This window comes from Abramis brama (assembly GCF_963993115.1).
Source record: "Abramis brama genome assembly, chromosome: 2".
Lineage (NCBI taxonomy): Eukaryota > Metazoa > Chordata > Actinopteri > Cypriniformes > Leuciscidae > Abramis > Abramis brama.
Genome location: NC_139964.1, coordinates 22,850,006 through 22,922,094, shown reverse-complemented (window position 1 = coordinate 22,922,094; position 72,089 = coordinate 22,850,006). Strand labels below are relative to the sequence as shown.

The 72,089-nt window shown below is 41.0% G+C and overlaps 2 long non-coding RNA genes across 2 annotated transcripts in view; both read left to right on the top strand.

The window, feature by feature from the left end:
* Positions 1–571, top strand: part of LOC311078113 — a 1,324-nt gene extending 753 nt beyond the window's left edge. Inside the window, exon 3 of the long non-coding RNA XR_014605053.1 lies at positions 452–571. This is a non-coding gene — a long non-coding RNA (uncharacterized lncRNA). The remainder of the gene's footprint in view (positions 1–451) is intronic.
* Positions 572–29,444: 28,873 nt separating this feature from the next.
* Positions 29,445–30,448, top strand: LOC311077890. Its single transcript, XR_014605026.1, has 3 exons — positions 29,445–29,495; positions 29,629–29,667; positions 30,408–30,448. It is a non-coding gene; the product is annotated as an uncharacterized lncRNA (long non-coding RNA).
* The last annotated feature ends 41,641 nt before the right edge of the window (positions 30,449–72,089 follow it).

Sequence of the window (72,089 nt, the reverse complement as noted above, 5' to 3'; positions counted from 1 at the left end):
ATCCGAACAGCAGTTTTTGTTGTGTGCCGGTCTGTTCTATGTCGGGGAAAATGAGTAGTACAGAAGTACAAATAGGTTCTGTACTCATAAAGTGACGTCAACATCAGCAGTAGCATTCGCCGTCAGGCAAGTGTTATTTAAATAAACTCCTGATGTACTTACAAACTTTCCAATGCCTCGTTTTATGAGTACAGAACCTATTGGTACTACTGTAGAAGTTTGGTACCATTCTGGGCATTATTAGTGGGGTAATTTACCAGATACAAACCTGGAGCCGTTAGCGCATGCACTAAACCATACGGCTGAAATCTCTAAATAAACTCTAAATTTTTCAATATCGTGCAGCACTAATATTGAGCATATCTTAAAGTGAACCTGGAATGATAATTTGTGATACCAGATGAGATGTATGTATGATAGATTTTGAACTGTACTATTTTTTTTATTTCAGGTTTTCTGGGATCCCAGCGGAAGGCATCAGATGTTGGCCTGGACAGATGTACCTGTAAACTACACCGACCTTTGCTTTTGCATGGATGGCTGATTATTACCATGTTCTGTGAGGGTTTCATTATAGAAAAACTGAGCACCTGTGACAGTGGAATTTGTAGGTGTAAAATCACAGAGATAATTGTTTTGTTCCATTAACATATTTCATCACAAACCCTGTGTTACTGCAGCGTGAGATTCAGCAATATTATAACAATCAGTTAGAAGATTTTAACAAACATGAGCACGAAAAATGAAGCAATGGTGACACACAGAGATATGAGAAATCAGCACATGAATCTCAACAATGGTGACAATATTTTTTTTTTTAAATAAACAGAATAATTCAGAACATCACTGAAAAGCTACTAAATGTCACAACAAAAACAACAGCAAAAAAATAAAAGCAAATATTTAGAATCAAACAAAATTATAGGACAATTCAGCTGCATAATTTATTCATGTTGCAATGCATGCTGGGAGTTTTGTACTATGATGGTACCCAGCATGCATTGCAGCAAGGTACTTTTGATTGTCACCATTGTTGAGATTCATACGTTGATTATTGATGTCTGTGTTTGTCATCGAACAGTAAAGCTTCATGCTCATGTTTGTTAAAGTCTTCTAACTGATTGTAATAATATTGCTGGACCTCACGCTGCAGATGTTATGTATGTATGCAGATGTATGTAATGTGAATATATTAGCTGAACAACATAATTTTTAGATTTCAAAGACATCAGTGAAACAGGTTATATCATGATGATTATAAAACCATCAACAGGTAACCATCATCACCTGATCTCATTTCACTTTAGCTTTCTTTGCTGCTGCAAATGTGTTTGATAAACACACTGTCACAGCAGCCAAGGAAGACAAAAGATATAAGAAGAGTTAAGAGCCCAACTAATGGAAGCACTCATCACTGTTATGGTGACTTCAAATGAAACACAGAGTTAAACTCTGTTAATTCTCAATAAAAACTTCTGTAGACGTCTGACAGAAATAAAGTCAGTCTGGTTAGTAATAAGTGAAGCTGGTAATGCTGTTTGTGGAGTTGTTTAATCCTCCTCTGCTGAGATCTTCACAGATTTAATGTCTTCTTTTCTCTTCAGTTGATTTCATCTAAGGCTGTGTCTGAAGTCAGTTATAGATCTTGTGTTTCTGCTCGTCTCTTTTTCTGTTCTCTTCTTTCTTTCAGTGATTCTGCTTGTTAACAGGCTTATTAAGGCTGAGATGACTTCATATTTAATATACACAGACTTTGTGGCTCAGATAAGGTCCAGTTCTGGTTTATTTCTTTGCTCTTGGCTGACATGTGGCATTGCTATGGCCTGCTTGTGGCCCAGATCTGGCAAACAGGAGTGGGCCACTCAAGTGCCGTAGATCCATGCTGCATGTGGGCCAGATCATCTTTCCACGTGTGCCAGATGTGGGCCGGATCTGGGCCGACACAATGTTGCTATGTGGGTAGGGATGGGCAAACTCGGTCCTGAGGGCCACTGTCCTGCAGAGTTTAACAAGCATTTGTCAGTACCACATACTATTCCTATTTCACCTTGTTTTTTTTTTTTGTTTTTTTTTTGTTTTTTTTTAAGGCAATCAGTTTGCATGCTTTTTTAAATTATGTCTAACTAATTAGATTTTACAGTGTATGGAAAACTTTTTAATGCAGTTCAGGCGTTCTGCATCTTCCTCCTGCAGTCTTTCAGTGGCGTTTCAGGCCAGATCGGGTCTTTTTCTGCCACAGGGTTTTTTTTTAAACATTTTTTTTTAAAATACTGTCCTTTCACCTACTGAAAAACTACTGATCAATCAAAATACAAGTTTCTTTTTTCTCAAAATGTATGCTCTATATATAAAAAAAAAGTTTTCTGCCTTAAATTTTTAAGTACAATCAACTTGGATGCTTAAGTAATGTCATCTTAAATTACACTAAGATGACTGAGTTGAATCTTGTATAACCAATAAAAAAGTTGAAAATTGCTTAACTTATTTTAATGAATTAAAGCAATGTAAAAATGTATGTTGTCATAACTTATTGATCAATTCTCGTAAGCTACATCAGCAACAAATAAAATGAAGTTATTAAATATTAGCTCAAACGACGTCACACATTCCTCTAATCCTTGGTGGATTTGCATCTTTGATGCAAGATGTAAAGTAGTGGGCAGATCTGTGTTTATCTTGTCACAGAAGAATGGAAATAAAGAGATAAGGTGTTTCTCGGATCCAAGGTGAATATAAACTGGGTTCAAAGGTGTCATGCACCAAAATGGACATGAATGTAGTGTGAAAGTCATACATACAACATACAACTATTCACTTGGAATAAGTGAAATTCACACTCAAATCATAAACAGTTCAAATAATATCCCAACTAGGATCATAGGCGAAGAGTTAGACTCTGGGCCTTTACAAACCCCTCCTACACAGCAAAAACTCCAGTGTTAAATTAACACTCCTGGGAGTGTATATGAGCCCACACTCAAGAGTGTAAAGTGTTAAAATATGAGTGTTAAATTAACACTCAAGAGTGTTAAAGTTAATGAGATAATTAAGTGATTAATTTAGTGATGATTGAGCATTATTGAAGACACCTGATGTTAACAAGCAGAATCACTGAAGGAGAAAATCACAAATTGTAAGTTACCATTAAGAAAAAAAATGAAGTGCATGAAGCCCTAAAAAGTTTTATGCCAAAAAGTTTAGGCATAAGAGAACCATAAACTGACAGAACTTTTATCTGAACTAAATTGAATGCTGGCATTGTAATGGCTTTAACTGCTTCGGGCTGGGCTATATTATCGATGACATTGCTATGCGCATCTCGTCAGTAAAGCCGGTTCCTTGATTCGTAGCAAATCGCCATCACCTGCTTTCAGATGGATGAGCCATATCGCATTATTTTTATTGCACGCGATACACCTGCGATAATTAATGCGATATGGCTCAGCTTTTTAGTGAACTAGGGCTCGGTGTAGTAAATGCCGCTCCATCTGAAAGCAGGTGATGGCGATTTACTAAGGAACCGGCTTCACTGACGAGATGCGCATAGCAATGTCATCGATAATATAGCCCAGCCCTATGCATGGGATGATCTTCCATTTAGAAGATAATCATCTCAATTTTTCCAGCACCTCACTCAGACCCCTGAGAAACACAAGTCTGCTGGAGAACCCTGCAGTCTTGCAGAAAAGGCAGGCATCGTTGTCATTGAGATAGGTCTGCACACACTCCCCACACCCAGCCACTTGGCCACAGCATGCAGTAACTACAATGGTCGTATTAGGAATGCTGGTACACATTCGGCAGCTCAGAGCTTCTTTCAGAGAGGACATGATCTGAAATGTGTCAGATAAACCAGTGACTTTCTGACTCACTGAATCTAGAACATCAACCAGTTGTGCCACACTGCCCTTAACCTGAGTGCCAACAATGTTCAGTTCACTGCATTGTTCATCAACTTTCTCCATTATGCGTGCAGCAGCATTCTTGACCTCCAACTCAACTTCTTGAAGGCTTTCCAGCACTTCACTTTCCTCCGTTTCAACTCTAAACAAGTGAAAAAGCACCAATTAGCACACATGCAAATACAGTTACACCCATCTCACACATACTCCGTTTGCAGTGCGTGCTTTTTTCCGTACCCATGTTAACAGGTTAGAGCTTTCACACTGCACGCGGATGCAGTCTGTCGATCCGTTCCAGTTGCGGTCCATATACAGCAGTGCATGTATTGTTTCCGTACAGAGTCTATTTTTTCCTTTTTTAAATAAAAGTTTATTATCACTTCTGGATTTGAAATCAAAATGGTGAGTAGGCTATATGCGTTTGTGGTATAGCCGTGGATCAGTTACGCACTGCAAACGCAGCATATGTGAAAGCACTATAGGGCATGCTGCTCCTGCACCGCAACACGGACTGCACACGGAGTATGTGTGAAACGGGCGTAAGTTTTTCTATGACATTATATGCGACATATCTAACAATATGTAAAATATCTTTCAACAGTTAATGTAGGTCACAGTAAAATCTGCTTTGCTTACAATTTAAAACTTATAGGATTGCATAGTTATATTCTACAAAACAATATCTGAACATACACAAAATATCCTTTCCAAAAATATTCCTACCCTGGTTTTTACAGGGATAGCCCACCCAAAAAGGAAAATGATCTAGTCCTTTACTCACCCTCATCTCATGCCAGATTTGTAGGGAAATAGACCAACTCTGAGTCCATGTAATGCAAGTGAAAGGCAATTAGATAGTTTATGATTCAAGAACCACACACAGGAACTGTTACGTGCATCACGCTTCACAACATCTATCTCATGAGTGTGCAATATGACAGTTGGCAAGAAGTGATTATTTTTTTATATTTATATTAAAGTTAAAATTATTTGCATTTATTTTGACACACCTATTGTTCAGCCTCAGAAGACATTGATTCCTTCAGGTTTGCATAGATTACAGACATATTAACTGTCCGATGTTTTAATTGTCAACTTTAAATCCCCATAAGCTTGCATTATATGGACTCACAGAGATGGATTAGTTTCCAAAAAAATAAAATAAGTGTTTATCTGAAGAAATAAAAGCCATATACACCTGGGATAGCATGAGGGTGAGTAAATGAGTATTTTAATTTTGGGGAGGACTAATTTATATATATATATATATATATATATATATATATATATATATATATATATATATACCCACCTTTTCCTTTTAGACACGTTTTCCTGTCTTTTAAGTTTCACCAAGTCACTGCTTTTAATGGCGAAGATCTTGCGACTGGATGACTTCCAAAACTCCAAATCTAAAATAAAAAAATAAAAGGATCTTACTATCAAACTATCAAAAGTAGATGCAGTCACTAAACCTTATATCACACCAGGGGCTCAGTTATACCACAGGTATGTAGTTCTAACACCATTTTTTTTGCAAGCCATGTTACTATTTCAGCAATAACGATAATAATAATAATAATGTTGTATTACCTTTTGTCTCAGAGGTATCTGCTATTGCAAGACCCTTGACGTCACAGATGGTGTAACAGTCAGCAGAATTCAAGTACTCCTGTACAGTTTGCCCCACGAGTTGCACACCCTGACCCTCTGTAACATGCACGGTGGCTGTGAAACAACAACAACAACAACAACAACAACAACAACTATCAATCATTGCAACTGCTTAAAGGACATTGAAATTAAAACATTAAAAGGTTTATTTCCCAGAAAATAATACACTTACTGTATGGTGAAATCTTCCCACTGTCTTCAATGTCGGCAACATAAATCTGTTTCCTTGCTGATCTTGTACGCTTCAGCGGGTTCTGGAAAGTGTTACCTGGATTGCTAACGTTCCCTCTTGGCCTAAAAGGTGTACTGTGGCATTGAGGAGAAATCATAGGACTTGGGCCACATGAGGCAGCGCTTGGCGTCATGGCGGCCGCGGTGGTGTGCTCTTTAGTACTGCCACATACAGCAAATGATCCTCGGTGACGCATTATATCGGTCTGAAACACGCCGTTTGGGTTTGGGAAATAGGTTTCCCTTGTTATGTCATCCTCCAGATATATGCTCTCCGGCTCCATCTAAAAATAATGGTACAATCTTAGCGACTGATTGACTATTGGTCTGGTAACTTCGCTATTCTAGCTGACAGGGTTTACTAAAAGTGTGTATTAATAACGTTACCTTAAAAATAGATTCCAGCCGATCCCGAGAAATATCTCTGGCACTTATGGTCAGCCGTTTAGCACCGTGATGTAAACTGAACTGCAACAGGTCATCCATGTTTATCACTCGACTTGCTTAAGAAGCACACTAATGATCTCGCGCGCAATTACCACCATCCACTTCCGTTCTGCCCCGGTCTCCCCCTCAATGATAATAGACTCGCCCATGTTCCTTGCAAATTGAAAAATGCACCTTGACCAGAACGAAAATCAGTTTTTTATTTATTTTAAAAAAACGAATTTAAATTTACAATTTAGAAACTGTAAAAAAGAAATGAAAAGCGGTGAAAATGTAATTATCCATTGATAATATAACTGGAAAAAAGGGAAAAATTAACATCTGGTTTAATTTTTTAATTTTTGCATTTGCATTGTATGGTCTGAAAACTGAATTGTGAAGCGTTACACGGACCAGTTTAGTTAGTTTAATTAGTTTTTCAGATCACAACATGATTATGTCAAAACATAACCAACACCATCAGATCACGTTTTTTTTTGTTCATCTGACTGCTATAAACTAATAACAGCAGACAAGCAAAATATAAAGTAAACATAAAAGGTTCAAGAGCCCAACTAAAGCAAACACCCATCACCATAATGGTAACTTACAATTTGTGATTTTCTCCTTCAGTGATTCTGCTTGTTAACATCAGGTGTCTTCAATAATGCTCAATCATCACTAAATTAATCACTTAATTATCTCATTAACTTTAACACTCTTGAGTGTTAATTTAACACTCATATTTTAACACTTTACACTCTTGAGTGTGGGCTCATATACACTCCCAGGAGTGTTAATTTAACACTGGAGTTTTTGCTGTGTAGTATTTGCTGCAAATAATATTTTTACAATATAGAAACAATAGGTTCATATGAAGCTATTCACACTGGGCACAGATATTTGACATTTGACTTCTTTTTATGAAGAGCAGCTTTTGGAGAAATCTTTAAAACGTCTAGGTCAAAGTAAATGTCCCAAGTTGTTAGACGTGACCTTTGTATTGATGTTGGTTTAAGAAGTATAAAAGCATCTTGGCATGTGTTCTGTCTTTGTGTATGTATTTGAATATAAATTTGAATGTGAGCAGGAGGAGATAACAGAATGTGTTTCTCAGGAAGATTAGCAGATCATTGTCATTTACACTTCTGACTCACAAATATTCACGTGTCTTCACCCGAAGATCATTTAAAGATAAACTCATATCAGGTAAGACACTCTTGAAATAATGCATATATCGGATGAGGATAAAATGCTTAAGTGTTACTATCAATCTCACAGTTGTTGGGTCTTTATTAGTGGTTTGTGATGTGTCTTTCCAGCTATTTAGGCTACATGTTGTGCAGGGGAAATCCTCAGCTTAAGATCATAATCTCTGATATTCATGATGATGATGAACCATCAGCCTTTTCAAAACAACTATTCTGCATCATATACACTGAACTGTGATTTGTGTGTTATTTTGAGTAATTTGGTTAATATTCATAACTTCAAAGGACTGTTTAATGTTACAAGGGTTACAGAGAGACATGAAGTCAAAATCAAACTGATGGACAGTGGATATAACAGACATCAGTGTTCAAGTGAAAACTAAATCAGTTTTTAGCTCTTTAGCACAGTTTTCAGCCTGTGTTCAATATCTCTAACCGTAACACAGCTATCATGAACAGCTCTCACCATCACTGTCTTTAGTTTTGCTTAGGCTAGTCTCTAAATTTATTTATTAAAAAAAAACTGATGTGTACTTAATGTACATTTTAAACAGCTTGATCAATGCTCGATCAATTACAAAAACTGCACTGTACAACATCAGCTTGTGCTCAGCAAGCCAAATCTCTTTAAAAGTCTACATTTAGTTCATCGATTTTAATTTTTTACAGTTTTGAGCAAAGACACTAAAATATCTGAAGATATAAACCAGGAGCTTTTTTAGTGTTTCATATGTACTGAGGAACAACCCCCTATCAAAAAGTGTCTCCATATTTTGATCTTTTTTTGTCACTTTTTTTGGATATATAATTTACCGTTGCTTGGCGAATTTTCCCAGACGAAATTTCAGATTTCAATACAAACCCACTTTTAAAAAGTGCCATCTGTATGAGAATTTCATCACTACACCATTGACGAGACAATGGACATTTTTTTGCCCGTGAGATTTCGTTTAAATATGTCTGAAGTGATCATGACTTTTAGGGTGTTACACGTTAAGTACTCAAGAGAGTATTTCAGACGCAGTCTAAATGTCACTCTGCACACATATGCTTTATCTTACACTAAACACATAATACGCGTGTGCATGCTGTCAACGTTTTCACAGATTCGCATTTTTTACTTTACCGTCATGGAGATGATAAAGTTATCGTTTTCAAAAACTTGCTCTTTCTTCCTGTTTCAAAAGTTTGTTTTCAGTCCCCCAAAAGGCATACAATTTTTCAGTTTTTAGTTGAAAACAGTGTTGTGTAAACGGACCCATTAGATCAATAGTGATCGATTTGCATGCGAATGGCCAGTTCTGACAGAAAACACATATTACATGATAGTTGAAATATCAGTGAATGATGAGCAGGGCGGTATAATTTAATCTCCACCATCAACCAAGGATTTATATCAGTAATAATTTACTGTATTTCACTGGGACTCGTTCCCCGTAAAAAGAGTCTAGCGACGGCCCTGCAATAAAAACACACACAAACCTCTTCATTCTCTATTTCTTTTCACAAACTAAAGTAAGATAGAGTAGCGTAATGGCGCCATCATGTGTCTCTATATCATTACAGACTCTCCTCATTTATGACTGTTGCAACATGTACTGTAAACTCACAAATACAGTGGGATTTCCATGTGTGTTTGACTAAAGTCATGCAAAGTCATGCAACAAAGTCATGCATAAATATCTCGGGTAATTTGTTTGTTTTCTCTCTCTCTCTCTCTCTCTCTCTCTCTCTCTCTCTCTAAACTGTAAAGGAAACTCATCATCTGAACTGTTTTTATATAAAGAGAAACACCGGTGTGACCAAACTGAAAATGGCTTCCTCTCTTCATAAAGGTGAGTATATTATAAAAGTGCTTTTCACTGCTGCAAAAACATTTATGACAGATGATGAATGTACTTTTCTCAAACTCAAAATTGCAATTCAATAAAATACATTTTCATTAGTTTTTATTGATTTTTTCTTCATATTTCATGACAGGTTTTATAAGAGCACAGACTATCATCTCTGTTCTGCTGTGTAAGTCAATAAGCAGTGTTTTTTGCTCATTTATTTATTTTTATGATAATAACACATGTAGGTCCACGTGTTTGTTTAAGAAGTATTTGGGCTAATTTTATTATGCGTTTCCAATCTGATTAAAACATTTCATCATGTTTAAATCCTCCCCAAGCTCAACACAGAAGATGCTAAATAAGACTTTATAAGAGTGGGCCTTCATTGATCTAATGATGTGTGTTTGATGATCTAATGAATCCCTCTTATGTGACACACACTTCTTTCATTGAGATGACTGAGCTGTGACATTATTAATGTGCTGGACAGCCAAGAGTTTAATAGAGTTCACCTAGAATGTTCTGGTTAAAATATTGCATCTTTTGTAACTTGTTGATTAATTTGTATTCATTATCATTTTTATCTCAGATCTCTTGGCCTCTGTAACTGTCACACAAGAGACAACCGCCGTTGGTAATGTATTGTGCTGAAATGTCCAGTTTTTCTCAGCTCATGTCTGCAGACAATCTAGAAATTAATTTTGACCAGTATTGACATATAAATCTTGGGAAATTAATGTGTTTCTGGTGATTAGTCATTTTTTTATGCATTTTTGAAGGATATTGTATGTGAATGGCTGATTGGCAGTTCTGCTTCCCCTTTATGAAGTAATATTTTGTTAATTGGAAATTAAAATAGATAGAAATGACTAAAGCTGCACTTCTGAATAGATTTTATTGCAAGAACATTTTATTAACAATAACATGTCATGATTTCTAAATATATTTTCATTACAGCTAATCTCTCTGTTGACCCCTGCTACAACTACACTGTGCTGGACGAACCATGGAGATCCAACAGCAGTCAGACACCAAACTCCTACAAGTGTGACACGTCTGTCTCCTGGAGCGGCTGGTATCGTCTCTTCATTAACGGCATGAGCGCTCAGATCCCAGACACATGTGTTGCTCAGTCCAGATGTGGCACTCGAATCGCACTGTGGATACGTGGAGGACACCCAACAGTAACAGATGGAGTCGTCACTCGAGATGTCTGCGGTGACATTGGGAGTTACTGCTGCTATATCGGGTCTTTTCCCATTAAAGTCAAAGCCTGTCCAGACAATTATTATGTCTATGAGCTGGTTAGACCAACTACCTGTGATTCAGCATACTGTGCAGGTAATTATATTCACATGAGCTCTTTCTACACACTCATGATATTTGTGTCTCTGTTTATTAATCACTATTCATCCAAACTTTCAGACACTGGCAGCATTAACACCAGCCCTACAACTGTCACACCAGTGACCATCTCACCTGGTAATGTTACACACTGTCCCACATAGCAACATTGTGTCGGCCCAGATCTGGCTCACATCTGGCACACGTGGGCCGGATCTGGGTCGTCAAAATGTTGCTATGTGGGTTGGCTTTTTTTCTGGCCTGATGAATGTCGGCTCCAGGGGGATAAACGAAGGCCTTCTGAGGGTAATCCGTGCGGTTTTGTCGTAAAAATATACATATTTAAAACTTTATAAACGAAAATAACTGGCTTCCGGTAGCGGTCGATGTGCGTTCTACGTCACAACGCTTCCTACGCTACGTCCTATGTCATACACCAGCATCCATCTCCGTGAACGCGCGTCGACCGCTACCGGAATTACCGCACAGATTACCCTCAGAAGGCCTTCGTTTATCCCCCTGGAGCCGGATGGATTACTTTTGTGAAGGATGCATGCACATTTTGGGACTTGAAGGAGGTGGACCCCATTACTTCACATTATAACCACTGAAAGATCTAAGACATTTTCTAAAATAACTGAAAATGTGTTCGTCTGAAAAAAGATTGACATATACATCGCGAACGGCTTGAGGGTGAGTAAATCATGGGTTAAATATCATTTTTGGCCGAACTATCCCTTTAAAGTCAAAGCCTGTCCAGACAATTATTATGTCTATGAGCTGGTTAGTCCACCTGTGAGCGCTTCAGCATACTGTGCAGGTAATTATGTGTTCATGAGCTCTTTTTATTGTGAGTTTGTTGATTCATTGGTATTAATCATTAGGCATTATTTTTCAGCTGTTACTAACATCAGCAGCACCGATACAGCAGTCACACCACAGACGACCTCAGCTGGTAATGTACTCTGATGTTTCCTCTGTTGGATTGTGTTTTGTCTGAATGTTTGTGGATCTGTAGAATTGAACAGATGTGTGAGTGTATTTGTGTTTCAAGGTATAAACTAGGCGGAAAAGACTGTGAAATGTGCAGACATCATTACAGATATTTTCATTTTGTGCTCAAGCTGTTATTAATCATGTTTGACAGTTTCCACATGGCTTTAAAGGTTGTATCAGCGATTTCAGGCCCAAAAAAGGCCCAAACATAAATGATCACATTCATCTAATCTTTCCTAACAATCCGCTAGCTGCCCGCCCCATAAGCAGGCCGTCAAAAAAACGTGTCTCTGTAGGCAGCCTAGGCTCTGAGATCTGCACACAAAAACAATTGGTTCTCTTACGAGAGTTCTCTCGTACTGCGTCTTAGCTAAGACGCTGCGGGAAAAGTCTCTTTTCACGAAATACTGAAGCAAAAAATTATCCTTAATTTTGTAATATTGTAAAGCGCATTTGCAGCAGCATACAGCCATAGGCGAGACGGCTCACTCGCTCATTGGCTGCTCTGCGGCAACTGCATAAGCCTATCGAGCGAGGGCTGATGCAACATCAGACCAATGAGGGCGCTTCGCGCCCTCCTTGCCACTTCCCGCCGAAACGGGCGTGGCCTAGCCTTATAAAGGTAGCTCGAAAAGGCTGACTCACTTGATTTTTCATCTCTTCAGCGAAGCTCACGCATCGTTGGATCACGAGAGAAGCAACGCGTCGTCTGAGAAGCAATTCAGCGGGACGAGCCACTTGAAGCCGCTGGCCAGCGCCGCCTTCCACTGCCGTACCTGCTGCGCATTCCGGCGCCTATATCCTTCTATATATTTTCTGTGTATAATGTGTATTATGTAACTTATGTACATTTTACACTAAAAGAGCCGGGCGTCTTTTTCAAGACGCCCCCCTTTCCTAGAGGATCTCGCAGCTCTCGCGCTCGCTGACGGCGACCGCCCTCACTCCGAGCCGATTGCCTATGGTGACTCTGAGGACTCACCTGGCATCCTTCTCCGAGGCTGCTCCTCCTGGAAGCGGACGGTCGGGGTTAGTTTTTCTTTACGTTACAAGAAAAACTACCCTGCCTCTGCGCGTCATTCACCGGCGAAAGGAGAAAAGTGTGTTCGTAGTTACTGGCCCCTTTTCTCTTACATTTCCCAGTTCCCTGTCGGCGACTGGAAATGTCATTTGCAGCAAGCGCACGCCTGCCAGCAAACGCCGAAGAATACATGTTGACGCTCAACGCATACCAAAAGCCTGTATCCCCCTGTGGCTCAGTGGTGGAATGATAGGTTTTAACGCATGGGAGACCGGAGTTCGTTTCCCGGTCTTGCGGCATATATTTATGCCGCCAATGCTCCGCTCTGTCAGTATTGCATGTTGTACTACACACATGCCTGCAACAAACGCTAGTGTGGTTAATACTCGCGGTAACTAAAAGCCTATGTGTCTTCCTCTGTGGTCCAGTGGTAGATTCATAGCCTTTCGCGCAGTCGACCCGAGTTCGATTCCCAGGTCAGACGGCAGAAAAATTTATGCCGTCACATACAATTCGCTCTATCAGTCCCCTGAAAGGCGACTGCAGATGTGAATTTTTGCAGCCGACGAGCACGTGGTACAACCCGTGCCCGCTTGTCTGCACACGAAAGCCGTTCTACGGCTACCTAGAAAAATTCCATTGGGTGCCCACAAACACTATGTTTTTGCATGCCTCATGGTTTTTCTATAAAAGAAGCCTGTCCGCATTCGCTCTGCTCAGGCAGACAGTGCGCTCAATGCAGTAAATGTGTCCGCTCTTCCGAGCCCACATTCACTCACAGACATTACATGTCCTACGGGACTCGCCCAGCCCTCCCTCACTCGGTTAAACACCGTGGCGAAGTCGAGTGCGTCTGAAAATGTCGATATTGCATGTTATGCTACCCGCATGCTTGCAAACAAATACTCGCGTTTAACTGAAAGTCAATGTGTCTTCCACTGTGGTCCAGTGGTAGATTCTAAATCTTTCGCGCGGGCGACCCGGGTTCGATTCCCAGGTCTGACGGCAAAAAGTTTTTATGCCGCCAAATACAAATCGCTCTGCCAGTGCCCTGAGAGGCGACTGCAGATATGTATTTTGCAGCCGACGACCACGTGGTACAACCCGTGCCTGTTTGCCTGCACACAAAAGCCGTTTTACGGCTACCCAGAAATATCCCATATGGATGTATTTTCTGGTGTCCCGGCCACGGCCGATGGTGCTATAAATGTAGTGCTGATGCCCACTGCCCAGTGCCCATCGCTACACACAAGCACAGCCCCTCACACGGGGCTTGCGCCCATAAATTCGACTCAGGTCGATCGCGCACCCAACATAGTAAATGTGCACATTCCCCAGTGCCACAAACACTATGTCACACGTGTCACGTGGTTTCTGTAAAACAAAACCTGTGCACGCTCGCTCTGCTCAGGCAGACAGCGCGTCAAAAGCAGTAAATGTGCCCGCTTCCCGCCCACACTTACTCACAGACAACGAGTCCCACGAGACTCGCTCAGCCCTCCCTCTCTCGGTTAAGCACCGTAGTGGGGTCGAGGACGAGCGCTCTGCCCGCTGTGATCAGCGCGCTCCCCGCCTCGAATGTCACAGGCATAACGCCTACGTTACAGCACGCCCGAAGCACTTCTGTCGCCCAGAGGTTTCGGAATGGGTGCTAGACATTATAAGAGAGGCTACTCGCTACAGTTTTGTCGACGCCCTCCCCGCTTCACAGCGCGCGTCGAAACTACGGTGAATTCAGAAGTAGCACACCTACTTCGTGCCGAAATATCAAAACTGATGAGCAAAGGGGCTATAGAGCCTGTATCTCAAGCTCAAAGCGAAGGGGGGCTATACAGCAGATACTGTCTGGCAAGAAAGACGGGGGTTTCAGACCCATACTGGATCTAAGACAGCTGAACGAAGCATTAGCGAAACGCAGTTTCAGAATGCTTACAACCAGGAAAATCCTCGCGCATATTCGCAGAGGAGGCTGGTTCATGTCAATAGATCTGAAGGACGCGTATTTTCAAATACAGATAGCGTCATGTCACAGGCAATACTTGAGATTCGCCTTCGAGGGCCAGACATACCAGTATAACAGTCCTGCCGTTCGGCCTGTCCCTGGCGCCTCGTACATTTACGAGGTGCATGGACGCAGAACTATTTGGACGACTGGCTGATTCTGGCTCAATCACGATCAGAGCTCGTGGAGCACAGGGCCATTTTACTCGATCACCTCGAGAAACTTGGTCTCAGAGTCAACTGGACGAAGAGTTCACTGAACCCCAGTCAAACGATCCCGTTTTTGGGTATAGTTCTGGACTCACAGTCTATGATGGCGCGGCTGTTGCCACAGCGCGCGCTGGACATTCAGCGCGCAGCGAGCTCTCTCCGCTGCGGCGCGACCTTCCCGCTCAGGGAATTTCAGAAGATGCTAGGTCTCATGGCCTCAGCATCACCAGTTCTTCAGTTGGGCCTGCTCCGCATGCGCCCCTTGCAGTTCTGGCTGAAAGCGCGGGTACCGTGCAGAGCGTGGGTATCCGGTCGGCTGCGTCTCAAGGTCAATCAGAGCTGTGTTACAGCTCTAAAACCTTGGACAGCGAACGACTGGTACCAATCAGGTGTAAGCCTGGGGACTTCCTCGAGAGTGAAAGTGGTGTCGACGGACGCCTCCACCTCGGGATGGGGAGCGCTGCTCGAGGGCAGACCGTTCTTTGGCCTGTGGTCAGAACGAGAAAAGCTCCGACATATCAACTGTCTGGAAATGCTGGCAGTGGAAAACGCGCTGACGCGCTTTCGTCCCCGAATCAAGGACCATCACGTCTTAGTCCGTTCGGACAACATGTCTGTGGTGTCCTACATAAATCACCAGGGCGGTCTCAGATCCCGAGACCTGTACAGGTTGGCGGAACGCCTCCTGGTTTGGGCTCAGCACAACTTGCGCTCGCTGAGAGCAGTTCATGTGCCTGGGCTACAGAATCTGGGTCCAGACAGACTGTCCAGAAACAACATTCCCACGAGCGAATGGTCTTTACACCCACAAACAGTCCAGCTGCTGTGGGAGAGATTTGGCAGAGCGGAAGTGGACCTCTTCGCGTCCCACGAAAACGCTCACTGCCCCGTGTTCTTTTCCAAGAACGAAAGCGCGCTGTCCCAAAGGTGGCCTCGCTGTCCGCTCTATGCTTTTCCCCCCGTCTCCCTCCTTCCTCAGGTGATAGAACGGGTGAGGGAAATGAAATGCTCAGTGCTGCTTGTAGCACCACTTTGGAAGAACCAACCATGGTTTCCAGATTTGATGCAGTTAGCAGACACTGCCCCGTGGCCAGTGCCGTTGAGGAGGGACCCCCTCTCGCAGGCCAGGGGCTCGATTTGGCACCCTCGACCAGAGTTGTGGTCCCTCCACGTGTGGGCGCTCAACGGTTACCCGCTGATCTCTCAGTGGGAGTGCTAAATACTATCACTCAGGCTAGAGCTCCGTCGACTCGACGGCTCTATGCTTCAAAGTGGTCGGTATTCTCCAGCTGGTGCACAGCTCGGGGATGTTCACCCCTCGATTGTGAGGTGACGGAGGTTCTCTCCTTCCTACAGGAGCTGTTGGATAAGGGCAGAGCCCCCTCCACGCTCAAAGTTTATGTGGCGGCTATCGCAGCGTTCTCTGAAACAACGCATGGTCAGTCAATAGGAAGGAACGATTTGGTCATCCGCTTCTTCAGGGGAGCTAGGAGGCTGAATCCTCCCAGACCTCCCTCAGTCCCTGTATGGGACCTCTCTACGGTTTTGGAGGCCATGAAAGGTTCCCCTTTCGAGCCCATCCAGACGATTAGCCTCAAACATCTGTCATTTAAGACAGTGTTCTTGCTGGCTCTCGCTTCAGTGAAGCGCATAGGTGACCTGCACGCGCTCTCGGTGAGCCCGACGTGCTTGGAGTTTGGGCCTAATGACTCAGGAGTCATACTCAAACCTCAACACACCGTTTCGGGCTCAGGTTATTTCCCTGTCTGCCCTGCCGGTGTCGGAAGAGGAAGGAGACTTAAGTTCTCTTTGCCCTGTTAGGGCTTTAAGAGCTTATGTGTCTCGCTCTGCTGTCTTCAGACAGACTGAGCAGCTGTTTGTCTCGTTCAGTGGACGTTCCAAGGGAATGGCTGTTTCGAAACAAAGCCTATCCAGATGGATAGTTGACGCCATAGCGTTAGCTTACACTTCCAGGGGTCTTCAGTGCCCACTGGGTGTCAGAGCGCACTCCACGAGAGGCGTTGCCTCGTCGTGGGCCTGGTCTAGTGGGATATCCTTACAGGATATATGTATGGCGGCAGGTTGGGCCTCGCCGTCTACATTTATCAGGTTTTATAACCTAGAGGTTCCCGCCTTACAGGCTAAGCTGTTGTCGGTGTAGCTGAATCAGTAGTCTGATTGGAACACTGAGATCGCAAGCGCAGCGCGCTGCCGACTGTCATATGGGCAGTATTGCGTAAGACCCACATTCCCACATTAGTCAGGCTCTTGCCTTGACTATGTGATGTCATATTATCGCGTCTGCGGACGCTGCTATATATGGGGACGGAGGGTTCCCCCTCCTGTTCTAGGACTCTCTGTGAGTCCCTCTAGTGATTGTGCACTGTAAATCCTGGGCTTCGCTTCCAGGTTTATTGGTGTTTCATCCCTGCACGCACAGCGTTTTACATTGGGTTCCCGCAGCGTCTTAGCTAAGACGCAGTACGAGAGAACTCTCGTAAGAGAACGTACTCGGTTACTAACGTAACCTCGGTTCTCTCTAGAAGAGGGAACGAGTACTGCGTTCCCCGCCGTGCGTACGATTCACTCTGGTTCGCTTCGGCGATGAAATAAATCAAGTGAGTCAGCCTTTTCGAGCTACCTTTATAAGGCTAGGCCACGCCCGTTTCGGCGGGAAGTGGCAAGGAGGGCGCGAATCGCCCTCATTGGTCTGATGTTGCATCAGCCCTCGCTCGATAGGCTTATGCAGTTGCCGCAGAGCAGCCAATGAGCGAGTGAGCCGTCTCGCCTATGGCTGTATGCTGCTGCAAATGCGCTTTACAATATTACAAAATTAAGGATAATTTTTTGCTTCAGTATTTCGTGAAAAGAGACTTTTCCCGCAGCGTCTTAGCTAAGACGCAGTACTCGTTCCCTCTTCTAGAGAGAACCGAGGTTACGTTAGTAACCGAGTACGTTTCACCAGCCACTCAAAACCAAAATAAATAGTGTTCCAACCAATCACCGACAGGGGGAGGGTGTCGTGAGGTTTTGTGCTTGTGCACGGCTGCACGCGAAGTCGGAGCTGAAGAAGAAGCCAGCGTCTATCCAATCTATTCTGGTTGTCATACTCTCATTAAGTTACAATTAAAGTTAGTGAGTCCATGCTAACGAACCTAAATAGCTAACTGTTCTCACGTCATGTTCAGTGTAGGTCAGAAACACATAAATGAAGGTCTACATTTCAGCCCAGTCAACCCATGAGATCATGTGATGATCACAGTGACAACACACCATTCTCATACGGTGATGCTCACAGTGTCAGTAATATATGAGCTCACTGTGAATTCAAAATGTTGGGCAGGTTGAGAGGAGGCGGTTCTAATATCACTCACTGGGGGGAGATTCTACTTCCTGTTTCTCAAACACTATCACAGTGACATCACAGTAGGATCACATGGTGAGCTCACAGTATGAGTGCACACCCAGACAGAGGTGGAAAGTCCAGGGGTCAGAAAGTAAAAGTCCTGCCATATGTTTATTCCACCCATGAACTCACACAGCAAAAACTCCAGTATTAAATGAACTCTCCTGAGAGTTTATTTGGCTCCAGACTCAAGAGTGTTAAAGTTAATGAGATAATTTAGTAATTGATTGAGTGAGCATTATTGAAAACCCCTGATGTTAACAAGCAGAATCACTGAAGGAGAAACTCTCATTTTTTTTAAGTTGCCATTATGGTGATCAGTGTTGGCTTTAGTTGGGCTCTTGACCCTTAATATATTAACGTTCGATTTAGTTTGGCTGCTGTAACTGAGTTATACCAGCCAGATGAACAACAAGAAAAGCTGATCAGGTGGTGTTTGATTATGTTTTGACATAATCATCATTTGACCTGAATCACAAAACTCATTTAGATTTTCAATATAATCAATAAGGTTTCTTAAAAGTTGGTCTGATCAAAAGTCTTTGAAAAAGTGTTTTATTTGGACACACATACATCAAGAATCAGCCTGTGATTCTCAACAATGGTGACAATAATAAAGCATGTTGCAGTGCATTCTGGGTGCCACCAATCAATACTCATCCATGGCTCCCATCATGCATTGCGGTATGAATAAATTATGATCTGAATTGTCTTAGTAATTTTCTTTTCCTAATTGAATATTCTTTTTGTCACCATTGTTGAGATTCATACACTGAATCTTGATGTCTGTGTGTACTTGAAAGAAAGAGTTTTTATTTTATATCAGAACAACTTTTAAGAAATCATTTGGATTATATTCATCTGGATCTTATTCTGTAGAATCACTGTGATGCTGTAATGACCAATATATATTTAAGTCAGAGATTAGGCTCTAAATGAGTTCAGTGATTCAGGTCAAATGATGATTGTTAAAATATAACCAACACCTGTTCACCTTTTCTCTTTGTTCATCTGGCTGTTATAACTCAGATACAACAGCCAATCAAAATCTAAAGTTTAATATTTAAAGGTCAACTGCCCAACTAAATCAAACACTGATCTCCATAATGGTGATTCAAATTGTGATTTTTTTCTCCTTCAGTGATTCTGCTTGTTAACATCAGGTGTCTTCAATAATGGTCAATCATCACTCAATCAATCACTTAATTATCTCATTAACTTTAACACTCTTGAGTCTGGAGCCAAATAAACTCCCAGGAGAGTTCATTTAACACTGGAGTTTTTGCTGTGCAGCGGATTTCACTAATTAGTTCTCTCTCCTGCTGAATTAACAATTCCAGGTGATTGGAACAAGTTATTGAGAAGGACTTTTACTTTCTGAACCTGGACTTTCCACCTCTGCAGTTAGCTCATTGTAAGACAGTTAGCAACTCTGTTTGTTTGTCCAAGTTAGCAACAGTAACTAAGGGGGGCGGATCTTACCGATAGGTCAATTTCTGGTAATCTCCTCACATGGTCACATGGTTGATTTTCCAATATTGTACTTTTTTTGTGTGTTGGATCAATATTTCAAAAATGTAATTTTCTTTCATTTTGACTCCTACTTATCTGTTAATAAGTGATAAGTGACGTGACGTGTAGCCAAGTATGGTGTACTTGAAATTTGTGCTTTGCATTTCACCCATCCAAGTGCACACACACAGCAGTGAATATAGAAAAAACACACACACATTGTGAACACACACCCAGAGCAGTGGGATGCCATTTTTGTTGCGGCGCCCGGGGAGCGATTGGGGGTTCGATGTCTTGCTCAAGGGCAACTCAGTCTGACACTCTAACCCAGTGGTTCCCAAACTGGGGTATGCGTACCCCTGGGGGTACGTGAGGTGACAGAAGGGGGTACACGTACAAAATGCTGAGTCTTGGCATTTATTTAATTCTACCCTACCTTAAAATAATATCAAAACCGAGCATGTATTTCTAATTGGCAAAATTCAGTAAATGCATAACATCCCATTAAATTACCTCATATTTGCAGTGAAAACTGACTGCATCCACACAGCAGCGAGCATATGACAGAGTATTGCTGCGCTACATTACTGCCATTCTCGACAACGCACCAAAAGTGAGGATTTAGTACTCACATGAAGAACAAATATAGACACAGAATGAAAGATTTAAAGGGGGGGTGAAACACTCATTTTCAGTCAATCTCATGTTAATCTTGAGTACCTATAGAGTAGTACTGCATACTTCAAATCTCCAAAAAGTCTTTAGATTTATTATATTTATAAAAGAAAGATAGGCTGTACCGAGTCTTTCCGGAAAAAAACGAGCGGCTGGAGGCGTGCCGTGTGAGCGGAGCTAAAGCTGTGCTTACGCGCCGATAGCTAACAACACTCAGACATTTGAAGCAGAAAAGCAGTTTTACTCACCGCCTGCGGTTCCAACGCACGACCGTGAACCTTTATCGTTGGGATAATCCTTAAGCATTAGACGATCGTCGCGAATCCAGCGTCGAACTGGGCTTTGTTTATAAAACAATCATCGTCGAAATGCAGGGAACAAACACAACTCCGTTGATGCTCTGGAAAAACAAACTCCATCCACTGGTCCCTTAACGCTGGGTTCTTTGGGAATCTGTGCAGGGTTGTCTTGCCCTGGCAACCAAAAACCCACTTCTTTGGTGACATTGACTTCCATAAAGCCGAGCATAGCGCTTTGATGGGCGTACTGCTTTCGCTCTCTTGCTCTGGTCTACGGTTGCGCGCGCGCCCGCGTCCTTCCGGAGAAGTGCCCTTAGGACCCGTATAAGGAAATTCCGCCCCATCTGATGTCACACATGCCCATACTCGAAAAAAACTTTCCGAAACTTGTGACAAACCGGAAGGAGCATTTTTGGAACAGAAATACTCCTTCAAACGTACAATTTAATTTTTTAAACTTTGTCCATGTTTAGCATGGGAATCCAACAGGTCAACAAACAAAACGTGTATTTTACTGTCAGTACTTACTCTATTTTGCAACAAAATAATAGTTCCAACGAAGGACACAGCAGAACTACAGCACACACCGGTGTTTCGTAAACAATTCTGCAGCTTTAAAAAGAATTCTGAGTCAATCATTCAATGATTCATGTATAAATACAGCTATTTGCTTTGTTACTGAATGTAAGAATGACTCAATGACTCGCTCATTGAGAAGACAGTGACTAACCGGTTTTAGTTTAATATTTCAAAGTATCACTTCGTTTTTACCATCATTGCATATTGTTCTATTGAACATTTTTCATTTAAAACATTTTTTATTTCATAAAGTTATTCATAAAGGTAAATAAAACACTGGGAAATAAATTTAGGGGGCAAATATTGTCCCTTAATGGAAAAGGTAATACTGAAGTCAGTGGAAGAGAGGGGGTACGCAGAAGGAGGTACACCACTCGAAAAAGCTGGAACCACTGCTCTAATCATTAGTCCTCAACTGCTGAAATCTTGATGAATCCACAATCTTGCTGAAATTGCTGCTTAATAAAATAGCTATTTTTCAAAGTTTTGCAGTTTATTATATTATTGTCTTCATGCTGATTTCTGTCATTGCAGGTATAAATATAACGCTGCCGGAAGGATGCAACGTAAGTTGAGTTTCTGAAATTGAAGTTGTAGAGACTCACAGCTCCTATCAATAATAGTCCAAACTGAAGCAGTGCAATAACATGTGCATTTTAGATATGTGTGTAATCTGAAATATGAATGTGCTTTTCTAATAATTGCTGATGGTTTATGGGGGCATTCAGTCCATATAAGCTGTGAATACTCTGCTTACAAAATCCAATTGAAAGAATGAGTTTGTGGAATCGCTAATTAATTAACACTATAAATGACTACAAATTCCCTTGTTATTTGAGGTGTAACATAAAGCTTACATAATAAAATGTTGGAATACGTAACTGTCCGTCATTCATTTATTTGCCAAACCACTGTAATTTACGGAGAGTTTTGGGTAAGTGGGTCCACAATAGCTTTGAAGCCTATTCTCTCTGTCGTCATCATTGTTCTGCATTCTCATTGGTTTGCTTGGCAATATGGGGAGAATATTTAATGCTCCCAGAGTGTTAAAAGTGTTAAAGTTAATGAGATAATTAAGTGATTAATTAAGAAATGATTGAGCATTAGTGATGAACACCTGCTTCAGCCACAGCCTTAGGGTCTGTTTACACAACACCGTTTTCAACTAAAAACTCTTGAAACTTGAAAAGTTTTGGCCGTTCGTTTCCACAACAACAAAGAGTCAGTTTGGGTGCCTGAAAATGCAAAGTTTTGAAAACTCAAAGGAAACACTTCTGAGTTTTAAGCATATCGTTGTTGTGTAAACGTCCGTAAGATGAATCAACTGAAGATAAAAGAAGACATTACATCTCTCAAGATCTCAGCAGAGGAGGATTAAACAACTCAAACAGCATTACCAGATTGACTTAATTTAACTCTGGGGATTTTGCTGTGTACACTGTAAAAAAGAATACATTGATTTTATTAGTATCTAATTAATAAAAATGAGGCAACAGATTACAAGCAATATTATTAATTAAATTTAACAAATTAGAATTGAGTAATAATTAATCAAATGAATTCCTTAAAAGTTAACCATTTAAAATGAGTAAAATTTACAAAATATCTTTTATTGCCAACATTGAAGACACCTGGTGTTAACAAGCAGAATCACTGAAGGAGAAAACCATAATTAAAGTCACCATTGTGGAGATCAGTGTGTGTTTTAGTTGGGCTCTTGACCCTTAAATTATTAACTTTAAGTTTCGTTTGGCTGCTGTACCTGAGTTATAACAGCCAGATGAACAAATAGAAAAGGTGATCTGATGGTGTTGGTTGTGTTTTAACATAATCATTATTTCACAATCATTAGACCTGAATCACTGAACCTCATATTATGAGTTAAGTTAACTTTATTAATTACAGCAGTATAATATTTTTAGCCTTTTCAATGAAATCCAAATGATCAAATCAATAATAAAAAATAAATAAATATATATGTTGTTTTTTTTAGGTTTTTTTTAGGCACAAACACACATCAAGATTTTGCGTATGAATCTCAGCAATGGTGACGAACAGATCACCTCTGAACATAAGCTCATTATTTATTCATGCAGCAATGCATGATGGGAGCCATGAATGAGTTTTGATTGGTGGAACCCAGAATGCACTGCAACATGCTTTATAAATGTCACCATTGTTGAGATTCACAGGCTGATTATTGATGTCTGTGTGTCTCCTTTTTATGTAAGAGAAACTTTTTAGAAATTATTTGCCTTACATTGTAAAAGTTAAAAAATATTATGCCGTACAAAGCCAGTGCTGCTATAATTAATAAAGTAAACCTAACTCATAAATTGGACTCTATATGAGTTCAGTGATTCAGGTCAAATGATTGTGAATTAATGATTATGTTAAAACACAACCAACACCATCAGATCACCTTTTCTATTTGTTCATCTGGCTGTTATAACTCATGTACAGCAGCCAAATTAAACTTAAAGTTAATAATTTAAGGTCAAGAGCCCAAGTAAAACACACACTGATCTCCACAATGGTGACTTTAATTATGGTTTTCTCCTTCAGTGATTCTGCTTGTTAACACCAGGTGTCTTCAATGTTGGCAATAAAAGATATTTTGTAAATTTTACTCATTTTAAATGGTTAACTTTTAAGGAATTCATTTGATTAATTATTACTCAATTCTAATTTGTTAAATTTAATTAATAATATTGCTTGTAATCTGTTGCCTCATTTTTATTAATTAGATACTAATAAAATCAATGTATTCTTTTTTACAGTGTACTCTTCCCAAAACCACCAACACTTAACTCACCAAACCAGTCAACTTCACCCTCAAACACATCAGAGTGAGAGACTGAAATGTGTTTTTGTCCAACCTGAGAACTGATGAACATCTGAAAACATCTAATATTCAGTGTTGTTATATTTTCTGCATGTTCTTTCTTCTTTCTGCAGGAGTTTGACCCCAACGGTTCTCTGTCCTGTGTGTACTGGAATATCAGCGAGTGGATTGTAGATGGTTGTTCTGTTTTAGAGACCAACAGCAGCTACACTGTGTGTTCCTGTGTTCATCTGTCCACATTCGCTCTCATCATGCAAACCAGCCGCCCATCAGAGGTACGAGAACATTTATAGTGAGCATTGAAGAACAGCACACACTGCAAAAAGAGATGTCAAAAAACAACACATGTTGTGTAGATTTTAGCACACAATGTGTGTTAAAATGTAACTCTGGCTAGAATAGCACTGGGTGGAGGAGAGTTTGTGTTTATGAAAAAAATTATAGGTATATTTTATATGGTATCCCATAAAATACTTTAAAATAAATAAAGCAATACATTCAAATAAATAAATTAAATCTTAATTCATGAAAACTTAAAGATTAACAGGTGTTTTTTTGCAGCCAATCACATCATGCCTCTTTTTCAATGTCTTTTTCAAATGCTGCTTTCACTTGTTATTAATAACCAGATTAACTTTATTTCTGTCAGACTCTACAGAAGCTCTTATTGAGAATGAACAGGTTTTGGTGTTGACGATTCATTAAATGTTTCATTTAAAGTCACCAGAATCGTGATTAGTGTCAGCTTTATTTGGGCTCTTGACCCTTGACTCTTTAACTTAAGTTTTCTCTGATTGCTGTAAATGTGTATTTATTTTCACACATTTGAAACAGCAGAAATAATCATGAGAGAAATATGCTCAGATGATAATACTATCATCATGGACATGTAAGATTGTTAAGCTCAGCAAGTGTTTAATATTTTAAAGATGAGTGTAATATGTAAAAGATGATATTTAAACAGATTAGCATATTGCAATTAACTTAAATTTTAATTTAAAATACACAGTTCGTACAGAACCTTACAGACAATGGTATCAAACAGACATCAAGAATCAGCACATGAATCTCAACAATGGTGACAAACAAAATGCTTCATGCCGCAATGCATGCTGGGTGCCACCATAGTACAAATCTCATCCATGACTCCCAGCATGCATTGCGGCATGAAGCTTTTCGTTTGTCACCATTGTTGAGATTCATACATTGATTCTTGAGGTCTGTGTTTGACTAATTCCTGCCGCAGATTAAAATTTTCAGAAAACATTTTTTTTTTATTCTGCTCTGCTGGACAGCATGATGTAGTGTCACAAGCTCGTTATACCTAATAGCACATAAATAAATTAAATGCGCACCATCATAAACTTGATCAGATCAGTACTTGCTGATTATGACATCATCAAGAAACATCTGATCATATCTTCTCTCACCATAACAAATGTATTTTATTAAAATACAATTAAAGCAGCCAGAGAACAACTAAAAGAAGAGTAAAGGGTCAAGAGCTCAAATAAAGGAGCCATTAATCACGATTCTGGTGACTTCAAATAAAACATTCAATGAAACATCAACATCTAAACCTCAGTTAATTCTCAATAAGAGCTTGTCTATGTAGATTCATGATGTCTAAAACATCCAAATGTTCAAACAAACTCTTTATTAAACGTCACTGGACTCCATAAACACAAGTTAACAATACGTTTCAGTTTTCATCCAAACACTCAGTTGTAAAAACACAGGAAGTAACTCTGGCAAATACACACCGACTACAGTCACATGTGACACATATCTGACACAAGTTGTGTAACTATAACACATTAGTGTGTAAAAGGTTTCAACACACTTCTGTGTAAGAGTAATAACACATTAGTTGTGTTAAAGGTAATACAAAATGTGTAGTCCTTATAAACACAGAGATGTGTTAAGAATCGACACAGGTTGTGTGTTAAATTTGACACAACATGTGTTGTCCCTGAGCACACACACTACATGTGTTAAAATCTACACAACATGTGTTGTCCTTGAGCACACACACTACATGTGTTAAAATCTACACAACGTGTTGTCCTTGAGCACACACACTACATGTGTTAAAACTGACACAACGTTTTCTATAACTGTAGTCTAAAGAGAAACCTCTGAACAGTAAACTGATCACTACGGCCTCCGAGGAAGATTCATTTGCATTCAGTCTAGAATAACACACAGTCCTCACATACAAAAACGGTAGCTTTTAACACTCTTTCGTCAAACACTATTATGTAAATAGTGTTTGACGAAAGAGTGTTAAAAGCTACAGTTTTTGTATAATATATTGGAGATCTTTTGTGTATCCTTTACAAGACGATAAAGGGTTGTGTTGTTTGACAGTAAGTCGAAAACCAGTATTCAAATGCTCCAATAAAGAACAAAATGTTGCAGAAGCAGTACAACTGGAGGAAAACATCCAATTTCACAACAGAAAACAGATTTGAGCATCTCACCATTTTAACCCTTTCAACCCCACAGGAAACCCAGCTAACAGATTTTTGGGTAACACTTTATAATAACTGCATGCTAGTAATCATTAGTTAAGCATTAGTAAACAGTTAATTCATCATTTATAAAGCATTAATAGACATTAATAAGCAGTTTATAAAATCAGCTATATATGCTTTATTCTTGATTTATAATCATAATGTGTTTAATAATTGTATTTACATACTTTATTAATGATCAATTTATAATTTCTGAATGAATTGCATTATTAACAAACCAGTTATTTAGGAGTTGTCAGTGGTTCATAAGATCACTTAGAAAGTCCCTACACATTCTTATACAGTTTTAGGAGTTTCCCAACAGACACAGGACTGAACCTCTTCAAAGAGGTTTAGATGTTGAAAGTAATAGTTTGGTTTGGTCACCATTGTGAAGGTCAGTGTTTAGTTGGGCACTTTAGTCTTGACTTTTTAATGTTAGGTTTTTGACTCGGAGGTGACACTTTCGTCTCAATAATGCATGGGGGAGTTCAAATGTTAATTTTCAGAGAGGTCCTTTGTCCTCTCAGGGTCTAGTCGCTCTTCAACCAGACTGTCCAGCATTTTCTATTTCTCAATTCTTACACTAGAAAGCTACAGGCAGGAGAGTTTATCAGGGCTGGAGCTAAACTCTGCAGAGCTGTGGCTCACTGACAAAAAGAACTTCATGTTGTACTAGTGTGGCTGGGAAACGTTTAAAATGTGTTCAGAATTTGAAAGATTGATTTGTTTATAAAGAAATGTGTTATAGAACTATTCATGCATTCCATATTTGCATAAACAAACTTTGTGGACTTATTCAAACTATGACAGACTTTTACAATGTACAAAGAGCAGTTTGATGATGATTTTGGTCACTTTGGTCGTGGTCTTTTTAGCAAACCCACTTTTTGAGCACAACTTCGAAAATATGCATTATGGCAAATATGAAGGTCTAAGATGATATAAAGGTCTAAGGAAAGAGAAAAAACATAGTCCTTTTAAAGTAAATAGTAATTTTTTAATCTCCTTTAAAGCAAATGTACCATGTTTTTAGAAATGTCATCTTTGTATTCATTGTATTCATTAATTCGTCTAAATTTGAATGTTAATTTGAATTTTAGCAGGAAGGGTTGACTTTTTTTTTTTCCTCATTGGATGAACAGATAATGGTCATATAATCTTCTGACACACATATTTCTGTAGTCGGTCTAGTTGGGTGAAGAAACTCATATCAGGTGAGTCTCTCTTTACTTAAATGAGAATTATATGCTTTAGTGTTTCTATCAATCTACACGTTTTTGCAGTTGTGTCATTAATAGCTGTTTGTGATACTGTAGACTACATGTTTCACAGTATTTATGGGAGAAATTTAGTGAAAGCAAGTTTAAAATTCAGTGAAAGTTTTGCTGCTATTAGATTAATGCTCTGCTTTTAACATGACCGACACAGTATTCTGGTCTCCATTATGAAGAGTTGTGTTGGACTATGAGGCGCTTGATAAAACGCTGATAACAGACCAACACTGAATCAAGATCGATATTTAACATTGATTTTTTTCATCAGGTTTGCACTTTAAAATAATGTTATTTCAATTATAAAGAATATTTCAAGATGGACATTAAAATAAAATCACTTATTTTACATCAAATCAACATTGAAACAATAATGAATCAATATTGCTTTATGTACTACACAATCTTAATTAAATCTTAAATAAATAGAACAAATCTTACTTTATTTCTATGCTGGTGAATCACGTCCTTTTTTACACTTTTCAAGCAGAGACTATGTTTAATTTCATTTAGAAAGTGTGTTATATTATTAATGCATTTTACAGCAATCAGTTATGAATGATTTCAGTGATGAAAAATAAACATTATCAGCAGTTCAGATCAACAGTTTCCCAAAATCACCTGATCATATTTTCTCTTGGCTTTATATATATATATATATATATATATATATATGATATATGTATATAAAATAGGCCGACTCTAATTTGAGAAGAATATCCTAGTTTGTCCTAGTCCATCTTCTGCAACATATCTATTTAAAATGTAACATACAAAAGTCTTAACTGTAGATATCTGTGAAATAATCAGAGAATCTGATCACAACGTCTATTTACAATTTATATTTATGACACGAGTCAATAATCTGAGTTTGAGGGATGGACGAGACTGTTGGGAATGTTGGGATTATCCATGCCTGGTCGCGTTGATCTGAGAAAAATAAGGAGAAGGGGGAACTGAGGAAATTACACATATTGTGTGGAAAGTTGTATTTGTATTTGAGGAAGGAAAACAGTGGACTTGGTTTCATATTTCCTCAGAATGATGGACAGACAACTTCTCTATATCATCTCAACACACACACACTTTTTCTTCAGTCAGTCGTGTCGGGTGATGATCACTGTATATCAACAGAGCATTATTTAATTCGACGACTGATTTGTCTAAACCCCAGTGAGGGGTAGGTTTAGGGGCAGAGTCAGGGATAGGTTTAGGGGCGGGGTCAGGGGTTGGTCATTCGTACAAATTAGCCAATAGCCACCTCATAAAATATGAGGAATTGATCAAGTTGTTTCTTCCTATATTGCATTATGCTTGACAATAACAGTTTTAAAAGTCTCAATTTGAACTCTGATCCAAAATCAAATGCTGTGGAATGTTTTACATGTGTGTTTGAAACAAAGAGAAAACAGCTTTTTATAAGTCGTGTGTCAATGCAATGGCTAATTTGTTTATTCTCTAACTGTAAAGGAAACTCGTCCTCTGAACTGGTTTGTGGATAAACAGAAATAAACTGACAATGGCTTCCTTTCATAAAGGTGAGTATTCTTCTTGTGTTTAAAGGTTGGCTCTCATCGCCCCAAAAACCTTATGAACTGTGAACAAATGATGAAAGTAGTTTTCTCAGACTCAGACTTTGTGTTTTTTATTGACCTTTTCTTCATATTTCAGGTTTTATAAAAACTCATCCTCTCATCTCTGCTATTCTGTGTAAGTCTAAACAGTGTTTTTTGCGTTTGTCTGTATGCTGATGTAATGACCAGTGAATCAGATCTGGTTTATCCTTCACGTCACTTCATACAGTAAATTCCCCGGTGTTGAATTACCATCGCTCAGTGTTCATAAGGGAAACTCCAGCAGAGTGCTCAAAGAAACACAGAAGCAGTGTTAGAGTTAATGAGATAATTAAGTGATTAATTGAGTGATGATTGTTTGATTATTGAAGAAACCTGGTGATAACAAGTAGAATCACTGAAGAAAAGAGAAACAAAAGAACTACAACTGACTTCCAACCACAGCTTAATATGAAATCAACTGACTTCTTTTTCTGTCATTCATCTGAGAATTAGCAGAGGTTTAGATGTTAATGATTTATTGAAAATGTTTGTTTTTTATTGAATCAGTGTGCAATCTGGTTGTGCAATCTTAGCTTTTTATATCCGTATGACACACACATCATACTTCATATAGATACTGTAGAGCTGCAATGGTGCTTTTTTGACAGAAAAGGCTTGAGAGTTTCATTATGTGGAAAAGATGGATGAGAATAATAATAATTTCTAGGATAGACAATACAATATTCTGTGAAAGAAAAAGTCATGATGACAGAACTTTCATTTTTTGGGTGAACTATTATTTTAAGTACAAGTTTATATTTATGTATGTTTATTTATATTTTACTGTGTCCTAAACATGTTGATTCATTTATATTCATAATTTTTTTTTTTTAGATGTCTTAAGACTGTACTTGGCCTTTTCAACTGTCTCACCGGTGACAACTGCAATAGGTAATGTACACTGAAAAAATGTTTTTCATTTCAACTTAGAAAATGTACTTCATGTGGAAACATCTACAATAACTGGTTGAAATGTTGAAATGAAATACATTATGTAAGATTACTGATTATAACTGATTTCAACCAACCTAAAAAACATTTTTATGGGTTTTTTTTAAGCATAACTGTCAGTAGATATAACCTGTGAACCTGTAGATATAGCCAGTGAAATAAAGTAACACACAAAAATTGGACAGGAAATAGGCCTATATTAAAAAATCAAATATGAATATGAATATGAATATCTTATTCTTCATTCAGTTCTGAACAGAATCAGATTTAACAGGTTTTTTAAACGCTTATCAAAATAGAGTAGTGCTACAGCGCTATTATTATCAGAGCATGTGAGCAGAAAGCAGGGAGAGGACAAGTGAACAAGAGGATAGCGTCATTTACCAGCGTTGCCCAGCACTGCGACACACATCACGTTAAAGCACAGAAGATTTGCAAACAGAAACAAGTCCAGAGAAACTTTCCAGAGCACATTTTTAAGCAGACTTTGCTTTTACACACACACACACACGCACACACACACACACGGACAGCACACACACAGAGCAGAGAGCACACACACACACACACAGTGGAGAGCACACACACACAGCAGAGAGCACACACACACACACACAGTGGAGAGCACACACACAGCAGAGAGCACACACACAGAGCAGAGAGCACACACACGCACACACAGTGGAGAGCACACACACAGCAGAGAGCACACACACACACACACACACACAGTGGAGAGCACACACACAGCAGAGAACACACACACACACACACACACACACCAGAGAGAACACACACAGTGGAGAGAGCACACACACAGCGGAGAGCGCACACACACACACACACACACACACACACAGCAGAGAGCACACACAGCAGAGAGCACACACACGCACACACAGTGGAGAGCACACACACAGCAGAGAGCACACACACACACACACACAGTGGAGAGCACACACACAGCAGAGAACACACACACACACACACACACCAGAGAGAACACACACAGTGGAGAGAGCACACACACAGCGGAGAGCGCACACACACACACACACACACACACACACACACACACAGCAGAGAGCACACACAGCAGAGAGCACACACAGCAGAGAGCACACACAGCAGACAGCAGAGAGCACACACAGCAGAGAGCACACACAGCGGAGAGCACACAGCGGAGAGCACACACACACAGCGGAGAGCACACACACACAGCGGAGAGCACACACACACACACACAAACACACAGTGTAGAGCACACACACACACACACACACAGCGGAGAGCACACACACACAGCGGAGAGCACACACACACACAGCGGAGAGCACACACACACACACACACACAGCGGAGAGCACACACACACACACACACAGCGGAGAGCACACACACACACACAGCGGAGAGCACACACACACACACACACACAGTGGAGAGCACACACACACACACACACACACACAGACAGCAGAGAGCACACAGTGGAGAGCGCACACACACAGCAGAGAGCACACACACACAGCGGAGAGCACACACACACAGCGGAGAGCACACACACACAGCGGAGAGCACACACACACACAGCAGAGAGCACACACACACACACAGCGGAGAGCACACACACACACAGCGGAGAGCACACACACACACACACAGTGGAGACCACACACACACACACACACACACACACAGTGGAGAGCACACACACACAGTGGAGAGCACACACACACACACACAGACAGCAGAGAGCACACAGTGGAGAGCGCACACACACAGCAGAGAGCACACACAGCAGAGAGCACACACAGCAGAGAGCACACACACACAGCAGAGAGCACACACAGCAGAGAGCACACACACACAGCAGAGAGCACACACACACAGCAGAGAGCACACACACACAGCAGAGAGCACACACACACAGCGGAGAGCACACACACACACAGCAGAGAGCACACACACACACGGCGGAGAGCACACACACACACACACACACACACACACAGCGGAGAGCACACACACACACACACAGTGGAGACCACACACACACACACACACACACACACACAGTGGAGAGCACACACACACAGTGGAGAGCACACACACACAACGGAGAGCACACACACACAGTGGAGAGCACACACACACAAACACACACACACACACGGACAGCAGAGAGCACACACACAGAGCAGAGAGCACACACACACACAGTGGAGAGCACACACACAGCAGAGAGCACACACACACACACACACACACACAGTGGAGAGCACACACACAGCAGAGAGCACACACACACACACACACACACACACACAGCAGAGAGAACACACACAGTGGAGAGAGCACACACACAGCGGATATTGCACACACACACACACACACAGCAGAGAGCACACACAGCAGAGAGCACACACAGCGGAGAGCACACACACACAGCGGAGAGCACACACACACAGCGGAGAGCACACACACACACACACAGTGTAGAGCGCACACACACAGCGGAGATTGCACACACACACACACACAGCGGAGAGCACACACAGCGGAGAGCACACACAGCGGAGAGCACACACACACAGCGGAGAGCACACACACACACACACACAGTGTAGAGCGCACACACACACACACACACACAGCGGAGAGCACACACACACAGCGGAGAGCACACACACACACAGCGGAGAGCACACACACACACAGCGGAGAGCGCACACACACACACACACAGTGGAGAGCACACACACACACACACACACACACACACAGACAGCAGAGAGCACACAGTGGAGAGCGCAAACACACAGCGGAGAGTGCGCACACACAGCAGAGAGCACACACAGCAGAGAGCACACACACACACAGCGGAGAGCACACACACACACACACAGCAGAGAGCACACACACAGCGGAGAGCACACACACAGCGGAGAGCACACACACACACACACACAGCGGAGAGCACACACACACACACACAGCGGAGAGCACACACACACACACACAGCGGAGAGCACACACACACACAGTGGAGACCACACACACACACACAGTGGAGAGCACACACACACAGTGGAGAGCACACACACACAGTGGAGAGCACACACACACAACGGAGAGCACACACACACACACAGCAGAGAGCACACACACACAGCGGAGAGCACACACACACACACAGCAGAGAGCACACACAGCGGAGAGCGCGCACACACAGCAGAGAGCACACACAGCGGAGAGCACACACACACACACACAGTGGAGAGCACACACACACACAGTGGAGAGCACACACACACACACACACAGCGGAGAGCACAAACACAGCAGAGAGCACACACACAGTAGAGAGCACACACACAGCGGCGAGCACACACACAGCAGAGAGCACACACACACACACACACACACAGCGGAGAGGACATACACACACACAGCAAAGAGCACACACACACAGCAAAGAGCACACACACACACACACAGCAGAGAGTGTCACAGGTCGGGGTGAGCGCCAGCGGGCCGCCCACCCCTAAACTGGAGCACCGCCGCGAGGAGCAGACCGTGGAACACATGAGGCATGCGCATGCGTCGCGTCTGAACGCGTTGTTGTCTTTGGAGCTCCATCGATTGATTTATAATTCTTGATTTCTCTTTAAACTCACTTACAACGAACATTTTCTATTTTTCCTCACCTCATAGTTACAACGCGGACTGTTGAGCAGACGCGTCTCAAGCCTAGTGATCCAACGCTGGATACTCTTACAGGTTACGTCCGTGGATCACGGCTGAACGCGTCTTCTCCGCACAAACATTTTTTTTTTCGCCTATCGTGCGTCTACTCTACACCTGTACCACTAAAAAGACAGATTATATCCAAGACTTAAGCCATAAATTAGTATTAATATTGATAGCATCACTGGTAGCGTCGTTGCTAACTTAACTTACTGTCCATCTGCTAAAATGGCGAATATATCAGATGTAAGTAGTCTACCTTTTGGTGCAGGTGAGGACACATTTGAGCTACACGCGTTGCAGTCTGAGCTGGAAGCTGTTGAGAAACAGATCCACGACCTTTTAGTGAGAAAAGCCGAGCTGATAGACCGGCGGTTAGCTCTTGAAACATCACGCGCCGATGCACACAAATCAGTGATCAACGTTACTAACCCGCTGACTCCGACCTCGTCTACTCCGTGCGTTACTCAGCATTGGTCACGAGCGTCGAGGCCGCGATCAGCTATGGTCTCGTTTACGCCGGCTCCAACATGCCACCACGAAGCCTGGATATTTCCGCAGCGGAAGACGCGAGTCAGGTCTAGACCAAGAAAACTCTCTCCGACCCTCCCGGTTTTCGAGATATCCACACAAAACCGCTTCTCCCCTCTTCGCGAAACAGAACGCGATGCTGTGATCATCGGTGATTCCATCGTTCGACACGTACAAGCTACGTTACATAAAAGTAAGGTGCATAGTCATTGCTTTCCTGGTGCTCGTGTTTCTGAAATCTCTGCTCACGTTCCCGAGATTCTGAACGAGCGCGTCGGAACTGTGGTCCTGCACGCGGGAGGGGCCGACATCAGGCTGCGACAGACAGAGGTTCTGAAGAAAGACAGGAATCTGATCGATACGGTACGCAGCACATCGCCTGATATAATGATCATTGTGTCAGGACCGCTTCCCACGTACCAACTAGGTCATGAAAAGTTTAGTAGATTATTCGCGCTAAATGAATGGTTAATGTCATGGTGCAATGAGCAGAAACTGCTCTTTGTAAATAATTGGAATCTGTTTTGGGAGCGTCCTAGGCTTTACCGTGCTGATGGCTTACACCCAAGCAGATTCGGATCGGATCTTCTGTCAGATAACATCTCCAAAATGTTAAATACCTTTTGACTAGTAACCAAAAGTCCAAATCATAGTCTCTGCTGCACCAAATTAACTGATATAAATAGTGTAGAACATTGCATAGAAACTGTGTCTATTCCTTGTTTAGTGAGATCAAATAATAAATCTACTGCAGGATCTAGAAAAAATCTAATTGTTATTAAACCAGAAAATGTTGCTATTAGTAATCAAAAACAATTTCTAAAGCTAGGTCTTCTAAACATTAGATCACTCACACCTAAGGCAGTTATTGTAAATTAAATAGTCACAGATAATAGCTTCGATGTACTTTGCCTTACTGAAACTTGGCTTAAACCTAATGATTATTTCGGTCTAAATGAGTCTACTCCAGCAGGATACTCCTATAAGCACGAACCCCGTCTGATTGGTCGTGGCGGCGGTGTTGCAGCGGTCTATAGAGATATTCTCAATGTTACTCAGAAAACGGGTTATAAGTTTATTTCGTTTGAAATACTTGTACTAAATGTTACGCTCTTAGATGTTAGAAAAAAATTCACGCTGCTCTCAGGGCAGGAGTACTCAATAGATTCAAATTGACTTCAACATGCACTAACTGTGATAAGCACAATATAACTGTGTCTTTAGTGCTGTTTTGAGGGCATTATAAATGTATTTTAGCTTAAAGATCAGTAAAAGAAAGTAATTTTATTTGTTTACATTGGTACCACGTTACAATAAGGTTTCATTAATGTCCCTTGCACCAAGTTTACTCCACAAAAGAAATAGTCCAGGAAATATTTTAAAATGAGGATGAAACTGAAGCTTTCAGGTGAAATACATTTTACGTTTTGTTTTTTTATGACTATCAGCTTACATTGAAACCAACATCTTTATGTAATTCATTTGCAGGAAGACCTACAGATCTGGAGAATTTAAGGAGGAACTGACAGACATTTGACCAGGCGACCCGTAGCGTTGGGCCTGGTTTAACAGGAAGCCCATTCAAGTTCAATGACACCCGTCTAAAAGAAAAATAATAAAGCAATTAAAAACCTCTAAGAATAATGATATGAGCTAGTTAAAAGTACAACAGTTTAATGATAGGCTACATCTTTGCTCTGCATTTTTTTGTGATATGTTTCTGTTTTATACATTTAATTCACTGGAAATGTTTTGTAATACTATAAAAAAGGAAAGTCATAATTATGCTTGAATTGGTTATTTTGCACAATTGGACCAAAAGACAGTTCAATAAAAATATAATTAGTAAACTAGTTATTTACAATCAATTTTTGTTCAGTCATTAAATGAAATCAAAATTCCATACTTTTGTAAGGATGGATTTCCTACAGGGGTTCAGGCTGCTAGACTGACGAATGACTAAAGAAACGTTATCAGTAAGATGGTGGAAAACTGTAGATTTCTTGTCCATTACCACCCACTGCTACTTATATCAACAACGGAAATAAGTTTTTACAAGTAGTTACAAGTTGTAACAACAGCTAAATATGTGGCAGATTGCTGCTAGAGTGACGATATTGTTTTGCAATAGGTAGCACTTCAAAGTCAATAACTAATCAAAACTAGTTAGCACATTATATGTAATTGAAAGGGTCTAATGACACTATATATGGTTACACTTAAAGTTACAAAATAGATGTGATGATAAAAACTTATCCCATCCCAAAATACCATTAATTGTACCCCCCATATATGTAAAGTGTTTCCTGAGAGATATAAAGAGAGGGAGAGAGTGTAGAAAGAGACAAATAGAGCCAGAGAATAAAAGGGATAGAGAAACTGTTATAATCTTTGATGCCTTCCTTGACCATGTGTCTGTAACCCAAATGTGAGACGTTCAAATCGACTAATCAGATAATTACAATTTCCCCCATTGTAAAAGGTGTGACAATTCGTAGACCCCCGAAGTACACACATTTTGACCTACAGGCCTTGAGCACTATCAGCACCTCTGCCTTTAGGAATTCCAAATGGTACCCTGGGGTAAGAAAGGGGAATTGAAACAGTAAAAGAAAATGTTTTTGTTCATTTTCAAATATCTTTAATTATTTTCAATCTTACACTTTTCCACACAGACTTAAAATTGCAATCCACTCTCTAGATTTTTCTAACCATATTAAACATTAATGATTCATAAAACATTACATTTTTGGTATACAGTACAATCAGTACAAAAGTTTTATGGAAGTGATAAGCACTAACAGGATGAGAATAAACCTAAAATGCTTTATAACCTGTGTGGTTTGATGTTGCATGAGTTAAATGGTAGTCTGATCCTTTATCTGTTGCTGGTAGAGGGGTAAATGCACATTAATTTAATGACATTCAAAAGAGACTCGCTTATGATAAAGACAAACAATCTCTAAATGATCACTAAACTTTTGCCATGAATTCAATCGGCTTTTGCTAAATGTATTTTTAGAAAATCTTAATTTTATATTTTGGAAAACAGAATAGTGGGAAAAGTATGGAAAAAAAATATTTTTCCATACTTGGAAATTACTCAAATCAAATGCCAAACTTTTCCAAATTGCCTAGGAACCCTGAAATTAAGTGTCTTTGTTTCTCTGCAATACTCAGTGGAAAATTAAGTATTTGAACATAGATCCACATTTTGCAATCACATTTATGCATCACAAAGTCAACACTGAGATTGTGTGCTTGTATCAGGTGGAACCAAACGCTCTCCATCTTTGCATCCAGGCCTTAATCATAGACTGGGTAGCATCAGGCATCTTCAGTGTTGGCTCCTTTTATTCATCCAGTTTCTGCCAGCTCATTCAGGTGACTGAAGAATGAGATACAAGAACAAGTTAAGGTAACACTTTACTTGAAGGGGTGTGCATAAGACTGACATGACACATGTCATGAATATGAAGGAGGTTTTATGCATGTTTATGACAAATGTCATTAAGTGTCATTCGCTCAATTATGACATTTTTAATGCAAATATGACATTGTGTGAGATGTCTTTGTTATGGCAACTTGACTTTACTAAGACAACAAAACCTGTCATAAATATGTCATAAACATGACACAGCAGATTAATTATCAAACTTAAGAAACCACTTCGCTTTATGGGTTAACATTTCATGTGGTTGGTTTTGACATTGGCTGTCATGAAGCCATTATAACATTTTAATGACAAATTAAATTTGTACCACTGTAGTTGAGGTCAAGAAAAACATTCATGACACAGTTATAATGGCCTCATGACAGCCAATGTCAAAACCAACCACCTGACAGTTTAATGAAATGTTAACCCATAAAGCTAAGTGGTTTCTTAAGTTTAATAGTTAATCTGCTATGTCATGTTTATGACAATTTATGTTGTCTTGGTAATGTCAAGTTGTCATGACAAAGACACTGACAGTCTTGACTGTATTGGTTTATGTCAAGTTGTCATAACAAAGACATCTCAAACAATGTCATATTTGCATTAAAAATGTCATAATTGAGCGAATGACACTTAATGACAGTTGTCATAAACATGCATAAGACCTCCTTCATTTATGACCTCTGCCATGTCATGATTATGAAGGTGTCATGTCAGTCTTATGCACACCCCTTCAAGTAAAGTGTTACCCAAGTTGATAATAGACCAAAAAGAAATGGTCTACTTATGTAACAACAAAATGATTCAAAATAATCAAATATACCCTTAAAAATGTGTAGGGCTATAGATTTACTAGACTAATACCAGCAAAAATATAAATAGAAAAAAAAGAGTATTTTGTACTGTAGCCTATATTTTGGTATTGTGGGACAACTTTGCTTTAGTTTTACAAAAGTGATGCCCTAAAGAATGCCCTGGGAGCTGACAGCAATTTTTACTGAATATTTTTATGAGTGATGTTTTTTTTTTTTTTTTTTTTTTAAGAATTAACAATGATTAGTTATAGAGCAAAAATATAATTATTCTAGAACTGAGCTTAGTGTATCAAATTATTAGAGCACATAGTATCAATACTACTGTATATTCCTGCAATACAGGAATATTACAGGACTTCATTTCTAGGAAAATGCAAAGCAATTAGAATCTCTTAAGTACTCCTTCCCTGACAGCTAGGAGTATTGCACTAAAAGAACAGCGATTTGAATCTATTGAGTACTCCTGCCCTGAGAGCAGCGTGCAATACACTAAAATAACAGCGATTTGAATCTATTGAGTACTCCTGCCCTGAGAGCAGCGCGTAATACACTAAAATAACAGCGATTTGAATCTATTGAGTACTCCTGCCCTGAGAGCAGCGCGTAATACAATAAAATAACAGCGATTTGAATCTATTGAGTACTCCTGCCCTGAGAGCAGCGCGTAATACACTAAAATAAAAGTGATTTGAATCTATTGAGTACTCCTGCCCTGAGAGCAGCGCGTAATACACTAAAATAAAAGGGATTTGAATCTATTGAGTACTCCTGCCCTGAGAGCAGCGCGTAATACACTAAAATAACAGCGATTTGAATCTATTGAGTACTCCTGCCCTGAGAGCAGCGCGTAATACACTAAAATAAAAGTGATTTGAATCTATTGAGTACTCCTGCCCTGAGAGCAGCGCGTAATACACTAAAATAAAAGGGATTTGAATCTATTGAGTACTCCTGCCCTGAGAGCAGCGCGTAATACACTAAAAATAACAGCGATTTGAATCTATTGAGTTCTCCTGCCCTGAGAGCAGCGCGTAATACACTAAAATAACAGCGATTTGAATCTATTGAGTACTCCTGCCCTGAGAGCAGCGCGTAATACAGTAAAAAATAACAGCGATTTGAATCTATTGAGTACTCCTGCCCTGAGAGCAGCGCGTAATACACTAAAATAAAAGTGATTTGAATCTATTGAGTACTCCTGCCCTGAGAGCAGCGCGTAATACACTAAAATAACAGCGATTTGAATCTATTGAGTACTCCTGCCCTGAGAGAAGCACGTAATACACTAAAATAACAGCGATTTGAATCTATTGAGTACTCCTGCCCTGAGAGCAGCGCGTAATACACTAAAAATAACAGCGATTTGAATCTATTGAGTACTCCTGCCCTGAGAGCAGTGCGTAATACACTAAAATAACAGTGATTTGAATCTATTGAGTACTCCTGCCCTGAGAGAAGCACGTAATACACTAAAATAACAGCGATTTGAATCTATTGAGTACTCCTGCCCTGAGAGCAGCGCGTAATACACTAAAAATAACAGCGATTTGAATCTATTGAGTACTCCTGCCCTGAGAGCAGTGCGTAATACACTAAAATAACAGTGATTTGAATCTATTGAGTACTCCTGCCCTGAGAGCAGCACGTAATACACTAAAAATAACAGCGATTTGAATCTATTGAGTTCTCCTGCCCTGAGAGCAGTGCGTAATACACTAAAATAAAAGGGATTTGAATCTATTGAGTACTCCTGCCCTGAGACCAGTGCGTAATACACCAAAAAAAACAGCGATTTGAATCTATTGAGTACTCCTGCCCTGAGAGCAGTGCGTAATACACTAAAATAACAGTGATTTGAATCTATTGAGTACTCCTGCCCTGAGAGCAGCGCGTAATACACCAAAAATAACAGCGATTTCTATCTATTGAGTACTCCTGCCCTGAGAGCAGCGCGTAATACACTAAAATAAAAGGGATTTGAATCTATTGAGTTCTCCTGCCCTGAGAGCAGCGTGTAATACACTAAAAATAACAGCGATTTGAATCTATTAAGTACTCCTGCCCTGAGAGCAGCGCGTAATACACTAAAATAACAGCGATTTGAATCTATTGAGTACTCCTGCCCTGAGAGCAGCGCGTAATACACTAAAAATAACAGCGATTTGAATCTATTGAGTACTCCTGCCCTGAGAGCAGCCCGTAATACACTAAAATAACAGCGATTTGAATCTATTGAGTACTCCTGCCCTGAGAGCAGCGCGTAATACACTAAAAATAACAGCAATTTGAATATATTGAGTACTCCTGCCCTGAGAGCAGCGCGTAATACACTAAAATAAAAGTGATTTGAATCTATTGAGTACTCCTGCCCTGAGAGCAGCGCGTAATACACTAAAATAACAGCAGTTTGAATCTATTGAGTACTCCTGCCCTGAGAGCAGCGCGTAATACACTAAAATAAAAGTGATTTGAATCTATTGAGTACTCCTGCCCTGAGAGCAGCGCGTAATACACTAAAATAAAAGTGATTTGAATCTATTGAGTACTCCTGCCCTGAGAGCAGCGCGTAATACACTAAAATAAAAGTGATTTGAATCTATTGAGTACTCCTGCCCTGAGAGCAGCGCGTAATACACTAAAATAACAGCAGTTTGAATCTATTGAGTACTCCTGCCCTGAGAGCAGCGCGTAATACACTAAAATAAAAGCGAATTAATCTATTGAGTACTCCTGCCCTGAGAGCAGCGCGTAATACACTAAAATAACTGTGATTTGAATCTATTGAGTACTCCTGCCCTGAGAGCAGCGTGTAATACACTAAAATAAAAGTGATTTGAATCTATTGAGTAGTCCTGCCCTGAGAGCAGCGCGTAATACACTAAAATAAAAGTGATTTGAATCTATTGAGTACTCCTGCCCTGAGAGCAGCGCGTAATACACTAAAATAACAGCAATTTGAATCTATTGAGTATTCCTGCCCTGAGAGCAGCGTGTAATACACTAAAATAACAGCAATTTGAATCTATACTCCTGCCCTGAGAGCTCGTAATACACTAAAAATAACAGCAATTTGAATCTATCCAGTACTCCTGCCCTGAGAGCAGCGCGATCGCGGGAGATGTATCATTTTGACCGTTGAAATATCGCGGAAAATTTGAACGAGTTCTGTTCTGGCATATCAATTTAACAGACAGCGAGGTAGCATTGGAAAAGCATGTTTTACACCAGTTACCCCATAAGCAGCTTTGTTTTGGTCGACTGATGAAACAGTCAAATCAAAATGCATACAATTCGATATTTAGACGATGATTAGTTCTGTGCATTTTTAAATGTTCGCTTATTATCTTAGTAAACGTTAGAGGATGTTGAATTGTAACACAATATAGTTGTAAATTCACTTACCTTGCAATAAATGCGTTCTCCCACGAACATATCTTTTATTCCGACTATTCCTCAAGAAATCCCTCCGCAGCGCATCTCAAATTCAAACGTCTAAACCCCGCCCTTGCTTCAGTTTCATTGGTTGAAGCTGTAAACCAATCATTTTCCTTTCTGCCCTCAGAACATGTTTGAGTAAGTAAAACGTACTCGGTTACTAACGTAACCTCGGTTCTCTCTAGAAGAGGGAACGAGTACTGCGTCTTAGCTAAGACGCTGCGGGAAAAGTCTCTTTTCACGAAATACTGAAGCAAAAAATTATCCTTAATTTTGTAATATTGTAAAGCGCATTTGCAGCAGCATACAGCCATAGGCGAGACGGCTCGCTCGCTCATTGGCTGCTCTGCGGCAACTGCATAAGCCTATCGAGCGAGGGCTGATGCAACATCAGACCAATGAGGGCGCTTCGCGCCCTCCTTGCCACTTCCCGCCGAAACGGGCGTGGCCTAGCCTTATAAAGGTAGCTCGAAAAGGCTGACTCACTTGATTTATTTCATCGCCGAAGCGAACCAGAGTGAATCGTACGCACGGCGGGGAACGCAGTACTCGTTCCCTCTTCTAGAGAGAACCGAGGTTACGTTAGTAACCGAGTACGTTCTCTTACGAGAGTTCTCTCGTACTGCGTCTTAGCTAAGACGCTGCGGGAACCCAATGTAAAACGCCGTGCGTGCAGGGATGAAACACCAATAAACCTGGAAGCGAAGCCCAGGATTTACAGTGCACAATCACTAGAGGGACTCACAGAGAGTCCTAGAACAGGAGGGGGAACCCTCCGTCCCCATATATAGCAGCGTCCGCAGACGCGATAATATGACATCACATAGTCAAGGCAAGAGCCTGACTAATGTGGGAATGTGGGTCTTACGCAATACTGCCCATATGACAGTCGGCAGCGCGCTGCGCTTGCAATCTCAGTGTTCCAATCAGACTACTGATTCAGCTACACCGACAACAGCTTAGCCTGTAAGGCGGGAACCTCTAGGTTATAAAACCTGATAAATGTAGACGGCGAGGCCCAACCTGCCGCCATACATATATCCTGTAAGGATATCCCACTAGACCAGGCCCACGACGAGGCAACGCCTCTCGTGGAGTGCGCTCTGACACCCAGTGGGCACTGAAGACCCCTGGAAGTGTAAGCTAACGCTATGGCGTCAACTATCCATCTGGATAGGCTTTGTTTCGAAACAGCCATTCCCTTGGAACGTCCACTGAACGAGACAAACAGCTGCTCAGTCTGTCTGAAGACAGCAGAGCGAGACACATAAGCTCTTAAAGCCCTAACAGGGCAAAGAGAACTTAAGTCTCCTTCCTCTTCCGACACCGGCAGGGCAGACAGGGAAATAACCTGAGCCTGAAACGGTGTGTTGAGGTTTGAGTATGACTCCTGAGTCATTAGGCCCAAACTCCAAGCACGTCGGGCTCACCGAGAGCGCGTGCAGGTCACCTATGCGCTTCACTGAAGCGAGAGCCAGCAAGAACACTGTCTTAAATGACAGATGTTTGAGGCTAATCGTCTGGATGGGCTCGAAAGGGGAACCTTTCATGGCCTCCAAAACCGTAGAGAGGTCCCATACAGGGACTGAGGGAGGTCTGGGAGGATTCAGCCTCCTAGCTCCCCTGAAGAAGCGGATGACCAAATCGTTCCTTCCTATTGACTGACCATGCGTTGTTTCAGAGAACGCTGCGATAGCCGGCACATAAACTTTGAGCGTGGAGGGGGCTCTGCCCTTATCCAACAGCTCCTGTAGGAAGGAGAGAACCTCCGTCACCTCACAATCGAGGGGTGAACATCCCCGAGCTGTGCACCAGCTGGAGAATACCGACCACTTTGAAGCATAGAGCCGTCGAGTCGACGGAGCTCTAGCCTGAGTGATAGTATTTAGCACTCCCACTGAGAGATCAGCGGGTAACCGTTGAGCGCCCACACGTGGAGGGACCACAACTCTGGTCGAGGGTGCCAAATCGAGCCCCTGGCCTGCGAGAGGGGGTCCCTCCTCAACGGCACTGGCCACGGGGCAGTGTCTGCTAACTGCATCAAATCTGGAGACCATGGTTGGTTCTTCCAAAGTGGTGCTACAAGCAGCACTGAGCATTTCGTTTCCCTCACCCGTTCTATCACCTGAGGAAGGAGGGAGACGGGGGGAAAAGCATAGAGCGGACAGCGAGGCCACCTTTGGGACAGCGCGCTTTCGTTCTTGGAAAAGAACACGGGGCAGTGAGCGTTTTCGTGGGACGCGAAGAGGTCCACTTCCGCTCTGCCAAATCTCTCCCACAGCAGCTGGACTGTTTGTGGGTGTAAAGACCATTCGCTCGTGGGAATGTTGTTTCTGGACAGTCTGTCTGGACCCAGATTCTGTAGCCCAGGCACATGAACTGCTCTCAGCGAGCGCAAGTTGTGCTGAGCCCAAACCAGGAGGCGTTCCGCCAACCTGTACAGGTCTCGGGATCTGAGACCGCCCTGGTGATTTATGTAGGACACCACAGACATGTTGTCCGAACGGACTAAGACGTGATGGTCCTTGATTCGGGGACGAAAGCGCGTCAGCGCGTTTTCCACTGCCAGCATTTCCAGACAGTTGATATGTTGGAGCTTTTCTCGTTCTGACCACAGGCCAAAGAACGGTCTGCCCTCGAGCAGCGCTCCCCATCCCGAGGTGGAGGCGTCCGTCGACACCACTTTCACTCTCGAGGAAGTCCCCAGGCTTACACCTGATTGGTACCAGTCGTTCGCTGTCCAAGGTTTTAGAGCTGTAACACAGCTCTGATTGACCTTGAGACGCAGCCGACCGGATACCCACGCTCTGCACGGTACCCGCGCTTTCAGCCAGAACTGCAAGGGGCGCATGCGGAGCAGGCCCAACTGAAGAACTGGTGATGCTGAGGCCATGAGACCTAGCATCTTCTGAAATTCCCTGAGCGGGAAGGTCGCGCCACAGCGGAGAGAGCTCGCTGTGCGCTGAATGTCCAGCGCGCGCTGTGGCAACAGCCGCGCCATCATAGACTGTGAGTCCAGAACTATACCCAAAAACGGGATCGTTTGACTGGGGTTCAGTTAACTCTTCGTCCAGTTGACTCTGAGACCAAGTTTCTCGAGGTGATCGAGTAAAATGGCCCTGTGCTCCACGAGCTCTGATCGTGATTGAGCCAGAATCAGCCAGTCGTCCAAATAGTTCAGCACTCGCATGCCTCTGAGTCTGAGAGGAGCGAGCGCTGCGTCCATGCACCTCGTAAATGTACGAGGCGCCAGGGACAGGCCGAACGGCAGGACTGTTATACTGGTATGTCTGGCCCTCGAAGGCGAATCTCAAGTATTGCCTGTGACATGACGCTATCTGTATTTGAAAATACGCATCCTTCAGATCTATTGACATGAACCAGCCTCCTCTGCGAATATGCGCGAGGATTTTCCTGGTTGTAAGCATTCTGAAACTGCGTTTCGCTAATGCTTCGTTCAGCTGTCTTAGATCCAGTATGGGTCTGAAACCCCCGTCTTTCTTGCCAGACAGTATCTGCTGTATAGCCCCCCTTCGCTTTGAGCTTGAGATACAGGCTCTATAGCCCCTTTGCTCATCAGTTTTGATATTTCGGCACGAAGTAGGTGTGCTACTTCTGAATTCACCGTAGTTTCGACGCGCGCTGTGAAGCGGGGAGGGCGTCGACAAAACTGTAGCGAGTAGCCTCTCTTATAATGTCTAGCACCCATTCCGAAACCTCTGGGCGACAGAGGTGCTTCGGGCGTGCTGTAACGTAGGCGTTATGCCTGTGACATTCGAGGCGGGGAGCGCGCTGATCACAGCGGGCAGAGCGCTCGTCCTCGACCCCACTACGGTGCTTAACCGAGAGAGGGAGGGCTGAGCGAGTCTCGTGGGACTCGTTGTCTGTGAGTAAGTGTGGGCGGGAAGCGGGCACATTTACTGCTTTTGACGCGCTGTCTGCCTGAGCAGAGCGAGCGTGCACAGGTTTCGTTTTACAGAAACCATGTGACACGTGTGACATAGTGTTTGTGGCACTGGGGAATGTGCACATTTACTATGTTGGGTGCGCGATCGACCTGAGTCGAATTTATGGGCGCAAGCCCCGTGTGAGGGGCTGTGCTTGTGTGTAGCGATGGGCGCTGGGCAGTGGGCATCAGCACTACATTTATAGCACCATCGGCCGTGGCCGGGACACCAGAAAATACATCCATATGGGATATTTCTGGGTAGCCGTAAAACGGCTTTTGTGTGCAGGCAAACAGGCACGGGTTGTACCACGTGGTCGTCGGCTGCAAAATACATATCTGCAGTCGCCTCTCAGGGCACTGGCAGAGCGATTTGTATTTGGCGGCATAAAAACTTTTTGCCGTCAGACCTGGGAATCGAACCCGGGTCACCTGCGCGAAAGATTTAGAATCTACCACTGGACCACAGTGGAAGACACATTGACTTTCAGTTAAACGCGAGTATTTGTTTGCAAGCATGCGGGTAGCATAACATGCAATATCGACATTTTCAGACGCACTCGACTTCGCCACGGTGTTTAACCGAGTGAGGGAGGGCTGGGCGAGTCCCGTAGGACATGTAATGTCTGTGAGTGAATGTGGGCTCGGAAGAGCGGACACATTTACTGCATTGAGCGCACTGTCTGCCTGAGCAGAGCGAATGCGGACAGGCTTCTTTTATAGAAAAACCATGAGGCATGCAAAAACATAGTGTTTGTGGGCACCCAATGGAATTTTTCTAGGTAGCCGTAGAACGGCTTTCGTGTGCAGACAAGCGGGCACGGGTTGTACCACGTGCTCGTCGGCTGCAAAAATTCACATCTGCAGTCGCCTTTCAGGGGACTGATAGAGCGAATTGTATGTGACGGCATAAGTTTTTCTGCCGTCGGACCTGGGAATCGAACCCGGGTCGACTGCGCGAAAGGCTATGAATCTACCACTGGACCACAGAGGAAGACACATAGGCTTTCAGTTACCGCGAGTATTAACCACACTAGCGTTTGTTGCAGGCATGTGTGTAGTACAACATGCAATACTGACATTTTCAGACGCCTGAAAAGTGTCAGAATGTGAGAAGAGTGGATATCGCCCGGTTTCAGCGGGGCTAAAACACTCCATTCTCTTTTCGCCAGTGACGCACGGGAACCGTAGAAACGGTGTTCGGTTGCAGGCAAGCGGGTACTACGCGCTTGCTGGCTGCAAAAATACACCTCTGCAGTCGCCCCCGGGGGACTGACAGAGCGGAGCATTGGCGGCATGAATATATGCCGCAAGACCGGGAAACGAACTCCGGTCTCCCATGCGTTAAAACCTATCATTCCACCACTGAGCCACAGGGGGATACAGGCTTTTGGTATGCGTTGAGCGTCAACATGTATTCTTCGGCGTTTGCTGGCAGGCGTGCGCTTGCTGCAAATGACATTTCCAGTCGCCGACAGGGAACTGGGAAATGTAAGAGAAAAGGGGCCAGTAACTACGAACACACTTTTCTCCTTTCGCCGGTGAATGACGCGCAGAGGCAGGGTAGTTTTTCTTGTAACGTAAAGAAAAACTAACCCCGACCGTCCGCTTCCAGGAGGAGCAGCCTCGGAGAAGGATGCCAGGTGAGTCCTCAGAGTCACCATAGGCAATCGGCTCGGAGTGAGGGCGGTCGCCGTCAGCGAGCGCGAGAGCTGCGAGATCCTCTAGGAAAGGGGGGCGAAACTCTTGAAAAAGACGCCCGGCTCTTTTAGTGTAAAATGTACATACATAATACACATTATACACAGAAAATATATAGAAGGATATAGGCGCCGGAATGCGCAGCAGATACGGCAGTGGAAGGCGGCGCTGGCCAGCGGCTTCAAGTGGCTCGTCCCGCTGAATTGCTTCTCAGACGACGCGTTGCTTCTCTCGTGATCCAACGATGCGTGAGCTTCGCTGAAGAGATGAAAAATCAAGTGAGTCAGCCTTTTCGAGCTACCTTTATAAGGCTAGGCCACGCCCGTTTCGGCGGGAAGTGGCAAGGAGGGCGCGAAGCGCCCTCATTGGTCTGATGTTGCATCAGCCCTCGCTCGATAGGCTTATGCAGTTGCCGCAGAGCAGCCAATGAGCGAGCGAGCCGTCTCGCCTATGGCTGTATGCTGCTGCAAATGCGCTTTACAATATTACAAAATTAAGGATAATTTTTTGCTTCAGTATTTCGTGAAAAGAGACTTTTCCCGCAGCGTCTTAGCTAAGACGCAGTACGAGAGAACTCTCGAAAGAGAACTCCCATCTGCCTCCGGCGTTCTTCATTACTGGCGATAGAGGCTAGACAGCAGAGGACCTGTTAACAGCTCTTAGCTTCTCCTTCGTTCACCGGCTCAATGATTCTCCATTCCTGGCGACAGAGACTGAACAGCAGAGGGTCAGTAACGCTCATAACTTCACATTCTCTCACCGGCTCAATGGTTCCTCCAGCTCTGAACATCAGAGGGTCAGTAACGCTCATAACTTCACATTCGCTCACCGGCTCAGTGATTCTTCATTCCTGGCGGCAGAGACTGAACAGCAGAGGATCAGTAACAGCTCTTAGCTTCTCATTCGCTCTCTGGCTCAATGATTCTTCATATTCACTCATCAATGACTAGGACAGTAAAAGGACAGTAAAGGACAATCCAATGCCGCTTCACAGAGGATTCATTCATTGGGCCACCAGTACACTCCACAATATACATTCCACACTTGTGCATGCACTGCAACCATATAACTCTTCACACGTGATCAAAATAACTTCAAGCAGTAGCGGTTTTAGGCACGGGCGAACCGGGCAATCGCCCGGGGCGGCATTTTTGGGGGGGGGGGCGGCACCGCCGGCACGAGCAGAAAAAAAAAAATCTGCGCCGCGAAGCGGTTTGTTTGAAGGGGAAAGGGGAGGGGGCGCGGATGCGCGGGTGCGGATGACAGTTCACCTCTGGGTCTCTCCCAAATGGAACGGCGGGGGGGGGGGGGGTCCATATAGTTATCGAAGTCAGTCACACCTCGACTTTCTTCCAAATAACGCACATTTCATTCATAATATTATAAATACAGGCCTCTATATTTCCTGCACAGTTTTGTTTTTTGGAATGGTCTGAATGGTTAATAAAAATAGGTAATACAAAACGATTACTTGGTCACCACCACCCAGGTGAATTGGTTTAGTCTTGACTTCTGGTCGTGATTTGTGAGTGACAGTTATGGGGGGATCAGGGGATCTGTTGATTGTCGATGTCGAGTGCCAAATAAGAGATGGACAAGAAAGGTCAAAGCCATCAGGTGCCCAATTTAGAAACGAGTGAAAGAAAGGTATGCAATGCAACTATGTTTTCTCTGTATGATTACGGTATCCATGTCATGAATGAAGGGGCAATATTAATTGGTGGGTATAACTCTTATTTGTTAGCCTTTTTGCTATGATTCTTGTTATGCTTAACAATAATTCGGTTTTAACTCAAACACGAGATCTAATTTCACCATAATATTGTTCTTTGCAACAAAACTGTTGCAAGTTTACTTATTACACTGCAAAAATGCTTTTCTTACTTAGTATTTTTGTCTTGTTTCCAGTCCAAATATCAAACATTTCTTAAATAAAGATGCATAACGTTATTTTACCAAAGTAGTAAAATGACATAAGATATTAAATCTTGTTTTCTGGAGAAATAAATATAAATTGAGTTTTTGCTTAAAACAAGCAAAACATTATCTGCTAATGGGGTAAGAAATATTATTAAGGAGGGGGGTGGGGGGGGGGGTGGTTGTACCGTGTCCAAACTAATGCCTCAGCAGATGGAAATATCAGAGCGCTGGTCAACTGAAGTTCGTTCCTCCCTCCTCATCCATGGGTCCTTCGTGCCGCTGGCTTGGGGTTCTCCAGACTGTGTGAGGAATAAACATACCACAAGTACTACAAGTTCTCTTCTTTCACGGCTTCCCTCTGCTGCCTTTCTGTGTCTCTCTCTCCCTGTGTCTTCGCTGCCCTCCCCCTCTCTCCTCTTCTCTTCTCTCTTCTCTCTTCAAAATGGCCTTTTATACTCCACTTTGGGAGCATGTGCCCCAATCACCGCTCTAGCTCCTCCCCCTCCACACCTGCCGCTCATTTTTTTAATAATCACCTAATCACCCGGTGACAAGAGCACACACACACACACACACACACAGGGCAGAGAGCACACACACACAGCAGAGAGCACACACACAGCAGAGAGCACACACACACACAGCAGAGAGCACACACACACAGCAGAGAGCACACACACAGCAGAGAGCACACACACACACACAGCAGAGAGCACACACACAGCAGAGAGCACACACACACACACACACACACACACACGGCAGAGAGCACACACACACAGCAGAGAGCACACACACAGCAGAGAGCACACACACACACAGCAGAGAGCACACACACACAGCAGAGAGCACACACACAGCAGAGAGCACACACACACACACAGCAGAGAGCACACACACAGCAGAGAGCACACACACGCACACACTCACACACACACAGTCGAACATGAGCAGTCGCTTTGAGGTTGTGTATCTTGTTGTATATCTGCCTAGCAGGGCAGATATTTTTGTTCCATTATTGAGGTCTGTTCAGAATGCTTGCTCTGGGTTGTTTTGATTATGTCTGGATTTTCTGTTTTCCCGAGCTATGTTCAGTAAAGCCGATGTGAGTCTGCATAGTCATCTCGTCTTGTGTTTTACTTCATGTATCATATGACAGACATCACAGTGGCGACGAGGATAGGATCAACTGTGAGCGTTGATATTCTAGTGCGCGAAATTTGAATGACAGAGAAGCAGAAGAGGACTAGTTCAGCGATCCGAAAGAACAGTCAGCGTGAGTAACGTTACGTCACTGTGAGCGGCGAACATGGCTTACATAGGCAAAGTTGACACATTTCATAGTTCCACGGAGGATTGAAACATGTATATCGAAAGACTGCAGCAGTACTTCGCTGCAAATGAGATAGCGGAAGATAAACATGTCGCTGTACTACTCAGCGCAATGGGTGGAAAAGCATACAGTCTTTTGCGGAGTTTGACTGCCCCCTAAGCCTGCAGAAAAGACTTTTTCAGAACTTGTTCAAGTGATGCGAGAACTTTTGTCACCCAAACCGTTATTAATTGCTGAACGTTTCAGATTTTATAAATGAAATCCCTGCGAGGGAGAGACCATTTCCACTTATGTGGCTGAATTGAAAAAGTTAACGGAGCATTGTCAATTTGGGGACGTGTTAAACGACGCACTGCGCGATCGGCTGGTATGCGGTATACATCATCAAGGAATTCAAAAGAGACTGTTGACTGAGCCAGATCTGACGTTTAAACGAGCAGTGAAGATTGCCATTTCAATGGAAACTGCAGCAAAAGATGCTCTGGAATTACAAAATGACATAAAGGCTGGAAGTGTGAATAAACTGTCAACAATAAGCAGAATAAACCAGACGCCCTGTTTTCGTTGCGGAAACTTTTCTCATCTCCCCTCTCAATGCAGATTTAAAAATGAAGAGTGTAGACAATGTCACAAAACTGGGCACATTCAACGAGTTTGTCGCAGTGGCAAGGCAAAGGGGACTGAGAAAGATAAGAGATATCTCAGTGACAAGAAAAACATGCATAAACTTGATGATGTATGAGACAATGACAGCGAGGATGCATTGGCCAGTTTGGAACTGTTCAGTCTGAGCGGAAAAGACAAACAGGCCATCTGGCTCACGCCTAAACTAAATGGCCAGGCAGTAAAAATGGAACTGGACACAGGCTCAGCTGTTTCAGTCATGTCTGAGAGCGATTACAAGGTCTTTTTCAACAAAGAGAAGCTAGACCCATCTTCTATCGTTCTTAAAACGTATACTGGAGAAAGAGTAAGACCACTGGGTTTGCTGCCTGTGACAGTAGAATATAACGACCGGAAAGAGATTCTCAGCTTGTACATAATTCCAAAGGGAGGCGCACCACTGTGGGGCCGTGAGTGGTTAAGGGTGTTTCAGATGGGCTTGGACGAGATCAAAAACCTCAGCGTGCTGCCTGCTGTGCCACAAAATACAAAAGAAAAGCTGGAATGGATCTTGAGGGATGCTGCCTCTGTATTTCAAAGTGGTATTGGCACCCTAAAATCAATCAAAGGAAAAATTGTGCTTAAGGATGGTGCGACCCCACGGTTCCACAAAGCACGTCCAGTTCCATACGCCATTCGACAGATTGTCGAAAACAAGTTGGATCGGCTGGAGGAAAATGGGGTACTGTCGAAAGTGGATTGGAGTCCATAGGCGACACCTGTTGTCGCTGTAGTAAAAAAAACCCGGCACGGTTAGACTATGCGGGGACTTCAAGGTCTCAATTAATCCTGTACTACAAGCTGAACAGTATCCTCTACCCCGAATTGAGGACATTTTCGCAAATCTGGCAGGCGGACAGCGTTTTTCAAAGGTGGACTTAGCTGACGCCTACCTCCAGATGGAGATGGAAGATGATTCAAAAGCTTTTCTAACCATCAACACGATTAAGGGTCTTTATCGTTACAACAGGCTTGTATTTGGAGTAGCTTCGGCTCCAGCCATCTGGCAACGTGCAATGGACCAAGTCCTTCAAGGAGTGCCTGGAACACAGTGCTATCTAGATGACATAATTGTCACGGGCGCTACAGATGAGGAGCATCTTGAAAACCTGAAAAAGGCCCTTAAACGACTAGAGGAATTTGGACTTAGAGCCAGACGAGACAAATGTGAATTTCTCAAGCCCAGTGTCACATATTGTGGGCACATTGTAGATGTCCAGGGATTGCACAAGAGCCAGGACAAAACTCAGGCAGTGATGAATGCTCCAAAGCCACAAGGTGTCTCGCAGCTCAGATCCTTCTTAGGGTTTGTGAACTATTACAATAGGTTTTTGCCTAACCTGGCAACGGTCCTGCATCCCCTAAATGAGTTACTGCAGTCAGGCAGGCAGTGGAAATGGAATAGTGAGTGTGAACGTGCTTTTCAGGAAGCCAAGAAGCTGGTAATATCTGACATGGTCCTGACACATTATAATCCATCCCTCCCAGTGAAGCTGGCATGTGATGCCTCTCCCTATGGGATCGGGGCAGTGATGTCACACGTAATGGATGATGGCAGTGAGAGGCAAATTGCGTTTGCATCACGGTCTTTGTCTGCAGCTGAGAAAAACTATGCCCAAATTGACAGAGAGGCATTGAGTCAAGTTTGGGGTGTCAAAAGATTCAACCACTATCTTTTCGGCAGAGAGTTTACCCTTGTTACGGACCATCAACCGCTGACTTCTATTTTCAGCCCACAGAAAGGCATCCCTGCCACTGCAGCTGCTCGCATACAACGCTGGGCATTGTTTTTGGGAGGGCATCGTTACAAGATTGAGTACAAACACACTGCATGTCATGCAAATGCAGACGGACTGTCTTGATTGCCATCAGAAGTGGCAAAAGATGAATATGGAGAGGAAGGGGTTCTGGATATGTTCTCCATCAGCCAGACTGAAGGCCTGCCTGTCACAGCAAACATGGTGAAAACTGAAACCAAACGTGACAAGGTTCTGTCACAAGTGTATCTAGCAACACTGCATGGATGGACAGTCAAACACAAATCTCTGCTGCCTGCGTACTATGCAAAACGTCATGATCTCTCTCTGAATGCTGGGTGTGTAATGTGGGGGCTGCGAACCATCATACCCACCAGATTAAGATCAGGTGTTCTGGACGAGCTGCATAAGGGCCATCTACACAGCAAAATCCCCAGTGTTAAATCAACACTGCTCAGAGCAAATATGGTCCCACTCTACAGAGTGTTAAAGTAACACTAAAGCAGTGTTAAAGTTAATGAGATAATTAAGTGATTAATTGAGTGAGGATTGAGCATTAGTGATGAACACCTGCAGTTAACAAGCAGAATCACTGAAGGAAAGAGAAACACAAGAACTACAACTGACTTTTAGTCACAGCCTTAGATTAAATCAACTAAAGATAAAACGAAGAGATTCAATCTGTGAAGATCTCAGCAGAGGAGGATTAAACAACTCCACAAACAGCATTACCAGCTTCCCTTATTACTAACCAGACTGACTTTATTTCTGTCAGACGTCTACAGTTCTTATTGAGAATTAACAGAGGTTTAGATGTTGATGTTTTAAAATCCCAATTAAAAAATCATCATTATTGTGAACAGTGTTGCCTTTAGTTGTGTAGGTGCATGTCCACTGTGAGAGACATAATCTAAAAAAAAAAATCCAGAAATCACAATATATGATTTTTTAACTATTTATTTGTATGATACAGCTGCAAATAAGTATTTGAACACCTGTCTATCAGCTAGAATTCTGACCCTCAAAGACCTGTAAGTCTGCCTTTAAAATGTCCACCTCCACTCCATTTATTATCCTAAATTAGATGCACCTGTTTGAGGTTGTTAGCTGCATAAAGAAACCTGTCCACCCCATACAATCAGTAAGAATCCAACTACTAACATGGCCAAGACCAAAGAGCTGTCCAAAGACACTAGAGACAAATTGTACACCTCCACAAGGCTGGAAAGGACTACAGGGAAATTGCCAAGCAGCTTGGTGAAAAAAGGTCCACTGTTGTAGCAATCATTAGAAAATGGAAGAAGCTAAACATGACTGTCAATCTCCCTCGGACTGGGGCTCCATGCAAGATCTCACCTCGTGGGGTCTCAATGATCCTAAGAAAGGTGAGAAATCAGCCCAGATCTACACGGCAGGAGCTGGTCAATGACCTGAAAAGAGCTGGGACCACCGTTTCCAAGGTTACTGTTGGTAATACACTAAGGGCCCTTTCACACCTACCTTGTTTGGTCCGGACTTTCGGACTTTTCAGTTTGGTCCGAATCAAAATTACAGGTGTGAAACCTCCCCCGGACCACGGTCCGGACCAAACAGACGAAATTTGGTCCGACGAAAAGAGGTGGTCTCGGTCCGGATCAAACTGTTCAAAGGTTTGGTTCGTTTCTAGTGTGAAAGCATTTTCTGTATGGTTCGGACTTTCGGACTATTTACAGGAAGTCCCGGTGGTTCCCGCGTAGCCTAAACCACTGAAGAAGAATATTTATGTGCAGATCTGTCAGTCCTGCCCACAGCGTTTCTTCCAGCTGATTCGCGTGCGTGCGTGCGTGCGTGCGCGCACACACACAAACACACATTTGTCCAGCGTCCTGCCGGCGATGATAAAATGTTCGCACAACGAGGACGTTCATTTGGCGAATGTGAACTAGCGTCGAGTATAGCTGTTGCTGCAGGGAGTAATGCCGTAATAATAACAGTATAGTGGCAACGATATGCGTCTGTTCATTCATTCTTGTCAAAGTTACCCGCCGAATTGACAACACGCTGACGTCAGACGCACGTCCGTTTACAAACCAATCAATGTCAATATGCAGCCATGTAGATGATGACGACAGGACGCAAGTACGTCATGAAAAGTTCTTTAGTGCGCTCGCATAATTGCAATGTGAAACCAAACCAAAACTAACCAAATGTATACAAAGTATCAAAACATGAACTCTGGTTCGGACCTTGGTGCGGACTTTCAGGTGTGAAAGGGCCCTGAGACGTCATGGTTTGAAATCATGAATGGCACGGAAGGTTCCCCTGCTTAAACCAGCACATGTCAAGGCCCGTCTTAAGTTTGCCAATGACCATTTGGATGATCTAGAGGAGTCATGGGAGAAAGTCATATGGTCAGATGAGACCAAAATAGATCTTTTTGGTCATAATTCCACTAAACGTGTTTGGAGGAAGAAGAATGATGAGTACCATCCCAAGAACATCATCCCTACTGTGAAGCATGGGGGTGGTAGCATCATGCTTTGGGGGTGTTTTTCTGCACATGGGACAGGGCGACTGCACTGTATTAAGGAGAGGATGACCGGGGCCATGTATTGCGAGATTTTGGGGAACAACCTCCTTCCCTCAGTTAGAGCATTGAAGATGGGTCGAGGCTGGGTCTTCCAACATGACAATGACCCGAAGCACACAGCCAGGATAACCAAGGAGTGGCTCTGTAAGAAGCATATCAAGGTTCTGGCGTGGCCTAGCCAGTCTCCAGACCTAAACCCATCTTTGGAGGGAGCTCAAACTCTGTGTTTCTCAGCGACAGCCCAGAAACCTGACTGATCTAGAGAAGATCTGTGTGGAGGAGTGGGCCAAAATCCCTCCTGCAGTGTGTGCAAACCTGGTGAAAAACTACAGGAAACGTTTGACCTCTGTAATTGCAAACAAATGCTACTGTACCAAATATTAAAATTGATTTTCTCAGGTGTTCAAATACTTATTTGCAGCTGTATCATACAAATAAATAGTTAAAAAATCATACATTGTGATTTCTGGATTTTTTATTTTTTTTGATTATGTCTCTCACAGTGGACATGCACCTACGATGACAATTTCAGACCCCTCCATTATTTTCAAGTGGTAGAACTTGCAAAATAGCAGGGTGTTCAAATACTTATTTTCCTCACTGTAATATCAACCAATCAGTGTTTTTCAACCGCGCAAAGGTCAATATAACAGCTGGAGAACAATTGTCACATAACATTTACATCAAGAAAGCCATTTAATGACTATGATAGGCTATATAGCACATTATTTTGGCTAGAAAATAGAGCTATAGAGAGTATTTTGCTAATTATGTGTAGGCCTAAGTATATTACATATTTTATATATTGTTTACTTATACCATTAAATACAATTGTTATTATGATAAAAAACGCATTATATTTAATTCAATTTTTTATTTTTATTAAATTTTTACTGCCGATGGTGGGTCTCCCTTCCAAGCAATTTACTACACTGTTAACCCTTGCTGTAAAATTCTGACAATATTATACCATTTTCCATTAAAACAGTAATATACCGTAGAAAATAAAACTAGCCTACAGGAATATACTGTGAATTAACAGTGCTCAAAATCGACACTCAGATGCTGTTTTCCAAATCACACCCTATACCCTCATTCACTATTCCCTACATTAGTTCACTAATATAGTCCACTTGAATGAAAAGAAGTGAGTGAACTGGGACACTGATGAACACCTGATAAGCAGAATCACTGAAGGAGAGAGAAACAAGAACAGAAAAAAGAGAAACACAAGAACTACAACTGACTTCCAGCCACACTGAGTGTGAAACCAGTTTACAAACCAGTTTACGATTATTTCTTTCATACATGTACAAAAGTTCTTGTTGAGAATTAACAGAGATTTAGTTATTAATAAAATTTGTTGTCACCATGATGGAGATCAGTATTTGCTTTAGTTGGTCTCTTGTCCCTGGACTTCTTACCTTTCATCTCTCTCTGGCTGCTGTAACAGTGAGTTAATAAAACACATTTGTTATGGCAAGAAAAAGTCAAGAGGAAGATGATCAGGTGTTTTTATTTTTTTGTGATGATGTCACAATCATCCTGGACATGCCTGATTTTCAGATTTTTCCTGTATATAGTCATTGAAATTATAGTTATCTCATGTTTAGCATATATCTGGGAATCTACTAAATGAAATCAATATTTCTGTAATCAGGTCTTCTAAAGAATATTGTAATCATATAGTGCATTCAATTTTATTTTACTCCTGCTTGACTCAGACCCACACAGATATCAACAATCAGCACATGAATCTCAACAATGGTGAAAAGTTTCATGTCGCAATGCATGCTGGGTTCCAGGATAATATAAAACTCCCAGCATGCACTGCTGCATGAATAATAATAATAATAATAAAGAAATATTGCCACCATTGTTGAGATTCATGTGCTAAATTGTGATATCTCGGTGTTTCTAAAACACAGTGTAGCTCTGTTTCTCTGGTTATGCATCATGTGTCAAAAAAAAAAGAGTCATTGTATCTTATTGCTGCGTTTTCACAGTGGTGGTAATGTAACACTTTACTTGAGGATTAAACTCTGAATAAGTAAGAATGAATTCCTTAGTGAATGAACAGGCAATATGATGATTTTGTCATCATAATCATTATAACTGCAGTCATTCATAAACTGTGTGCGCACAAGTGTGACTTGCAAAAACACAGCTCAAGCAGCAAAAGAAAAACTAATGTTTTAGCATCAGCATCCCAACTAAAGCAAGCACTGATCTCTATAATGGTAACTTCAAACCAAACATTTTCAATTAAACATCTCAATAACAACTTCTGTAGATGTATGACAGAAATAAAGTCATACTGGTTAATAATAAGTGTAATAATGTGTAATGGCTGGAAGTCAGTCGTAGTTATTGTGTTTCTCTATTTTCTGTTCTTGTGTTTCTCTTTTCTTCAGTGATTCTGCTTACAATCACTTACATATTCCCTTAATTATCTCACTGCATCGTTACTTTTTACTCGTAGTGTGGATTTCCCTGAGGGGTTGAAAGGGTTAACTGTGTAAGATAAAAAAGACACACCCACAAAATGTTTTTTAACAGTAATAAACTGTAAGTTATAAAACAGGTTTATACTGGCAACACTGTTGCCAGTAGTTTACTGTAAAATTAATTTTTTGGGTCACCGTTGTGCAGAAGAGTAGAGCCTGTGCTTCAGTCCAGGAGAAGATCTACTAACATTGATGATTTGCTGCATGTTGCTTTATTCAACAGGCGGTGACTGTGTAGTTGCTGAGCCAGTGGAAATCTTTTTATGTACAATAGTTTTTTAGTGGTCTCAAATAAAAGAAGTTCACAGTAATACTTTACTCACATTATTAATGCATTATACATTTTAGTTAATACATTTAAATGACAGTTGGTCAATTTAAGGCAGTCGGTTTCTGCAAGTGTAATTAGTTAACTATAATTTAGTGCATTTTTACAGAAACAAACTAGATTACAGTAAAGAACTGTACAATTAACAGTATTTTACTGGCAACAGTGTTGCCAGTATTTTACTGTAAAAAAAACCGGTAAGGTCTAACAGTGTAGCATAGGATCGCTTCGGCTTTTGCTACCCGGAAGAACGTCTATTACTGTTGTGACGTCATGGTGAATTGTCATATAGGACTGGTGCAGTCGGAGTGCGCTTGTGTCGAATCTGTCCATCCTGAGCTTTAGTGGACACTTTTCTGAGCACCACGTGTCTGATCTCTTCTCAGTTCAAACACTGACTGTCACTGAGTGAACAACAGATCTCTGTCTCTCTCTCAATAGTGCTAGTTTAGAGTCAGACCCGATCAAACCACTGATACAGTGTTGCTGAGGACACTACTGGAATAACACACTTCACATGCGGTGGAGAAACTCACTTATTTTCTGTAAAATAAAATACTGCTGTTTTAGTGAAATAATTTTTTTTATTATTATTATTTGCATATGAAATATTGAGGAAACTGAATGTCAGATTGTCAAGTCAAGTCAAGTATATTTGTATAGCGCTTTTCGCAATACAGATTGTATCAAAGCAGCTTCACAGTATTAAATTAAAATAATACAACAAGGTTTGTTTCTAGTGGAATTTAGTGATTGATAAAATAAAATTAAATATCCCCCAAATATCCCCAACTGAGCAAGCCAAAGGCAACAGTGGCAAGAAACCGAAAAACTCCATCAAGTGACCTAATGGTGTCCTAAAACTCCATCAAGTGACCTAATGGAGAAAAAAAAACCTTGGGAGAACCCAGGCTCAGTCGGGGGCCAGTTCTCCTCTGGCATTTATGAACTAGAGGCCGGATTGTAGTTTGAACTGTAAGATTAAAAATATTATATGAATGCCTCGCCGAAAAAATGCGTCTTTAATCTAGTTTTAAACTGGGAGTCTGAGCAACAAACAGTATCAGGAAGGCTATTCCAGAGTTTTGGAGCTAAATGTGAAAATGCTCTCCCTCCTTTGGTTGATCTGGATATCCTAGGTATGACCAAAAGCCTTGAATTTATTGATCTTAAAGAGCGCAATGGATTATAGGGTGATAGAAGATCCGTTAAATAGACTGGAGCTAAGCCGTTTGGGCTTTATAAGTCAGTAGCAATACCTTGTAAATAATACGGAACTTTATAGGTAACCAATGCAGTGATGATAAAATAGGTGTTATATGATCATATTTTCTTGATCTAGTAAGAACTCTAGCGGCTGCATTTTGGACTAACTGTAGCTTGTTTATTAAGGATGCAGGACAACCAGCTAATAAAGCATTACAGTAATCTAGTCTTGAGGTCATGAATGCATGAACTACCCACATAGCAACATTGTGTCGGCCCAGATCCGGCCCATATCTGGCACACGTGGAAAGATGATCTGGCCCACATGCAGCGTGGAATTACGGCACTTGGGTGGGCCACTCCTGTTTGCCAGATCTGGACCACAAGCAGGCCATAGCAATGCCACATCTCAGCCAAGAGCAAATAAATAAACCAGAACTGGACCTTATCTGAGCCACAAAATCTGTGTATATTAAATATGAAGTCATCTCAGCCTGTTAACAAAAAGAATCACTGAAAGAAAGAAGAGAACAGAAAAAGAGACGAGCAGAAACACAAGAACTACAACTGACTTCAGACACAGTCTTAGATGAAATCAACTGAAATGAAAGAAGACATTAAATCTGTGAAGATCTCAGCAGAGGAGGATTAAACAACTCCACAAACAGCATTACCAGCTTCACTTATTACTAACCAGACTGACTTTATTTCTGGCAGACGTCTACAAAAGTTTTTATTGAGAATTAACAGAGGTTTAACTCTGGTTCATTTGAAGTCACCATAACAGTGAATATTGTTTCCATTAGTTGGGCTCTTAACTCTTATTATATCTTTTGTCTTTTTTGGCCGCTGTGACAGTGTGTGTGTCAAACACATTTGCAGCAGCAAAGAAAGCTAAAGTGAAATGAGATCAGGTGATGATGGTTACCTGATGATGGTAGACTGAAATAGACTGATTCACTGAGGTAATTTGAATCTAACAACTGTGTTGTTCCACTAATATATTCTCATCACAAACCCTGTGTTACTGCAGCGTGAGGTCCAGCAATATTATAACAATCAGTTAGAAGATTTTAACGAACATGAAAAATGAATCCACGGTGACACACAGAGATATCAAAAATCAGCACATGAATCTCAACAAGGGTGACAATATATATATATTTTTTAGATAAACATCACTGAATTTTTCAGAACATCACTGAAAAGCTACTAAATGTCACAAAAAAAACAACAGCAAAAAATAAAGCACATATTTAGAATTAAAATAATAGGACAATTCAGCTGCATAATTTATTCATGTTGCAATGCATGCTGGGAGTTTTGTACTATGCTGGTACCCAGCATGCATTGCAGCAAGGTACTTTAGATTGTCACCATTGTTGAGATTCATACGTTGATTATTGATGTCTGTGTTTGTCATCGAACAGTAATTTTTCGTGCTCATGTTTGTTAAAATCTTCTGATTGTTATAATATTGCTGGACCTCACACTGCAGTAACACAGGGTTTGTGATGAGAATATATTAATGGTACAACACAATTAAATTATCTCAGTGAAACAGTCTATTTCATGATGATTATAAAACCATCATCACCTGATCTCATTTCACTTTAGCTTTCTTTGCTGCTGCAAACGTGTTTGATAAACACACTGTCACAGCGGCCAAAAAGAATAAAAGATATAATAAGAGTTAAGAGCCCAACTAATGGAAACACTATTCACTGTTATGGTGACTTCAAATGAAACACAGAGTTAAACGTCTGTTAATTCTCAATAAAAACTTCTGTAGACGTCTGACAGAAATAAAGTCAGTCTGGTTAGTAATAAGTGAAGCTGGTAATGCTGTTTGTGGAGTTGTTTAATCCTCCTCTGCTGAGATCTTCACAGATTTAATGTCTTCTTTTCTCTTCAGTTGATTTCCTCTAAGGCTGTGTCTGAAGTCAGTTGTAGTTCTTGTGTTTCTGCTCGTCTCTTTTTTCTGTTCTCTTCTTTTTTTCAGTGGTTCTTTTTGTTAACAGGCTGAGATGACTTCATATTTAATATACACAGGTTTTGTGGCTCAGATAAGGTCCAGTTCTGGTTTATTTCTTTGCTCTTGGCTGACATGTGGCATTGCTATGGCCTGCTTGTGGCCCAGATCTGGCAAACAGGAGTGGCCCACCCAAGTGCCGTAATTCCACGCTGCATGTGGGCCAGATCATCTTTCCACGTGTGCCAGATGTGGGCCGGATCTGGGCCGACACAATGTTGCTATGTGGGTAGCTTTTCTGCATCAGAAACTGATAGCATATTACGTAGCTTAGCAATGTTTCTAAGGTGGAAAAAGGCCGTTTTTGTAACATATGAAATATGATTTTCAAAAGACAGGTTACAGTCGAGTATAACACCCAGGTCTTTTACTGTAGAGGATAAAGTAACAGGACATCCTACGATGTTAAAGTTGTATTGTAAGAGGTTTTGTGGGCGGTTTTTTGAACCAATAAGTATTACCTCTGTCTTGTCTGGATTTAATAAAAGAAAATTACGCGTCATCCAATCTTTTATATCTTTAACACACTCTGTCAATTTGGATAATTTAGCGTTTTCATCCGGCCGTGATGAAATATAGATTTGAGTGTCATCAGCATAACAATGGAAACTAATTCCATGTTTCCTTATAATATTTCCAAGTGGCATCATATATATTGAGAATAATTGAGGGCCTAACACAGATCCCTGCGGCACTCCATAGTTTACTGAAGTTATGATCGATTTTTCTCCATTTAAATAGACAAAATGGTAGCGGTCTGATAAGTATGATCTGAACCAGCTTAATGCTTGTCCTTGAACACCAGTATAATTTTGTAGTCGATCTAAGAGTATTGTATGATCTATAGTATCGAACGCAGCACTAAGATCAAGTAAAACTAATATTGAGATACAGCCTTGGTCAGAAGCTAAAAGTAAATCATTTGTAATTTTAACGAGCGCAGTTTCAGTGCTATGGTGCGGCCTGAATCCAGACTGAAACTTTTCATAGATGTCATTTTCTTGCAAGAAAAAGCCCAGTTGAGCGGACACAACTTTTTCTAGTATTTTAGACATAAATGGAAGATTTGAAATGGGTCTATAATTTGCTAGATTATTATGATCTAATTGTGGTTTCTTAATGAGAGGTTTTATAACTGCCAGTTTAAATGTTCTTGGAACATAACCTAAAGATAAAGACGAGTTAATAATATTGAGGAGAGGCTCTTCCACTACAGGTAACACTTCTTTCAATAGTTTGGTTGGTATAGGATCTAATAAACATGTTGTTGTTTTAGATGAAATGATAAGTTTATTTAACTCTTTTTGTTCTATAGCTGTAAAGCACTGTAATTGTTCTTGCGGGATGATAATTGAGGCTGAATAATAAGGCGCGATTGAAGATTGAACGTTTACAATTGTGGTTCTGATGTTTTCTATTTTCTCAGTGAAGAAGTTCATGAAATCATTACTACTAAACTGTAACGGGATATTTTGTTCGGGTGATGTCTGTTTATTTGTTAGTCTAGCCACGGTGTTAAATAAAAACCTTGGATTATTTTGGTTATTTTCTATTAGTTTGCGGAGGTGCTTAGCCCTGGCCGCTTTTAGGGCCTTTTTATAACGTGACATACTGTCTTTGCACGCGATTCTAAAGACATTTAAATTAGTTTGTTTCCATTTACGCTCTAAATTACGGGTTTCTCTCTTTAGAACACGCGTAGTATTGTTGTACCATGGTGCTTTAATTTTCTCTCTGACCTTTTTTAATCTAATTGGTGCAACAATATCCAGTGTTCCAGAGAGAATGGAGCTCATAGTGCTAGTTAATTCTTCTAATTCATCTGTTTGTTTGGGTTCAGGCAGCAGCTGAGACAGATTAGATAAGCAATTTGAGAAATTATCTATGGTGGATGGAAGGATTGTTCTGCCTGGTCGATAACGCGGCGCCGTTATCTGTACATATTACAGCAGTACGTAATATGCAATTTACCATATAATGGTCAGTGACATCATCACTTTGTGGAATGATTTATATATCGGTTGGATCGGTTCCATGTGATATAATTAAATCGAGTGTGTGATTAAGACGATGAGTTGGTCCGGTGACGTTTTGCTTGACCCCAAAGGAATTTAATAAATCTATAAACGCAGCCCCTAACGCATCATTTGGATTATCTACGTGTATGTTAAAATCTCCAACAATTAATGCTTTATCGACATTAACCAATAGATCTGAGAGAAAATCTGCAAACTCTTTTAGGACATCAGCGTAAGGCCCAGGCGGTCTATATACGGTAGCCAAGGCTAGAGATAATAGGGATTTTTTTCTAACATCTAAGAGCGTAACATTTAGTACAAGTACTTCAAACGAAATAAACTTATAACCCGTTTTCTGAGTAACATTGAGAATATCTCTATAGATTGTTGCAACACCGCCGCCACAACCAATCAGACGGGGCTCATGCTTATAGGAGTATCCAGATGGAGTAGACTCATTTAGACCAAAATAATCCTTTGGTTTAAGCCAGGTTTCAGTAAGGCAGAGTACATCGAAGCTATTATCTGTGACTATTTCATTTACAATAACTGCCTTAGGTGTGAGTGATCTAATGTTTAGAAGACCTAGCTGTAAAAATTGTTTTTGTTTACTAATAGCAACATTTTCTGTTTTAATAACAATTAGATTTTTCCTAGATTCTGCAGTAGATTTATTATTTGATCTCACTAAACGAGGAATAGACACAGTTTCTACACAGCAAAATCCCCAGTGTTAAATTAACACTCATCAGTGTTTATATGTGTCCACACTACAGGGTGTTAAAAATTAACACTGAAGCAGTGTTGAAGTTAATGAGTTAATTAAGTTAACACTGAAGCAGTGTTGAAGTTAATGAGATAATTAAGTGATTAATTAAGTGATGATTGGCCATTAGTGGTGACACCTGATGATAACAAGCAGACTCACTGAAGGAAAGAGAAACAAAAACAGAAAAAAGAGAAACACAAGAACTACTGACTTCGAGCCATTATTGCACTTATTATTTTACCAGTTTGACTTTATTTCTGTCATACATCTACACACGGTCTTATTTAGATTTAACAGAAGTTTAGATGGTAATGTTTTATGGAATGTTTCGTTTCATGTCACCATTATGGTGGTCAGTGTTTGCTTTAGTTGGGCTCTTGACCCTTTACTTTGTAACATTAGCATTTTTCTGGTTGCTCCAACTCTGTGTTTATAAAGCATATGTGTTGTGGCAAGAGAAACTATGATTTGGGCTGTGTTTCCTGAAAACATCGCAAGCCTAATTTGATCGTACAGACCATATGTTGCAGTTGGTCTGCAATCAAGTTAAGTTTAAGATGCTTTTGGAAATTCAGCCCTGGTTATATTTCAATGATGAAATTACTAGTGGCCTGATTCAATGATGTCACCCAGCATTATAAACTGATTATCTAATTGTTTTATTAATTTTTCACTACAGTAGTTACTTCCAGCAATGTTTTAAAGATCTGAAGGATTTAAAATCACACACTGACATCAAGAATCTACATATGAATCTCAACAATGGTGACAATCAAACAAATGCTTAATGTTGCAATGCATGATGGGAGCCACCAATCAGAATGCATCAATGGCTGACATCATGCATTGCAGCATGAATAAATTATGCAGCTGAATTGTCCTGTAATTTTCATTGTTTTTTCTGTTGGCTTTTATTTTGCTATTGTTTTGTTCTGACTTTAGTATCTTGTTTTGTGATGTTCAGAGTTGATCTGTTTGTCACTAGTTTGTTTATTGTCACCATTGTTGAGATTCATATGCTGATTCTTGATGTCTGTGTGTTTAAACACAATAACTTCTTTGCTCAAAGTATTTTCAACATTTTTGATATTGCTGTTGGATCTCAAACTGTAGAATCTCAGAGCTACAATCACCAATACTAAATCAAGCAGAGGTGGAAAGTCCAGGGGTCAGAAAGTAAAAGTCCTGCCATATATTTATTCCACCCATGAACTCACAGAGCAAAAACTCCAGTGTTAAACAAACTCTCCTGGGAGTTTATTTGGCTCCAGACTCAAGAGTGTTAAAGTTAATGAGATAATTTAGTGATTGATTGAGTGATGATTGAGCATTATTGAAGACACCTGATGTTAACAAGCAGAATCACCAAAGGAGAAAATCTCTTTTTTTTAAGTTGCCATTATGGTGATCAGTGTTGGCTTTAGTTGGGCTCTTGAACCTTAAACTAATACCGTTAGATTTTGTTTGGTTGTTCTATCAGTGTTATAACTCTCAGATGAACAAAGAGAAAAGCTGATCAGGTCATTTTGGTTGTGTTTCGACATAATCATCTTTTGACTTGAATCACAAAGCTCATTCAGAGAGTTAGGTTTACCTTGCTGATTACAGCAGTCTATGATTCTACAGTATACTCTTATCAATATAATCAGCATTTTCAATATAATCAGCATTTTCAAAATAATCCAAAAGATTTCTTTAAAGTTGTCCTGATCAAAACACTTTGAAAAGTTTTTTTTTTTTATATATATATCAGAACAACTTTTAAGAAATCATTTGGATTATAATGACAAATCTGGATATTATTCTGTAGAATCACTGTGATGCTGTTATAACCAATATACATTTAAGTCAGAGATTAGACTCTAAATGAGTTCAGTGATTCAGGTTAAATGATGATTACGTTAAAATATAACCAACACCACCTGTTCACCTTTTCTCTTTGTTCATCTGGCTGTTATAACTCAGATACAACAACCAAACAAAATCTAAAGTTAAACATTTAAAGGTCAACTGCCCAACTAAATCAAACACCGATATCCATAATGGTAACTAAAATTGTGATTTTTCTCCTTCAGTGATTCTGCTTGTTAACATCAGGTGTCTTCAATAATGGTCAATCATCACTCAATCAATCACTTAATTATCTCATTAACTTTAACACTCTTGAGTCTGGAGCCAAATAAACTCCCAGGAGAGAGTTCATTTAACACTGGAGTTTTAGCTGTGTGAGTTCATGGGTGGAATAAATATATGGCAGGACTTTTACTTTCTGACCCCTGGACTTTCCACCTCTGAAAACAAGACATCAAGCATATAGTCAAAAAATCAGACTCTCACATCAGTGAATCAGGTCACTACATGATGATAATGTTTTTATCATCAAAACATATTGTGAGCAGGTCATGTTTTCTCTTGCAGTAACAAATGTGCTTTATAAACACAGAGATGTAGCAACCGGAGAAAAACTAATATTAAAAAATGAAAAGTGTCAAGAGCCCAACTAAAGCAAACACTGACCACCAACATGGTAATTTGAAAAGAAAAATTCCATAAAACATTACCGTCTAAACTTCTGTTGACTCTCAAGAACTTTTGTCGATGTATGACAGAAATAAAGTCAAACTGGTAATAATAAGTGCAACAATGTGTAATGACTCGAAGTCAGTTGTAGTTCTTGTGTTTCTCTTTTTTCTGTTATTGTTTTTTCTCTTTCCTTCAGTGATTCTGCTTATTATCATCAGGTGTCACCACTAATGGCCAATCATCACTTAATTAATCACTTAATTATTGCATTAACTTCAACACTGCTTCAGTGTTAACTTAATTATCTCATTAACTTCAACACTGCTTCAGTGTTAATTTTTAACACCCTGTAGTGTGGACACATATAAACACTGAGGAGTGTTAATTCAACACTGGGGATTTTGCTGTGTATGCAATGTTCTACACTAGTATTTATATCAGTTAAATTGGTGCAGCAGAGACTATGATTTGGACTTTTGGTAACTAGTCATCTAACGGTATTTAACATTTTGGAGATGTTATCCGACAGAAGATCCACTCCGAATCTGATTGGGTGTAAGCCATCGGCACGGAAAAGCCTAGGACGCTCCCAAAACAGGTTCCAATTAATTACAAATAGCAGTTTCTGCTCATTGCACCATGACATTAACCATTCATTTAGCGCTAATAGTCTACTAAACTTTTCATGTCCTTGTCGGTACGTGTCGGTCTCTATTGGCTTATTTTATGAATGTTTTCTAATGTATGTAGTAGGGCTGGGCGATTTAAATCGTGATATTGTTATGCGCATCTCGTCAGTAAAGCCGGTTCCTTGATTAGTAGTAAATCGCCATCACCTGCTTTCAGGTGGAGCGGCATTTAGGGCTGATGAGATAATTAAATGATTAATTTAGTGATGCTTGAGCATTATTGAAGACACCTGATGTTAACAAGCAGAATCACAAGGAGAAAATCACAAATTGTAAGTTACCATTAAGGTGATGGGTGTTTGCTTTAGTTGGGCTCTTGACCATTATATGTTTACTTTAATATTTACAGTTGTTTGTCTGTTGTTATTGATTTATAACAGTTAAATGAACAAAGTAAAATGTTATCTTATAGTGTTGGTTATGTTTTGACATAATCATGCTGTGATCTAAAAAAGGAAACTTATTGATATAGTTTGATTTAACTTGTAAGCAGAAGTTTTGTGATTATATTTTACGATTATCAGTACTTTAATTCAAAATATTTAATAAACATTGTTCTGATCAAAAGATATTTAGACAAATTCATTTAAAACACAGACATCAATAATCAGCCTGTGAATCTCAACAATGGTGACAATAATAAAACATGTTGCAGTGGCTGCCACCAATCACAACTCATTAATGGCTCCCATCATGCATTGTGGTATGAATAAATTATGATCTGAATTGTCTATGTAATTGACTTTTCCTAATTGAATATTCTGCTCCTCACCATTGTTGAGATGCATAGGCTGAATCTTGACATCTGTGTGTGCCTAAAAGGATGATTTTTTTTTAAACAACTTTTAAGAAATCCTTTATATTATATCAAAAATGCTGGGCATTTATGCAGATTCACAGTTATGCTGTAACCAACAACATAAATCAAAGTCAGAAAGAAGGAGTTCAGAAGTTCAAATGATGATTGTCATAATATAACCAACACCATCAGATCACTTTTTTCTTTGTTCAACTGGCGATTATAAGCCAGATACAACAGCCAAACAAAATCTAAAGTTAATAATATATGGATCAAGAGTCCAACTAAAGCAACCATTGATCGTCATAACGGCAACTTACAATTTGAGATTTTCTCCTTCAGTGATTCTGCTTGTTAACATCAGGTGTCTTCAATAATGTTCAATCATCACTAAATTAATCACTTAATTATCTCATTAACTTAAACACTCTTGAGTGTGGACTCATACACTCCCAGGAGTGTTAATTTAACACAGGAGTGTTTGCTGTGTACAAAGAGCCGTAGTTAACTGACAAGCTGAGCCATATCGCATTAAATATCGCTGGCGATACGTCCGCGATTTTGATGTGATTTGGCTCAGCTTGTCAGTTAACTACGGCTCTTTGTAGTAAATGCCGCTCCATCTGAAAGCAGGTGATGGTGATTTACTACTAATCAAGGAACCGGCTTTACTGACGAGATGCACATAACAATATCGCGATTTAAATCGCATAACAATATCGCGATTTAAATTGGTGTCAGTTTTTCGATGATTTTGGGAAATGTAGCCCTGATCTGTAGCCTACATACTAGGGCTGGGCGATTTAAATCGCGATATTGTTATGCGCATCTCGTCAGTAAAGCCGGTTCCTTGATTAGTAGTAAATCACCATCACCTGCTTTCAGATGGAGCGGCATTTACTACAAAGAGCCGTATTATGCGCATCTCGTCAGTAAAGCCGGTTCGAAATTTAAACGAAATTTTTCTGTACAACCAACGATTTGGTAAGTTTCACTCCATTCAAAGAACCAATGCAGACCAGTACAAATGTGTTTTTCCTCTGCGCCGTTCAGAGAAGACGTTAACAAACAGCTGTAGAGTTTGGTTAACTAAAGATAATTATGCACATAAACAAACACATTTGTACTGGTCTGCATTGGTTCTTTGAATGGAGTGAAACTTACCAAATCGTTGAGATCTTTGAGCTTGAAGTCTCAAGATTCAGTCTGGAACTCAGTCAGCTTTGTTGAGATCTTTGAGCTTGAAGTTTCAAGATTCAGTCTGGAACTCAGTCAGCTTTGTTGAGATCTTTGAGCTTGAAGTTTCAAGATTCAGTCTGGAACTCAGTCAGGCATTGAGATCTTTTTGGAGCTTGAAGTTTTCAATCTGGAGGAAGCTGGAAAGATTCAGTATGGCAATCTTTGTCAGATCTTTTGTTGAGCTTGAAGTTTCAAGATTCAGTTCTTTGAGCTTAAAATTCTTTGAGTTTCCTTTGTCTCCATCCGGGTCAGGGCACCATCTGTTGTAAAGTTTTTCTTTCATCGAAGCAGAGACAAGGAGACAGTTGGGATCGCGTTCAACGGAAGTTATTCTTTATTGAGAACTCCGGCAGGGGTTCTCTGTGAGGAATAGGCCTAGTTTAATGTGCAGCATAAAGGCCCATTTGCACTGCTGTTCTTATTGCAACCCCACAGTTTGGTTTGTTTCAAGAATTTAATGTCAGATGTGTTTGATTAAAAGCAGATGGTTATTTTCTATCTATCTTCACAGTACCACAATTACATACATACATAGGCCTACATAATTATTGCATTTTTGTGAAAAGGTTTTTCATTTTTGTCACTCATTCATTCATTTCTGAACTCATTGACAGAGTGCACTTTATTTTGTGACAAATTAATCAAAATATTTAATGAATGGTGTTAAAATGTTTTTTCCAATGAATTATCACTAGAATTTTCAAATAAAATGATTTTCTGTTGAAAACCAGATTTTTTCCACAAAAATCTCTTTTTTCCACAAAAATAAGTCTGAAAAATGGGGGGGTCGTCTTATATTCAGGGTCTTCTTGTATTCGGGTATATATGGTAACTGAGAAACACACTGTTAGACCTTACCGGGTTTTTTTACAGTAAAATACTGGCAACACTGTTGCCAGTAAAATACTGTTAATTGTACAGTTATTTACTGTAGTCTAGTTTGTTTCTGTAAAAATGCACTAAATTCTAATTCAAATGAACTAATTACACTTGCAGAAACCGACTGCCTTAAATTGACCAACTGTCATTTAAATGTATTAACTAAAATTTATAATGCATTAATAATGTGAGCAAAGTAAAACTGTGAACTTCTTTCATTTGAGACCACTAAAAAACTATTGTACATAAAAAGATTTCCACTGGACCAGCAACTACACAGTCACCGCCTGTTAAATAAAGCAACATGCAGCAAATCATCAATGTTTGTAGATCTTCTCCTGGACTGAAGCACAGGCTCTACTCTTCTGCACAATGGTGACCCAAAAAATTAATTTTACAGTAAACCACTGGCAACAGTGTTGCCAGTATAAACCTGTTTTATAACTTACAGTTTATCACTGTTAAAATACATTTTGTGGGTGTGTCTTTTTATCTTACACTGTTAACCCTTTCAACCCCACAGGGAAATCCACACTACGAGTAAAAAGTAACGATGCAGTGAGATAATTAAGGGAATATGTAAGTGATTGTAAGCAGAATCACTGAAGAAAAGAGAAACACAAGAACAGAAAATAGAGAAACACAATAACTACGACTGACTTCCAGCCATTACACATTATTACACTTATTATTAACCAGTATGACTTTATTTCTGTCATA